Source organism: Falco cherrug, chromosome 12 (genome assembly GCF_023634085.1).
Source record: "Falco cherrug isolate bFalChe1 chromosome 12, bFalChe1.pri, whole genome shotgun sequence".
Lineage (NCBI taxonomy): Eukaryota > Metazoa > Chordata > Aves > Falconiformes > Falconidae > Falco > Falco cherrug.
Window position 1 is genome coordinate 3,128,691 of NC_073708.1, and position 72,089 is coordinate 3,200,779.

Here is a 72,089-nt window from a genome sequence, read left to right on the forward strand (position 1 = left end):
CTGTTGTTTGATAGACTTGTGCGTGGCTGGACTACTCACTGTAGAGATGCAAATTGTTTGGAGCATGACAAAAAATATAGGGGTTTATGGGATAGAAGCTTGCAAATCTAGGGAATACGGAAGCTTCAGGCAGGCAGAGACATTAAACATCTTGACTTTGCGCTTTCTAGCATTGAGCATATATACTAGGGACCACTCTATGTCTGGGCAACCAGAATCCAAAGCTATGTCCAGCTTTGGATGAAGGGGTCCAGTTTTATGCCTCAGAGGAGACTTCCATCGTCAGCTGCATCTGTGGCATGACCCTGGGGTCCGAGCCTTGCAGCACACAATTGCCTGAGAGCCCAACCATAAAGCACTGTCTTCCGACCCCATGGTGGAACCTCTGTGAGGGGCCTGGCTATACCATCTCATCCCCTCCCGGCAGGCAGGGTGGCTGCTGTGAGTCCTTCCACAGCCTTGCCTGCACCAGGGTGGCCAGGCTCTGCTCCTGTGGCCTCTCCTCCCAGCACTTGCTCCAGCCCCAAGCGCCCTGGGGACCTCTGCTGACCTTGCTCCAACTTGTCAGTGTCCAAGACTGGAGACAATATCTGGATGTGCCCTAATGAGTACTGAAGAGGAAGGAGTAATTTCTGCCTTCTAGAAAACATTCCGGATAAACATTTTGTTGTATTTATGCATCATCAAATTCCATACAACTTAAGGTTTTCTTAAAAATCCTAGTATTTTCTAGATGACAATACTTCATATATGGTATCTCATAAGAACTTTCCAGCTTTCACATTCCCTTTCCCTGATACATAGACCCTAAAACACCTAATTAATTTCTGAAAGGGGGAGTTAGCCCTCTTTGGAAAATATTATCCTAGCTTATATCAGGGTTAATAACATCCTCATTGCAGGTATCTCTGCTTGAACAGGTTTATCCTGAATATTTAAAATATGAAAGCAAGCTGCTCTCTTGTTCCACTTTAGAGACAGCTGATATCTTACAAAAATAGGGACTAATATATTTTTTCCACCATTTGAGCAGGATAGAATGCCAGAGTTTTAGTTCAATGTGGAAGCAGACTCATGTGTTTAGTAAAACTGCCATTAAAACGCATTTGAACGACAATTCTTTGGTTCACTGCCAAAGCCTGTACGCGTGCATGATGCTGGCCTGGAAACTAGTGTCTTCCCTGTGGGCATGATGAGCAAAATGGTAAGTTGCATTTCTTTGTATTTACCTTCCCCTCCTTCAATCTATTAGAAGCTCAGAGATTCTGAACTGTGGTTTGTGGATGTAATTTTTCATTAGCAACTTCTCACCCTAACTTCAACCCCCATCTTCCTCGCACGCGTTACAGCGTTACCAGGTACACCGCAGGGCAAAGATCAAAGCTAGTCCTGTTCACAGCTTAAGCAATTTCCCATAGCCAGCCCAGCAAACCTCACATACTCGGAAGGGAACAATTGTTTGTGAGTTTCCAACTGCTGACAAAACAGATAGTTTTCCTATCACATGTGTAAATATGCATCATACCAAGTTCCTTTAAAAATCTGTACATGACTTATTTTACCTCAATACATTTAACATTTTCCCGTCTTTCCACCACAGTGAATTACTGGTTTTGTTACAAAACATGTTGTTTCTCATAAGAAGTCAGTGGTTTATAAATAAAAAGAAAATATAAAATTGCAAAACAATCTAATAACATCTGACAGACTGTTAAAAATACAACAGGTTTTTTATCTATGCCTTTCCTGTGCTAATGGAGGCTCTGCCATGAAGGAGTATTAACAGGACATGCATTTAACACATTAATTTAAACATGCTGTTCCTCTAATCAATTGCTTAGTGGTAGGTGATGACAATCTTACCCAATTAGAACGGTGGCAAGTATATAATTATTGGATTTTCAAGGGGCGGAAAAAAAAAAAGTGCCTTAGTAAATTCAAGCTAATTCAAGCTTCAAGTAAATTCAAGCTTAAAACTTAAAGTTTTCTAAAAAGTCATAGTATTTTTGAGGTTACAGCAATTCTTTCACTCACACACACCCTGTTCACTTGCTGTGATTTACTGCAGTGCAGAAAAGACTGACAGTATAAGGATTGGATGAATATATGCAAAACCAAGAAATCACAAGGATTCATTTGCAATACAGACTTCTAACATATTAAGGCATTATTTGACAAGCACATTCATATGTTAATTCTTTATTTTGGTTTGGTTTCAAGGGGTTGATATTACAACATAGGCATTCATATGTTTGAGCTTCTTTTGATACAAAGTATGGACAAAGAAATCCATAAATATATATTAATATGAATGTGTAACGAATAATATATGCAAGTGTAAGGTCATTTTTATGCTGTGAAATATGAATTAAATATAGTTATTGGAAAAATTCTATTAAAAAACAAAATGCATTCTTGAGTGACTAAGCATTTGCAGAAATAAAAATTTCACTTGTGAAAGCACTAGTATAACAAGGTCATTAAATCATGTTGGGGCGCATATTTTGTGAGATTTTAATGCAGGGTAATATTCATTTTCTGGTTTTGTTTCTTTGCTATCACTTGTTTTTAATTCTACCGCTATCTAGCAGATCTGTAGTAAACCCTTTTTTTCCTCTGCCTGCAACTTTCTAATTACTGCTGATCCTTGCTGCCTTGTCATCAAAACTGGTATTTCTGTTGAGACAAATAGACAAATGAAACAAGGGATTATCTTCCTGCCATTGGCGCTTTTTTTTTGTTTGTTTTTGTTTTTGTTTTTTTTTTTAATGAACAGATTTAGGTAACACAAGGAGAAAAAATACTTCCTTTATTTGCTTATTTCTATTTCAACAGGAAGCCAGCAAACATTTTATAAACAGGAAATGTACTTTCTGTGGGGAGTATTCACCAAAACCTATTAAAGAAAAATACCTTTCTGCATTGCACATCAAGTTACATAACAACAGATTTTTGGGGAAAAAAACCCAACTACATTAAAATCCACATCATTAGCTAATTGCACAAAGTCTCAACAGTAAAGATAGATTTTAAAGTACTAAGACCCAAATTCATTCAGTAACTCAAGAAGTCACTGGTTCAGAGTGTGAAGCTTGAAGGACACTTCCAGCACCAGCAGTTTCATGATATTAGTCTTTCTCTTCCTTTCCTTTCTCATAAGGGAGACAAAGAATATTCCTTCAGGCAGTGTGGTGCATTATTTACAATTTACATAGTCTTTGTTAGAGGGATTGATTGCTAGTGTTTCATTTCACCAGTAAAAACCAATACATTTTAATTGGGCAACCTCAGAATCTGCCTTCAGAAGCTGCTTAAAATTATCAAATAAATACATAATTATTTCTGTTATTAAATTAAATTCTCTACTCCTCACAATAGATAAAAACCCCTCTTTTCTTTGCTATGCCCCAAACCCATTTTTGTCCTAAACCTTGACCTTTTGCCTTAGAACTTCTGAAACCGAGCCAGATAGTAGCAAATTTTTTCAGGAAAGCAAGAGAAATACAACATAATAACCTTGCAATTTCCACAGTCTCAGCTAACCTAACCATTGAAAAATGCTGCACTGAAGTGAATAAAACAGATTGTGAAAAACACTGCCGTTCAGCATAGTGACGGTTACACTCCTATAGCCAAAATGGGCATTGCACCACAGGGTTGACCCAGATGAGGGTAAAATAACAGAAAAGAAAATAAAACCCAAACCAAACATATTTATTTTACTTTGAAATCTAAGAGCTCTTCATACAGTTGAAGCTTGTCTCATTCACACTTGCTTTCTACAGTAATAACATTTTCATTAAAACAGTAGCTCGCCAGACCTTAAATAAGCGCTACAAGTGCTTTTATTGAAAGTATAAGAATTAATCCTTTTTGCTATTACTTTCAATATTCCTTTTTAAAAAGCCACCCATATATGACATTTATAAATTTGTGTACACTATGTATTAATTCAAATTAAGCCCTGCAGTGAATAATGCTAAGGCCCTTGAATTAAGCTATTTAATTCCTTTCCTCCTCTAATTGCTGAAACTATTATTTAATGTCTCCTGTTTTTCTCTCTATTAATCTGTTTGCTTTACTAAATTGCATTCAGTTTTTCAATGCAGAAATCGTACAAATGAGAGGGAAAGTAAAGGTTTTAAACAAAGGAGTAATGCATTTATTTGAAAGAAGAAGTAAAAAGGTGGCTGAGGAAACATCCAAATTATAGGGTACTTGTCACAAGTACCCATCTATAAATTACAGGAGAGCTGGAAAGGGCCAGCAAGGTGAGCAGACTATTAATAACGTGAAGAAAGATAACCGGGACCTGCTACACTTGTGGCTCCAGCAGGTGGTGGACCCCAAAAAGCTCCGGCCAGGCTTGAAGTTTCTGAGTCCAGCCCAGGCGGTGGGCTGGAGCTGACAGAGACGAACTGCTAAAGCTGGAAAGACAAAATACTGTGCTTAACGTTTTAATTTTGAGCACAATTGTGTCACCGGGCTTTTCATGCTACTGTAACTAATGGCTACGAACAGTCGCTGCCACAGAGAAAGCTCTAAAAGCTTCTCCCTCTCGGTGTTATCTGCCCAGGTCATTCAGTTTGTGAATTATTGCTTGCATTTAACGTAGAGTGGGGTGGGCTTTTTTCTCTTCTTTTCCTTTCTCTTGAAGGAAAGAAGCGGAGCGGAAAGGTTCTGTAGAATAAAGACACAGTTCCTGTTTGTTCAGTGCCTTTCTGGTGTGGCTCCAACGCTGTTGATACCACGTTGTATCAGCCTGGGTCACAGAACGCAGCACACTGCTGACAGGGACGGCAGAGACCCACAGTATGCTTCAAATGGGACAGGCGGCTCTTCCAAGAGAAACCAAGAAAACAATAAATAAACTATTAAGCCTTATTTCATTATAATACCAATGGCTTTAATGTAGTCTGCAAGGACTAGTTTCAGTATCCCTTTAAGTCTGTGCACAAGGAACATGCACATTGTTCCTGGTGTGGCTAAAATATTCTGTGCAATAAGTAGGTAAAATAATTGTATCATTTCTGCAAATTAGTTCTGTGTTCTGGAATGAGCTATGCTGTTGCAGAGAGGCTTGTGTTATTTTCTGTATTCACAGTTTCCCTTCACACTGATAATTGGGTACACAGCCACTTCCACAATAATTTTCCCATCAGCTCAGAAAGCACCTTATGTTTTTCCCGTTACATCAGTCAGCGTGGACATATAGTGTGAAGGGCAACAGAAATAACATTGGTCCCTGCTTTGAATTGTAATAGGTACGTGTGCTTTAGTGATATCTGACTTCCTTAGGAGAAATCAGCACTGCTCATGGTCTGAGCCAAAATAATGTGCAAAATGGCCTTTTTTTGGTCTTTATGCCAATTACTGTCATTCTAGCTGGTAAAAAACTTGCAGAAACTATAGTCTTGATTTCAGATCCTTCTCACAAATTATAATCTCACTCGTAAGTTTTTGAGTGATTTTCATCAGTCTGCCATCTTAAAATGGACAGACACACACTTATCTGTCAGCAAATGGTAGCATATGAATAGTACACAAGCTCTTTGCCACAACTGTTTTCTCTGCTGTCTATCACACAGCACTTACTTGTGTACATTTTCTTAATTCTGAGCTGATTATTGTACCTGCACGACTTTAGGGAGCATAGAAAGGAAGGAAAAAATAAAAACCTTGTTTCTTTCCACTAATTGCTAAATAGGGCTTTCTATTTTCTTAAATTAGTGCTGTGCTCCAGGGTTATACACCCTTTGCTGTCCTTCCACAAGACACTGACCACAGCACCATCGACAAAATCACACAGGGACATTTCAACAGCTAGAGAAAAGCTTTTGGATGCTTGTCTACTTCTTTTACCATAGTGGTGTTGGGAAGACTGGACCCACTGATGGAGTTTCCCCACAGAGATTTTAAACAACTTGGCAACTTGACTTTTTGTTAGTTTCTTTTGACTTGTCTGGAGTTGTTTGTGGTTTGTTTTTTGTTTTGTTTTTTTTTTTCTTAAAAAGCGCAGACTGCAATGCCGCAACTTCTTTCTGCTAGAAAGGTCCAGCATGTTTATATTTCTGTCAACAGTGTGCACCAACCTGGGTAGCCTAGTGAAATCATATTAACACACCTTCCCATCAGGGGCTGCTTTTGAATGCAAATAGATGGTGTTTTTCCTGGCACCAAAAAGACTGTCTCCGGGGTCTCTGTGGGCACTTTGGTCCTCCCCATCTGATTCTGCTGTAACAACATCTTTGTGCTCCCATATAGACCTGATACTAAAGCCCACCCTCCTCAGGTGGGCTATGTTTTGTCGTGTCGTGTAAACACCCAAAGCCACCTTGCCCCCTGCCAGGGGGTTCCCATCTTATTTATGGTGACATCTGACACAGCTATAGGAAATGCACCGGTTACACTCGAAAGCTCTCAGCCATCCGTCGCTGCACAGCCACCCAAAAAGCAGGACCCAGCTTGGGATTCAACATCTCGTAACACGTGCTAGTAAGTATTGAACAAAGGTGGCCAAATACCCTTCTTCCTCTGGCAGCAGCCATTGGGGAAAGAGAGGATGTTACCATGTTAGGAGTAAGGATTATAAAGAGGTGTATCTCTGCAAACATATGCCAGGCAGCAATGTGCTGAAAGGGATCTGTATGGATTATTGACCTTTACATCATCACTCTCTTCCACACGGACTGTGTGACAAATTACCACCACTTTCTCATTTCTTTATGAACTCAATGTCTCCCTCAAAATTTTCACATCTTGCTTTCAATAGTAACAAAGTTCTTTTGCAGGTCAAAAATTGTCTCACAATTAGTTTTGTGCCACACCAAGAATTGCTTTTTCTCCCTGAGCATCATGCTGTCCACCCTAAAATATTCACGTGTGGGACAGAGTTTTGCTGTTCAGTGGTGTTAAAAATAGTGAAAATAATAATCTCTGAAGTAAGATCTATGCAGTGGGGAATGGGGACATAGTGCAATCTGTTACTTGGTCTCTCTCCAAGCAGTGTATTACTTTCAAAGGTTTCTGTTTGCATAACTCTCAGTAGACCTCAGCTTTGCTTTAGAGAGGTACGCTGGTTGCCTCTTGTTTGAGCTGTGATCTTTTCTATATTCTTCAGACATCGTAGTTATATACTAATCTTGTAATCAGAATCAATCTTTTACAAGCAGAAGACTACATTTACATGCAAAAGCCTTTGGTTTAGGATCTTAGAGCTTTACTTGCTGAGGTCTTAAAAGTGATAATGACTTCGAACCTTTTGTTATTCACTTCATGAGTTTTCCTCTGGAACATACTCTGTTGTCCCTGACAAAGTACAAGACAGTGACTCTGATGGCCAATAATCTGAAAGTGTAATTGTTTCTTAGATTTTTGTTTAGTTCAGTTCTTTTTTTTTCTCTCTTACACATGGCTGGTAAAGCTTTAGCTGGAATCAGTGTGATTATAGAGAAGAAAAATCTGGTCCACTGTATACTGAAGCGTGCTGTGCTTGCAAAATACTCCTTATGAAATAAAGTTAGAAACTGTTTCAATGGTTGAACTAGAGCTACACTAATGTCTTTAAACTCGGTTAATTCATTTCAGCAAAACTCATCCATTGACTGAGTTTATCAGAGTGACAGAGAAGGGCTTTAATACTGTTGACTTCAGGTAAGAGAAAGTACAATGAGATTCTTTAAATTAGTTGAATGTGTTTGGACAGTTAATATCTCAAAAAGTCTATTATCTGTATTGACTGTATCACTATAGAATGTTATAAAATTAATTATATTCTTCATAGCTTAACAATGATTGCCTCATTTAGAAATATAATTACCTATCATTGACGTTTTCAGCCAGAAGGGGTTTTTTTAGCCGTGTATAACAACTTGGTTTGCTAGGCTTCATTTAAATCCCTTGCCTCCTCCTCCTCCTTGTAAAAGTTTGATATTTTAGGTAGCTCTTTTTTTTTTTTTTTTTTTTTTTTAAATACCGAAGTTTTATTCAAGGTATTTAATGTCATTATACACAAAGGACAGATTGACACTAAAATAGCAGCCTGGCTAATAAAACAAGAAATCACCAAATGACAGCATGTTATGGGGTTCTCTGTAATACAATGGGATAGTGGACAGTGTGAGCAGTGTCCTCCTCAAGATTTAAAAGCAGGACAAATTATTATTCAGGAACAAAAATTATGCTCTATCTCCTAAAAGGATCATTCAACGAGACAGAAATAAGAAAATCAAAACCCAGAAGATATTTTCCATGTTTTCCCAAGAAAACTGTTTCAAGCATTTTTGTTCCAGTTTAGAATTGTTTTTGAGAAGCACAACTATCATTCCTACAGACACATCAAAACCAAGACCACCAGGTTTATCCTGATATAAACCATACTTTCTATGTGCAATTACAAGGCATTGGGAGAGAAAATAATTGCTAAACATTGTCAAGCATAATTACACAGCATCCATCTTTTGTAGACTAGTCAATTATCCAAATCAAGGCAACCCTGCCATCTTGCTCACAGGTTCATCCTTCCTCATCCAGTGAAACAACAAGGAGTTGAGAAATACTGAAGAGAGTCAGAGAATATATTTTGTTACTATTATTTTTCCTGTAGACACTATTCTTTCTCCTTGATAGTATCAGAGATCATCATTCTCCAGAGCTATTAATCTGGCAAGTGTATTGACATTGTGTGATTGTGAAAGATGCTATTTATTTCCTGCTGCCTTAAAGCTCAAGTAGACAAGAAATACTGAGAAGCCCCAAACCTTAGGAACAAAATAAGAAGAGAGTAAAACGATGAGGTATGATAATTTAAGTGCAAAGAGATCAGATCCTTATACTCGAGATATTGTTTTTGCTTAAAAAAATACGGATTTTTTTTTTCAGGTTTAGCTTCAAATTAAGTTTGAATCTTTGGATTGAATCCAATTTAGTAAGCAAGATGCTGCTTTGTACCAAAATATTTTTTGGTACAAAAAATCACCACTAGAATTTGATGACTCTGTAAAGCACATACAATGAACATAATGCTTCCGCAGCTTTGCATGCCTTCTCATGCATGTAGGTGATTATGTAAAATACATTGTAAAATGAACACAGGCTGATTATTACACAGACACAGTATGCCAAACCAAACAGCATAAATCTTTGCCTTAGAGTAGGACTTTTTACCATAACCCCTTAAATCCATTATAAATAGGACACTGTACAAAGATATAACATATAAATATATACGTTGCTGATAACTTTCACAACTACAGTGTCTAAATATGTATTACATTGAATGTTTTAATGTATGAACTGTAACACCTGTAGAATACCTGAGTATTTTTAAAATTATATTTCAATTTCAGAAATACTGCAGTTTACTAAATTATTAGCATTATTCAAAAACAAGTACTCTTTAACCGTGTGATTGTATCCAAATAGTAAAATATATAGTATGTAATTTAGAAATACATGAATGCCTGATGGATCTTGACAGTTGTGAACATGCAAAACAAATTTTGCTTGATCTTTTGGCATATTCTTGAGTTACTATAAGCTGTCCTTTGGAAGATTTTTTTATTGTGCATTCGAACACATCAGGACCTCAGCAATCAAAACCTGAAGGCCATTATAGTGTGACATAAAGAACAAGCTGCTGTATCTAGGTGCAGAAATTAAGATTTATTGAGCATTGCAGGGTATTTGTGATTAACTCAATACAGGTAACAAAAAACATTTTGAAAATCTCAAACCCTCTCCAAGGGCTTCTCAATGAAATCATCAGGTGTAGAGGATGCCTGTTTTATGATGGTGGTCATATAGCTTTATCAACTTCTTATGATATTATGAGCTTAGTCAATATGAGGAGATCATGGAACAGATCCTCCTAGCTATGCTAAGGCACATGGGGAACAGGGCAATGGTTTGAGACAGCCAGCACAGACTTCACCAAGGGCAAGTCTTGCCTCACCTATCTAATATCCTTCTGTGATGGAGTGGCTACTTCAGTGGACAAGGGATGAGCTAGGGATGTCGTCTATCTAGACTTTTGTAAGGCCTTTGACACACTCCCTCACAACATCCTCCTCTCTAAATTGGAGAGATATGGTTTTGATGGGTGGACTATTTGATGGGTAAGGAATAGGTTCAATGGTCACATCCAGAGAGTAGTGGTCAATGGCTCAATGCCTGGATGGAGTTCAGTGATGATGGTGTCCCTCAAGGGTCTGTACTGGGACCAGTACCATTTAGTATCTTCATCAACGACATAGGCAGCAGGATCGAGTGCACCCTCAGCCAGTTTACAGACAACACCAAGCTGAGTGGTGCAGCTGACATGCCTGAGGGATGGGTCGCCATCCAGAGGGACATGGACATGCTTGAGAAGTGGGCCTATGTGAAGGTCATGCAAGGTCCTGCACCTGGGCAGGGCCCCTCTGGTATCAATACAGGCTGAGGGATGAAGGGGTGGAAAGCAGCCCTGCGGAGAAAGACCTGGGGGTACTGGTGAGTGGCAAACTGGAAATGAGCCAGCAACATGCACTCACAGCCCAGAAAGCCAACTGTATCCTGGGCTACATCAGAAGAACTGTGGCCAGCAGGTTGAGGGAGGTGATTCTGCCCCTCTACTCTGCTCTCCTGAGACCCTGCCTGAAGTACTGCATCCACCTCTGGAGCCCTCAGCACAGAACAGACATGGACCTGTTGGAGACAGTTCCAGAGGAGGCCACAAAAATGATCTCCAATGAGGAAAGGATGAAGGAGCTGGGATTGTTCAGCCAGGAGAAATGAAGGCTCCAAGGAGACCATATTGTGGCCTTTCATTACTTAAAGGAGGTTTATAAGAAAGATGGGGGAAAATCTTTTTAGCAGATCCTGTTGCGATAGGCCAAGGGGTAATGATTTTAAACTAAATGAGGGTAGATTCAGACTAGATATAAAGAATAGGGTTTTTTTTTACCATGAGTGTGGTGAAACACTGGAACAGGTTGTCCAAAGAGATGGTAGATGCCCCATCCCTGGAAGCATTCAGGGTCAGGTTGGGTGGGGCTCTGAGCAACCTGATGTAGTTTCCTGCTCATATTTGAGTAGTCAATGACTGCGGTGTGAATCCAGAGTGAGGGATCAGTGTACTCCACCGATGAACTTCAGCGGTGATCAGGGCAGGGCAGGGCAGGTATGGGCTGTTTGTGCTGATCGTATTCACATGGTTGCAGCTGGTGGGTGCTGGCAATGGCACTGGTATCTTTGGAGTGATCTGTGTGAGCCTGCACAGGTACTACGTATATACGTGTGTTGGTTGGGATTATGTGCTCAGTCCCTTCCCAGAGCTCTCTCCCCAGGGCTGGGAGCCCTCTGGACTTGGCTGCAGCAGTCCATAAAGGAGATCCCCTCGGTACCAAAGTCTGCTGGATTTGCCTACTTCTAATGTTGGACCACAGCCAGTTCTGCATCTGTCAAGTCAGAGAAAATGAGATGTGTTGGTAACTTTGGAAATGTCAGTACTGTCAGGTCTAAAGATCACCTAAACAAGAATTTAGGGGAATCTCTCTGATACCCATCTGGAAATCTAGCTTGAGGAGAGTTTGACTTTTCTTGGCCTTTTTTGTAACCTTCTTGTAAAGCTACTAGCAAAACTGCTCTGCCAGGCTCTCCCAAATGAACATCTTGCTGCAGTAAATTCAGGATTGTCAGGATTGCCTCTGTGTAGAGCAGAACAATGTACTGTTGAGACATGTATTTCAGAAGGGTTGTGACATACATCTCTAACACAAGAAAGAGTTCTTTCTACGTGCTAATGGATTACAAATGCCTAAACATGTTCACATAATTAATTCTCATCCTTTTGCTTGTCAAAGTGCAGGGAACTTTGGGCTATTCCGTTTCTACTTCGCAAGAAGTAGAAGACATCCAGAATCACCTTCCAGGGCACGGTACAAGACCTCCTTGTCTCAAGCAAGAGATTTCCTCTGAACACTGCTCAGTCTACTGGGCCATTTTAAAAGAGGCTTTTAGTTTTGGAATTATACTGTTCAAGATTTTATGTTCTTGGAAAATTAAATCCATCATTTCACACTTTGAAACGTTTCAGCTCTTGTGCTTCTGGGGCAATAGACCAAGCTTATGATCTCCATCCCAGTGATGTAAATTTGCAGTAACACAGATGAAATCACTGGAAATACATTTCTATAGCAGAATCTAATTATTAACATCTTAGATATTCAGACTGTTGTGTCTTTGGGGAAAATTTTTCAGCTATTCATCAAAGAGCAACCTAGAGTTGAACATTTAAAACATTCATGTGTTATGGTTCATATCAGTTGATGCAGTCCCTCATTTGGGTGGCATTAGACTAACCAATGAAGGAATATTGATAGAGAAAGTAAAAAGATATTCCTATTTCTTGAACTCTAAATTAATTAGTTCCCCTCTGAAAAGCAAAATATAGTACTGAACATCCCTGGAACCTGTTCTAAATCTCCACCATTCTGAAACACCCCATGAAATAAAAATACTATATAGTATGGAGGATGACAGGAAGAAATATTTAAACATATATATAATTTAAATATTTGTTAAATATTTGGTTAAAAATACATAAATCACTGCACCGTGCGCAGGTAATAGTCCTGTCAGGGCTGATATCACATGTTCTGGCTGCTGGTACATATGGTACATCATGCAGCTTTGCATTGCCTTCTTCTAGGTAGCCTATGGCACTGAACCTTCTAGGACTACCTTTTCTCCTGCCTTGCAAGTTCTGCACTTTTTTAGTACACCAAGCACACTACGCTACCCCTACCTGCTCCGCATACCCTTCAAATGGAGTAAAAAATATAATAATAAAGAAAAAGTATGGTTTAAAACTTTTGCATTAAGACAATTAAATTTCTTTTCAGTTTGTTTTATCAAAAAGATATCAGAAAGTTCCTAAATCTTGTCAGCATTAGGTCTCAAGCATCTATCTGCTTCTTGGGTTTGTTTGCAATTGGTCTTATTAATGTTGTTTAGCAAAAAATATAGATATTTATTTTTTTCTTTTTATTGCAGAAACACTAGAAGTTTCAGTCCTAGCTTGAAAGTTGTTCTTTTAGTAAAGACATAAGACAAATAAATTAACTTTAAGATGGTAAAATATGGAAATGGTATTTCAAGGATCTTTCTTCCTTTTATTTATAATCACAAATATTTCATGACCTTAAGCATCTGTATTCATATCAAGAAGGTCTATATCATACTGCTGGGGACTCCTCCAGCTATACAAAGTTACTATATATTTTTTAGTCAGCAGCAAACTTTAGACTGTAGCATAGTTCTTAGGCTCAAATCCTGGCCTCTCTTCTGGCCTTGGTGACACAGGGTGGTTATTCTGGTTGTAGACGGCAGAGCACTGTAGGGTGTATAAAATTACCCAAATTCGTTCTTTGTCTTTTTAGAATAGCAGATGAATTATCTCTCTTCAAGTATTTAGTTGAAGCTAAGTGGTCTTGCCTTGAGATCATAGAACGGATCATATATCCTGAGGCATAAAGTCTTTACATGGTGCTGGAGAGGTAGATTAATTATGCTTAAATATTTTTCTCAGAACAAATTTATGTATGCATGCACACACAATCACACACTTATTTAATGTTATAAGGAAATTACTCAAATGCCTGTTGCAGTTCTAAAAACAGAGGCTTCTCCTTATAAACCACTGAAAGAGAATACAAACACTAGAAATAATGACTGTATGTGAAGCTCATCACCTTGAGTCCTGGAAGCACTGTGGAGGTATAGGGTTGTTCAAAAAGGAAAAAGGGAAATGAACAAAGATAAAAGATCTCAGGATCTGCAGAAGCAGCATTGTTAGTGTTATGTGAACTGAACTAATACTTAATACTCCCCTGAAGTAGCAAAAAAGAAAATAACTTTTAAGAACTTCATAACATGCAAGAAGAAAAAAAAAAGTAATTTAATCTTGAATCAATATTTGAAAATGGTACATGGAAATTGCAGCTCAGTAAGGACTGTGACTTGCACGATTCCATTTAATTTTGCTTTCATGTAGTGCAAGTCTGGGAAAACATTCCAAATGTTGGATTGTACAGAGGGAAAAAAATACTTTACTACTTACTCTCTGCTCTCTGTTAATCTAAAACATTCATTTACTATATATTACATGTGATACATCATCTATATCTATAAAATAAATGGTAATTCTTTAATATATTAAGATACCAGACCATGGATTCACCTGTGAAACAAAGCAAATCACCAGCTCAGCTATCACCAGGCTTGCTTTGCCGGTTGGTGAATATGAATTTTGTCCATGTCCGTGTCCGTATTGTTGTCAGTCATATCTCCTGGTATTGAAGCCGTCTGCACTCAGTGTTGCTGCCTGTGTTGCACAAGCAGAGGTAGATTTCCAAGGCCAGGGAGGGGTCAACCTCAACGACATAAGTTAAAGGAGCTGAAGGTCTGCTCTCATATAGGGTACGGGAACAGCCCAGATGCATGCAGCGTTACACACAGAGACTGTGTTTGCTCCAGCTCGCTTTAGCCCCTTTGTGCATTACTGGCAACTGTCTGACCCCAGCGTGGGTCAAAGGATCTTCTGCAAATACTCAGTCCTCAAAGCCCTCCAGTCTACATGTCTTTCCTTTTCAGAAGCTGAATCACAGCACAGCAGTGTTGGTGGGATGAGCCTACTGGCTGTGCTGGGGTTTGAAAAGGCTTGAAAGGAACACACACACACACACACACACACACACACACACACACACGCGCGCGCGTAAGATTTTTTACATAATCTGCACAACTAACCAAAAGGAGGCAGTGCCTCCTAACTGGCAATGCCATGGATAGAGAAGACAACGTTCCCATCTGCTGCTGTGTGTCCTTGGTTTCACTTCACCTTCTCTCCTCCTGTCCCATCCTTTTTCTGACCTGTGCATGTAGACTGTAAGATTTTCAATTTAACAGTGATTTTTCAAAATACACTGCTTTTTCTCTAATAGGAAGAGATTCTGACAGAGACTAAACTCTGATTCTAAACCGAGATTCTGATACTGATTATAGGCGACACTGCTTTGCAAACAGTAATTCTTCCATTAAGTAAGTAGAAATATCAGAGGTGTGGGTTTGGTTGGTTTTTTTCATTGTTGTTTTGGATTTTTTCTATTTTTTAGTTCACATAGTTATGAAAAGGAAGAAAAGAAAAACTAATAGTTGGTTTGACTTTCTTTACCTCAAACTTCCTTTGTCCCTCGGTTTCAAAAAAAAAAAAAGAAAGATGGTTAGTAGTGGTTAGTAGTATATATAACAGATTCAGCAAGCAACAGAAAAAATCCAAGGGTGAAAGTATACCATGCAACAGCTACAACGTGCGGAGGTGTCAGAGCTGTGCCAGCAGTGGAAGAATTTGCTTAATGAAAATTTTCCCCAGGCATCCAATAATGTCGCTTGTGATTTCCACTGAAGATTACCCATCAGTTAGCACAAATTTGCTTTTTAATTGGCCTGTATTGCACCTGCCACGTTCTGTCTCCCCAGTCTCTGAAGCATTGGCAAAAGAAGGAAGGTGGATATCTGGGGGGATTTAATCTTAATACATTACAGGAAGGGCATACACAGCAACAATTAATGTTTAAAAGACAAGAATAATGTGCACTAGCACAAAGTGATGAGGAAGAGAGAATGGGACCTGGGGAGTAACTAATGAACAAGATTAATTAGCCACAGCAGAAAGATCTAAAGCTCCAGTGAATTCAGTGGGAAGCTTTAATTCTGTTGACTTTTGTGGGTCCTGGGAACAGCCCAAGGAGGCCAGAAGTAGAAAGTCCAGCAGCAAGGCTACGTTTATCTAGGCTTATTTTTAAAAGAATGCCAAAGTTAGCATGTGCTGAAAGCAAACTGTAAACAACTGGGCAAGCTAGCCAAAGGGCAGGGCCATGCAGGAGGCTGACAAGCACACGGCATGGCAGCCCCAGCCGGCAGCAGGTATGCCAGGAGACAGAACCACTCCGTGCACTATTTGACTGTAAAACAGCTACTTGTTTATGTTGTTCATGGTGGCGTTGCTGTTGGTTTGCTTTTCAGGGTGTGGAAAGGAAGAAAGAAAATAAATAACCTGAGAAACAGAGGGTATTTTCATCTAGATGTGCAACAGCGTGGAGGCTCTGCCTCATATCAGGCCTGGCGTGTTGCAGAGTGCACAAGCATCCAGTAAGAGGCAGTTTCCAATTTGGGAGGGTTACATATGAACAAAACAAACGCAGAGTGAAAAGGAAAAAGGGCCACACCAACCTGCTAGAGCTCAGGAGGCTTCCAAGAATCCAGGTGCAGTCCTCCATTCCAGGTACAGGATGCTCCAGGTCACTTTTCCTATCTCAGAAGGAACACAATGCAGCTGACTTCACGTTCACAGGTGCTACCAGGCATGCTGGCTTTCTGCAAGGTCAGCCCATCATAGCAAAGGCAACCAAGCTGGCACTTTGATATCTCGTGGCAGCAGGGATGAATGAGGGCAAAGAAGGTGACAGTGGTGACCCAGGACCTGCCAGATTGGGGATCAAGGTTCCGGGAGGAGAAAAAGTCATTAGTTTTGAGTAAGCACAGTGGGACACTGAGGAAGGAACACCAGAGATAGATCAAAAGGGCAGCAAATCATCTTGTTCAGGTAACAGAGAAGAAAAGGCAGGGTGTCAGAGGGGTGGACAGGCCTGCTTTCCACCATAATCTAAACAAAATATTTACAGTTGAAATATCCCCTTATTTGTTGGATTGAGTAAGAACAGTTTTCCTCTAGAATCTCTGTAAATTTTGTTATTACATTCAGGTTTTTCCTCTTCAGTTTAATCTACATGAATTTTAAATACTTTTTTTTTTCCTCGTCTCTCTTTGCTCAAGTGTTTTATCTGGTGTTTGTTGTCTTGGGCCTTGCAATTGCTTTGACAGTTCTCACTGCGCAGTGTTGCTGGATTAGCACAAGCTGCAGCCTGCCTGCTGTGTCGCGGGTAAAACTGGCACACAAGGCTCAGCAACCTGAGTCATCACGAGCTGTTCCTTCTCTCTAAAGCTTTGTCTTCACCCTTATTCTACTGGCCTCTTTTACTGATGTCCATATTAGAATGGATGACTTTTTTTTTTCTTTATAGGGAAGTGTTAAAATTATTTCAATTTCTTAAAAGCAAGACAAATTGAACTTCAAGTGTAAAAGTTTGTTAGAGACTGCTTACTTTTGTTAACATGTTCAAACTATTTCTGCCACTCTTCCGGAATGGTTGGATTCTCCTGGCTCAGATTGCTATGTAAGCTTCAGAGAATATATATTTTACATATAAAAATTATGTTCAAGTTCTCTGCAGTGGCTTACTGGGATGTTCTGCTTCCAAACAGTGCAGCTTCATGGCAGCACTGCCAGCTGGAGCATATGACTTCACAGCTCCCAGATGTGGCTCCAGAGAAATACTGTCAGGCAGATAGCATGGGCAGCAGGGAGGTTAATTTCTAATGTATTCACCTCAAAGGCACTCCAGGAACTGCAGAAGGGAGAACGCAGTAAAACTTCACAGGGTTGGATTTCAAAGGACAGTCTCAATTAAATATAAATAAATACATATTTTGCTTTGAAATAAAAATAAATTTGAAAAATTAATTCTAGGAAATGTGGGCATTTGTTTTTGCTGTTTAAAACTACTCAAACTACTTTAAACTCTCAAAGTAAATTTCAAGTTTCAACTGGTTTTGTGGTTGTGGACTTTCATAAAACCTGCTGCATTTCCTTACAGTGGAGTTTCACAGCCAGCTTCAGCTGAGGGATTCTGCAGTGCTGTGCACGGGCAGCTGCTTCTTGCTCCTGCACACCACTCTTGGCTGTTTTTGCAAGTCTTCTCTCTTGTTTCCTTGGATTGGTTAAAGTAACCGTGCATATGCGTTGTGAGCTGGTGGACAGCAATTTCTTCCCCTCCATTGAAATTGTTACATTTCAATCTGGTCCGTGAACAGGTCTGCCTCACTAGGTCCCAGCAAGCGTAAGACGGCAGTGGGAAGGGATGGTTGCAGGCAGAAGGGAGGCAGGACTGCCCCCAGATTTTGTGTGATTTTACAGTGTTTCACACTGATCATGCACACAGCATCTATTTGTTATTTTTCCCCTTCCCCGCATCCTCCCGTCCCCTTTCCCCAGGTGCCTGCTCTCCCTGCCTGTCACTGTTTATTGAGTCCTTGGTTTATTTGCAGAAGAAATAAATTTATTCAATAAAGATATTCAAAATAAAGATATTCAGATAGTAGTTGTATAAGTATGCATATTTGAAATTTTATCTTTGCAGTGCCAGTCTGTGTTGTAATATCTATGATATATTGCTGTTCCCTTTACATTATAACAGATTGTCTATTATAGAGGCAAAATTTAATAAGGGCATGTACATTAACATTATGGCATAATTTCCTGGCTGCCAGACAGAAGATATTTTGAATGTTAAACTGTGTTTGATATGTTAATATATGATGTAAGTACCAAATGGGGCTCTATTAACATCACTTGCTTAAACATTTTCCAATTTTCCTGTTAAGTCAGAGCGGGGGGAAAAAAGGTACTTGGTTCAAAGCAAAGAAATCGGGAGCTATTTGATACACGTTAATAGCAGCCCAGTAGTTACAGTTAGCAGCTATCTGTGTGAAAACCAAGCAAGTAGGAGAACACATCTTGTTAATGGTGTAAGTGCTAGCAGTCCACACACAGCGGCTTTCTACTCAACATAAAAAAAATGAAAAATAATTGTCGTCATGCACTTGTTCAGCTGTCAGAGTCATCATTCAGAAATAGATGGGCTCTGCGAGGCAACTACTCCACCTTGCCTCTTGAATTTATGCTTCCAAGTTATCTGCACATTTCCTTTTTATGTAACATGTACAACGTGCTATTTAAAGGAACTCTAAAAGATCTAGGAAAATTGAGAAGCACTACAGTCGCATATATCAACAGCCCTAGAGGCAAATTCCACCTCTGCCAGTGACCTTCATTTTGACCAGGGACAAATTGCTTCTCTTTTTTGTCTAATATCATCTATTTTGTTTCTACATTACTTTTAAACCATTTTGCTTTGGTATCTCTTATATTGTGTTGGTAAATCCAGATGTGATGAATCTATGAGCTTCTGGTCTCCTCTGGGGTTTGAGACAGTACCAACATGAAAATAGTAGTAGTAGTAGTAGTAGTAGTAGTAGTAGTAGTAATAAAATTGTAAAATAACTGCTTATACAAGCATAGAAAATAATAGCTTTTTACTGAACTAGATTAAGGCAATTTCTTAATTTTCTATAAATCTACAGGTTAATCTGCTAAAGGGCAGTTGCATCTGTCTTACAGTTCAAAGAAGAGCAAATACTATAACACCTGAAAAGACTCTGAGGAAACCTTTAAATCAGTCTTCATTATGCCTATTAGGTACAGTTCAAAGGCGGCTGTATCTCTTCTCTGTCACTCATATTACTACTTCTTTGTATAAACGTATACATGTATATTGTAAGCTTGTTATGTATAATGGCTAAAGTACACATGTATGATTACAAAATAGGACAGTCTTGATACGGTCTGTCCTTTGAAGGGTTAAAGTTCAGGATCTGAGCCTCTGCACAGAGTTGGCATTGACCTACAGCAGACTAGAGATTTGTCTTTGTCAGTCAGATGTGACATTTAAAGCGATTTCCCACGTTCATAGTTTTCCTACCTTTGGTGCAACAACTGGTAATGTTAGAAGCAGAGCACAGGTTGTTGTTAAAAATCAAAACAGCAGCTGAATTTGCCTTCTACCCCTAGCCCTTGAACTAAGTATTTCCCTTTCTGGTCTGTGAATTGTTTGAACATACCCTGAAAATAACTAAGCACAACTTTAAATCTGATCATGTTTTAGTTATGGTAGCAACATAACCCACTCTGTCTGCTGGTGTCAAAATTATCTGACTGAAATCAGCAAGAAACAGGTTTTATAAAGGTCTCTTTCTGTTCTAGCTGCACTTTTAGGATACACTTTTCAATCAAAAAATACGTGCCACAGATTTAAGACCAATAAAAGCATCAACAATTGCAAAGGGCAGTCAAATCTGATCTTTATTTTAGAAATACTCCAGGGATTTGCAGCTCCCATGTCCTCAGCTATTCTGTCCTGGTCAATAAAAGAACCCTCAGAGGACTTTGAATAATTCTTCCCTGCAGGTTGCACATGATTTCTGAATGTGCAGGGGTTGATTCTGCAAAATCATTAACAACAGGAATGTTTAAGGGGTTGGGGGCAGGGGCAAAGATGCAAGAATCAGTGTTCTAAATTATATGCATTCAGGAACCGCTCTGAATCCAAAGACACACAATTGCAGATGTGAATGCTGTGCTTCAGCAGGGGAAGGAAAGACGTTTCCAGACAGAAGAAAAAACCCACTAACACACCTATTTTTCATTATGCTAAGACTACAAGTATTCAAATAGCTGATAGAACAGTAATTTTGCTAATTATGCACTCTACAACTTACACTATGCCTTTTCAGTCCTATGACCTTCGTGTTCTTCATGTACTTCCCATAAGACAAGGATGTCCTAGGACTTCCTCCATAAGGAAAAACTTCATCATAATAGTCAGCCATTCAGCTGATCAAGTTAACTAAGTTGCATAAGGTTATACACCATTGCTCTTATTCCAGTCTTCAGTAACTCCCTACATAAGCTGTTAAAATGATGACTGTTGTGTGATCTTGTTGGTTGGTTGGTTGTAGGGATTTTTTTATTTGGCAGCCATTGGAATGTCTTACAAATAAATTACTGTGTGGGAGCTGCAGCAAAAACTTGTGGTTTTTTGGTTGGTTGTTTGGGTGAGTTTTTTTTTAAGATGTTGAAACTAGGCATCACAAATGATGAAACTGATATCAGGCAACTGAGTGAAAAATGAGTTTTGGCAAAGCTAGAGCCATTCTACAAAACCACCGATGCTTCTGTGTAGTAGCACAGACTTTGAAAACTTGTGGGTTAGTTTTTTTTCCAGCCATATGATTTCCACAATTTTCAGTTTGGGATCTGGGGCATTTACAGTACACAGTACCTCAGTCCCAAGATGTAATGTGTTTTGATGATTTTGTTCGTTGAAGAAAATACAGCTCCAGTGTGGGGAAGGTGAGATGGAAGCTAGCTGAAGGTGGTCAAAAAGGACCAGGCCACAGGAACAAGAGGGGAAATGTTGTAAAAAAATCAAATGTCTGCTTTCTATAGTATTAATCTTCATACAATGTACAGTCACAGGTTCCCAGAAAGTTTTGCCTTACCACATTGTCAAAGTTAATTTGCTGTTGATTAGCAGACGTTTCATCCAGTGCATGTTCAGTATTCGGGACTCCCTACTCTCACAGTGGTTTTCTCAATTTTGGCTCTCCTTATTCTACTGACTTCATAAGTATATGCTAACTACTCTGATAGATTTGCAGATCACCAAACTGCCAAGCTTTTTAAATTCCAGTGGCATATGACCAATTAAACAGAATAATTTCCTAGTTCTTTTTGAGACACAGGAGGGAAAGCAAATTAAGCAAAACCAAATTTCAAGGAAACTAGATTAAAAAGGCTCAGGCAACGGACAATAGTGATTCTATTTCTCTGTGACTGCCAGGTAATCTGAATTCCATGCCATTTGTGTGTAACAGATCTTCCTTAGAGGTAAAAGAGTAGTAAAGAGGAATTGCACATTACCTGGCCCAGGTGCTGCTGGAGCAGCACCCAACCTCCGTATCTACTGTGCTTATGGGAAAGGGAGAGGAAACATATCACTGTGGGGACCACAAAAACCCAGTGCCTATCTTTCTGTCATAAACCCACCCAAAAGTAACTGCGTTATTTGAAATGAGGATGTGGTGAACTTATTTCATAAGGCAGACATCTGTAAATTAATTTCTGTTAGGCAAATTCAAAGGTTATCACTCATCAGCATTCATCTTTTCATAGAAAGAATGCTCTGCTGACTTTGGACTTGGGTGTTGGAAGACATCCTCACTTCAATCTGATTTCAGCTCAGCAATGTTTTCGAACATGTTTCACTTTTAGGATCTGAGAATTCCCACTGGATTCACATGGACTTCTTGCATACTCAAATTCTCTGTGCTTAAGTGACAAGCAATCTCTAATATTGGAGAATATCTAATGTGATAATGGTAATATTAACGGACAATCAAGAATTTAAGCATAATAAAATCACAGTCCTGAGAGCAAGCTGCAGTTCTTGGTGAAAGTGTGAATGCAAATTTGCTGAAGGATATATGGCTGGATGTTTGTGGGGGTTTTTGTTTTACTTGTTTCCCCATGCTATGATAGCATCCAAATACATTTTTCAAGTGTATTAAAGGTATTCTTTAAAGTTGTAAACTTCTTTCCTTAAAATGTTATGAGTTATTTCTGGTAATGGGAGGTAGTTGCAAAGCCTACTCCATAGGTCTCTAAGTTCAACAGAAAGGTTCAAATTCATTTCACTTGCACATTCTATCATGTCCAGTGTGAGTAGGTCTCATGGCAATGTCTGAACACAGCTTTGTAACTTTGCTTCAATCCAGATCCGAAATACCAAGCTGGGACTGCACAGCTCTGTCAAACTGCAGGAAAAAAATTGTATAAGCTGCAAATGAAGATGAAAGATAAACAAAATGGGTAATTCCAATTGAAAACTATTCAAAGTAGTGGACAAGAAAGAAAATTATGAGACTCAAAGAGGGTATGTGTATTAAGTTTCTCTCAATTCAAGCACTGCTGAAATAATTCCTTGCCTTGATCAAGAAAGGTAAAATGCTTTTGAAAAACTAGTGGATATTGCATTTCTTTAATTTATTTCACTTTTGGATTCAGGAAATGTAGTAAACTATGATGACTTCAGCAAAGTATTCAATATAATGTCACATTCTAAAGATGACGGAGAATCATACAACAATCTTGAAGTAAGCACAGAAAGAGCAAAGCAACGTCCTTAATGACTGAGCTGTAAAATGGCATGCTCTATGAGAACTTTTTAAAACAGAGCTTTAGGATTGATTTTATTTACTATGTTCATTAACACACACACACACACACACACACACACACAAAGTAAGAGCATGTGAAGATAGTAACTAATTCTATGGCAAAGTTTGATTAATTTAGGAAGGGGTTTATATGATAATGAAGTTTTCTGGAGTAGCAGATCACAAGACTGTCCCCTCCAGCACCATGTTTTTTGTAAATTGAAATCTGTGTTGCTAAGAGGTATCCAGTTATTTTTCTCATGTCTCAGACACTGGCTGGGTATCTCCAGAGCCACATGGTGTTGGGGTGAAGAACCCAAATGAGGCAGACATGCCCACACTCCAGCCACATCCACTGTTGTCCCTTCTAGACAGATGGTGGCTGATGATCCAGCAGTGGCAAATATTCCCATAGGTATGGATCTGGCTTGGTGACTATGGACTATCTACTGAGGATAACACTTCCAGAGACCACCGTTAATGTTTTAATGTTTGTGGACACTTGTCAGAGGTAATGGGTTTGGGGAATATGCTTGTTTGATTGTTTCTTTTGCTCTTCTGTTTTCTCAGACTTCAGCTGAACACATCCACTTCCATCCTCATCGCTGTGATAGATGTGTTGTCTTTTTTTCTCAGGTCTGGTATCATGTTCAAAGGAAACTCAGCGTCTGAAGACCTGTCTCATTGCTTTTTCTGAGCTTTGTCCCATAATTATCAGTATAGTAAAACAACTCTGCCTCCATAGTGATTTGTTTGGTTGGGGTTTTTTGGGTTGGGATTTTTGGTTTTTTTGGGGGTTGGGTTTTTTTTGGTTTGTTTGTTTGTTTGTTTTAATAAACATGCCAGGTGATATTATTTAAGAATTTTCCTATCAGGTTGACCCAACAGAACATTGCTGTAATATTTTGCAATTTGTTTACATTTATGTGTTCTTTTTAGCACCTCCTGACAAGAGAAGACCACTAATAGATAGAAGATAAATTATATTAATTCTTTTTGCCATTTATAGAAATTTTTTTTCCCTCTCTATATTTCAGCTCAGTCCCTAGTCATATCATTCTTTTCTGAGTTATAACAATGTGGAAAAGGAGTCTTTTTAGAAGTAGTAATGATATTCTATTTTTTTCTCACAGGGACACCAAACATCTGGTTTCAAAGATAATGGCAGTAACAATTATTTGCATCATAGCCCAAGCTAACTTGATAGCTGAAAGCTGCTGTTATTATCTTTCAGCCTCCTAACCTGTCCCTAGTGAGACAATGATGTATGAAATTCTCTGCCATTTCTCTCTGTGTTACTAAACTTTATGAAATGCACGTGACCTGACGCTAAAAAAAAATTAGCTGCAAGGTTGCCTTTTGTGTTTGTTTTACATACGTAAATGAATCATGCAGACTGAACCTAAATAAATAATTAAATAAAAGCAAATACTTCAACATTGTTTCTCAGAAGGGAAGTGCAAACTCATAATAAATTCCCCTAATAGACCATCAGCTGTTCAGAGGCGCTGCCTGGAGAGGGAAATTGTTACCTCAGAAGAACAGAGGTAATAATGAGTCAAGTTGTTCTTACTCATTACCACGAGGAGGATCTGCAGGGTGAACAACTCCGATGTACGGTTTATCCAGGTCATGGTTCTGCCACTTTTATTATTAATAAGATCAAACGTAAGACATTTACTTGGTAGCTGGACCAATGTATGCAGCTGCAAGAAAGCGCTGCTACCAGCCATCCTGCTCATGTGGTGGTGTCCTTTGGGGTTCTGCTGACCCTCTGAGCACCTTTCATCCTGTGCCAGCCCCTGCCTGGGGCTGGGAGCTGCATGTGGTTGCAGACAACAGAGGGAGGGAAGAAATGCTTCAAAATCTCACTCACTCACTGCCAGCTATATTCTATGCTCTGTGGTGCTTCTGCAATTTCCAGGACAAAGTGAGGAAGTCAAATGGGTTAGAAATCATCAAAAGGTCTGATTTTCAAACCCTGCAGTTTTAGTAGTGCATTTGTGTAATATTTCCATCTAGAAAAGGTCATATAGGCAGGAAATGGAAGTGATAAGATCCAGATGGGACAAACAACTAATTTTAGTATTGTCTCCTGACCTTTCCATTGCCTTCTTGAAAAATTTCAGTGCTGATATGGCTCTCTGTCAAACAGCTACCAAAATCCATACAGAATGTAAGTTTTATGAGTTTCACCATCAAAAAGCTACTGCCATCGTTTTCTGATGCTGGATTTCTGCAAGACTGTTTCATCAACATGGCAATCGCATGCACACATATTGGTGCCTTTGTGTTTGTGTGTGCGTGTGTGTGTATACTGTCTCCAAGTGGTATTTTTTAAACAAAAATTTCTTGAACTGGCTGACATGGGTTATTTTGCTTTCTAAAAGGAGCAATTTGGCATGGACAAAAACTACATTTCCCCATGCTGTTATCAACAATAAATAGCTCCATCACTACCAAGGCTTTCACATTGTCAGCTGTTATAACACCAGTGTACATATCCAGTGCAAGCATTCTGTCAGACTTTTTATTATATATATCCATGCTAGGGTATATCTCAGCTATATCTCTCAGTACTCCCTCATTTCCGATACAGATTTATCTCTGTCCCCTCAGAACTGTCGTTTGCTCCTTTTTATTACAGTGAAATATTTTCAGGGTGATGGCTGGATCATAAAACATAGGTCAGGGAACAGTACCCTGTGTTCACAACATGCAAATCCAGTTCCTCCTCTTTCCCATCCTTTTCAGCTTTGTGGATTTACAATGTCTTGTTTTCCTTCCTCTGGGTCCTTGTGCTATGTTCTCATATTTAGAGCTTGGCAGGCTGAAAAATGTGATCTTGGTTCTAGCAACAGACTGCAGAGTCTTGGCACAATTGCCTACACAGATGCAAATATGCTGAAAGTGCTTGTTATATGAGAAACCCTTAGCTCTTCAAAAGCAAACAAACCTCTTTTTTTTCTTCCCTTCTTCCCATTACACTGTGCTTATGCTTCCATTTAAAAATAAAGCAAGAACACATTTTAGAAATGTCTTCCATGCTTTACAAAAACACAGCAAGTTCACAGCCTTTGGTTCCTCTCCCAAACATCCCATAAATCTTATGCAATCCCCAAATGCTCTTCCTTTGCATCCTCTAATGCACCCCGTGCCCCTAGGCAGTGATGCCCCTGGTGGGTGAGAAGACCTTGGGAGCTGTGACTCACCACAATGGGTACCAACCAGCCCCTAGAGCAGATGGTCTCCCAGTACAGCCAGGTCAGGGACTGGGTTACTGGAGTTCATCCCATCCCTCTCCACCTTGCCTTGTGCTCCCGTGCTCCTTAGCTCCATGTGGAGATCAGCTTTTTATCCTATAACCTTACAACAATATAAAACAATCCCCAAGGTTGGAGAGTTTTTTTGGTGCACTGTCCTGAAAATGTTAATGAAGGTATTTTGCATAATCACTTTATTTCAGACAAATGCTGGACCCCATTTGGAAGAGAAGAACTAAAAAAAAAAATTCATTCACTAACCAGAATATAAAAAAATATCAAGGATGACTAGGGGTGAAAGAACTGACAACATGAGAGATAGCTAATGCTGTACTCGTGGCCCTGTGCCCTATTAAACAGAGAAAAGGAGTACCCAGCCATGAACCGAACAACACAGAGCAGGAGCAGAGAGCTTAGGAGGGCAAAACAAAACTTCTGTAGAAATTATTTATGCAGTATAATGTAGAGAGGAAACTGAGGCTAAAATGCTCATAATATCTCTAGGGTGTGATTAAAATCTTTGAATTCACTGTGATTTTTCAAGTGCAAGCTGAACTGAGCTGAAAGGAGGCTAATCAAGTGAGGAAGAATGAAGCTCAGAACCGGGACCATACTCAAAATTTGGTCTGCTGACCACCTTTGTTGGAACTGCTAACACGATCTAAGTCACATCAGTGTCTTAGTGAAGCTAGAGGAAATAGGATATGTCGTGAATGTTCTTCTTGCCCTGTTTTCTTATTTTGTTCTCCATTCAAGATGATCAAAGAGGAAAAGGGAACAGCAATTAGGAACTAAAAATAGCATTAGCAATATTAGACTTTCTGCTAGAAGATAGATCTTTGGGAGTAAGACTTCAGGTATTTAGCCAGCTATTTCATTTCAAAGTGTCTGACACATGAAATGAACTCAACAAAAAGAAGTTCCTTGAGAAACTTGGGGATCAATGTGACAGCACCGTTGTGCATCCTGGTTTCCAAACAATTTGAGTCTGAGGATGATTTTCCTAGCCTTTGGCATGCACAGAAATGAGTGGTTCTTTTAAGGATAAAAGTTGACAGCTGTTTATCATGAAGCAGAAGGTTCTTTCCTTCGAGCTTACCAGGACACCTCCCTGAATTAAATAATTTTTCTACTGGCTCAAGGGTAGATTTATAGGCACCAGATGCAGAAAAACAGTAAGCAACCATTTTTTCCCTGCAGGAGTTCCCACAAAGCTAAACAGTCAAGACCAAGCAGGGCCCCGGCACATGTAAATGCAGTGCTGGTGAAGCATGACATAATTTGTAAAGTGAAATGCATCCAGGCACATGCAGAGCCTCATTCATAGAAATGACACTGTACATGCTGTCATCTGCATGAGCATAGCTTAACAAATAAGTGGCTACAGGTCTGGAGGAGCAGGGGTCAGTTCATTTTCTAGGCTTTTCTTATCCACATCCAAACTCCTGAGGGAACTTCAAGGCCAGCAATGGAGTGGAGACCTGCACAGGAGGGACTCCTGCCAAGGTGGCACATTACAGCTGCTGCAGAGATGGCTAACACCACTTACTTTCTAACTACATTATTCTTTACTATTTGCAAAACCAAATAGTATGCTGTAGAAGCGACTAGAAGGTAAGCAGAGGGTAAGCAGAATGATGCCACTGAGATCAGGAGACCATAACTAGAATTTTAGTGATCCATATGAGGATAGTAGGAAAGATCAAAGTAGGAGGAATGTCTTGGACAAAATTTGTTAATAACTTACAGAAAAAAATGACCTACAAGAGCCTGCCATGCACCACATAATGCAATCAAGAAGAAAAAAAAAAGAAAAAAAAATGTCCCAGCCCACCAGTCTGACAGAGGTTGGGGGGCAAACTCCTCCCTGTCTTCTCAAGTTTGTTTGGTGATTCCAACATGAGGGCTACTTACATACCACAAGCTTTGTTTTGCTTTCCTTGATTCTGTTATATACTCTCTTCCACAAAATTTTCAAACTCAGGAGATTTTTTTTTAATCATTTCCTTAACAAAAAGAAAAGGAATACGATGTAATAAGGAATAATAAAAAGAAAAAAAAAAAAAAAAAAGGAAAGACAATAAAAACAACCAAAAATACCCCCCAAACCAGAAACTAGTTACTGAATGTTGTCAAAACTCAACTGAAGTCCCTGGAACAATGGAGAATTAGCATGATTTAAAGGAATGACCAACTTTATCTTGAACTGCCATTGTCCATCTGAACATTTCTTTCAATAAGGTTCATGAAGTGTGTGTAAAGTGTCTGCAATAGGACTAATTAGTCTTCCGTGTCAAAATTATGGTGACTGTAAATTTGTCAGCTAGGATTAGAGAAATATGTTTAGAGATGAAATCACTTTTGGAAACACATTTGGCCACATGCATTTTGGTAAGACTAACTGATCAAAGGGTAACTCTTCCAGAAATGCCTACAATAAATTTCAGCAGGACTTAATACTCCTGTGTCAATTTTGAAATGAGGACAGTGATTGCAAAGTTAAGTGGGTACTTTTGAGCTTTAACAAACACCTTGTTTTATACCTCATTCAAAAGCTAACCCTAATGGTCCTAAACACACCCTCCTCTTGTAAACAGTTCCTGTGCAGTGCGATTGTGCTTGTAGGTGTTGGCATTTGATTTGTGTGGGAGGGTAGCTCTGTTCAGTCCCTGTCAGCCTCCTGGATCCCAGATCTGTCATTCTTAAAGATGCGGTACCTGGTTTTGGGTTTGGATGGGATCTATAATTATTGCAGGTTTTGGCATCTGTAATTACTGTAGTGTTGCCATCTCTGATTACTGCAGTGCCAGGATCTCTAACTATTGTCCTTCTTAACAGTGTCTTTAAAATATTTGTTATTTCATCCAGAGAAGGCGCAGCTGGATTCAGTATAACTCTGGCTTTCCCATAAATTATTCGCTCTTAGCATCCAGCTAATAGAATAACATTTTCCTCTTTTGAGAAGTTTGATACAGAGGGTAATCTGTGGTTTAAAAATCAAATTACATGTTTCATACAAATGTTACTATATTCTACTATTTATCTGCTCTAGCTGAAAATAAATAAAATTGTTAGTAAAACAATTTGAGCTTTGTGTTTTTATTGTTTTTATCCCTTTTCTTCTAACAAAACCCCTGGAGATTTTTTACTTCAAACTGTATTTGAAGTGGTGTATTCAAGGGATCATTTTTCAGAGAAGATCATGGCAGCTCATATATGTAGCCAGGCAATTTTACACTGTAAATGGTGAAGGTAAAGCTCAGAACTAGCTGCTGTACAGAGAAAAATTAACTTTTATCTAAATTTAGAATTGCATCTCTGGCATTTTAAGGAAAGCCCACCAACACAGAAAACCCAAACCAAAGCAGGGGCATTGGCTTTTCTTCTTTTGATTTCACGGCAGTTTTCAACTCGTGGTTAGTTCAGCAGCTCTGTGAAGTCAAAGTCAAGCCTAATGATTTCACTCAAGACACCTTCTTTGATAGACTTTGTAACTGCATGCAATAATCATTCATGGGAAGGGATAACTAGGGAAGAAAATCTATGCTTAATTTACAGCATTTTTGCTTTCCTTCTTCAGGAAGAGGATCAGGAGATCCCAAGGACAGTATCATGATTTCTTTTCCCCTGTTTACTGCAATTAACTGCTAGCTTTGCCCTGAATTTGGTGAATATCTGGATTTCCACACCATGCAGCCATAGCTAATCCCAAAGAGACATTCTGTTTCACTACTGAAAGCTTTCAGTCCTCCTTTTCCCCAGGTTAATGTGCCTTTTCCCTAAGTACATCTACACTCCTGCATTGTGCTGGCGTTTCTGCTGAAGCATGTACGTCTTGCTCTATGCTCTCTTAGCCACTCCAGAAAAACTGTTATCTTCATGGGCAAAGCAGAGTGTGCACCCAGGCAAAGTATCCCCTCACAAGGCTGTGTTTTGAGAATAAAACAGGTCAAGGTTGATTTTCACCATACAATGGCTGTAGATTGCAACTAAGTCAATTTTTGTCCATGTACAATGTTTATTTTTATTTTAGCCTATATATTTGTTCCCATAGCGCAGAAGCACATAGAATTGCCTCTAGGGATTCAGCCTATGCTCTAAATGGGGCAATATGGTTCTCTTTTCCAGTTCTGGAATTTTTTTTAAAAAATTGTGCATCTGTACATGCTTCCTCTGAGGTTGCCTACTAGGGTAGGTTTTTTTACTCCTAAATCATGAGGTTTAGGCCCTGGACACGGTTATGAAGCACAGTAATTACCTCCTTCAACCCTGTAAATCCCACTAACATCACTGTTGTCTTTTCTGCATGACTGCGGCTTTTAAAACAATAATGTATATCTAATGCAGCATATTGTATTTCATTGATTTGTTTCCATTTTCCTTTTGACTCCCAATTTTTCTACCTGAAAGAAATTTTGTGTTAACATACCATCTAAGTTTTCATTTAATTTTTATTTCATCATTTCACTGTTGCGGTGGAAAAAAAAACCCCCGTGCTTGCATTTGTTTTGTTACCCAGTAAAGATGATTGTGCCATGTGCTGTAAAAGCATAGGATTTTACATTCAAGTTGTCACATCCATAACACCCAGCTGTCAGGATGCTAAATATTTGTAAGCAGAAATTGCAAATATGTTGAATTAAAACAAAACAAAACAAAACCATACTTTGTTTGATTTGGCCTTACCTGTCAACTGAGACAAAACAAAAAGCGCTGCGAGCAAGTCTTGCTGCTGTGGTGAGCTCTTTAACAATGTAGGGTTTTTTTTCAAGAAGGTCAGCAATCATTTAAAGACCATGTTGAACCATGGGATTTGGGGTCTCACAGCACTATGTGAAAGGCTCTGAAGGTGCAGGGAACCATGGTGTGTAAGCAATCACTGCTACAATGCTGTCTCCAGCCTGAATCCTCATGAGCACAGAAATGGTGCAGGATACGGCCACAACAGCAGGAAACAGAAGACTGGTTCTCTTGACAAGGGTATCTGGCACTTGGAATTTTCTCTTCTCCCCGCAGAGATCTAGATATAGGAGATTAAAAATTTAGCTTGTGTTATATATCGGGGGCAGGGAGGACACATGACACGATGTGGGGGAAAGTGAAGATGGGGTTTTGTCTTGCTGTCTCAATGGACATTTTAATGTTGTGTAGAGTGACATGTACCACTCTGCGCTAGTGGGCAGAAAAACGGACTGATTCTTTACCTGTTACCTCCGCTTTATAAAGCAGTGTCCTATATATCTTTCCTGACTTGTACAGAGACAAATCTCATTTGAGATATAAACATTAATTACTTCCCAGATTTTCATGTTTCTTTGCAATAGAAGGCAGGAGCATAATACTAATTCATGCAATCTTACAAAAACAGAGGACATATAAATAACAAACCGAATGAGTGTTAGACTATTGGAAGCTCTTACCTGTGCTCTCTCACTGAAGGCACACTTTCAAAACAGAAACCAGCAGCATAAAATACTTTCATGAAAATGATCACTCTGCTTTATGCCCTCTGAAAAAGCATGCATGCTTTTATAACATATTTTCCATCACTGTTTTGAGTGTTTATTTCTTAATTCAGAAATACAAAATGACAAATACTTGTGAGCATTATACAGTGTAGCAAATCCTATTTTATACGAGCCCTTACGAAGTATTGTGAGTTTTCTAACTTTCTTCACATTTGAAGTAAACATGAAAAGGATAGATTTCTCCGCAGGGAACAACTGAAATGATCAAAACTTTTCATTTAGATAAAATTAAAATTCTGATTTTAAATGCTCATAATATCAAAGAGTTTCAAAGCAAAAATGGTTTTAATAGGAAAAACAACACAAACACCAGCCATATGAAATACCATTCAACACTTACATTTTGGGGTTTTAGTCCTTTATTACTTCCAAAATTGAGGTTTGCTCATTGAAATCCCACCAAAAACAAAAAGAAAGTGAACTTAGCCTCACAGCTAATACTTAGAAAGAAGCTGAACTGTAATAATCATTGTAGGTAAACTGAAGAAAGCTGCTTGCTGAGGTCTGTATGTGAGAACTGCACTAGATTTTGTAACCTCACATGAAAAGAGATCCATAGCAGAACAGAGGTGGCTATTAAGCCATTAAGCCTTTTTTCCCCTGTACTTGTCCTTTGCTTTTCACCTCTGCATTTTGTTGGACACATACTTTATTTTTGTTTTATTGCACCATTATACATAATAATAGATTGATAACTTCGGTCCCTGTATTGTTAAAGGGTGTGCCATGTTGCAATGCATGTTCAGAAATGATGACAAGAGTTAGAACTTTCTGTCATTTTTCCATACTCAATGTAACACTCAGGACCCCTTAAGACATTTTAAGTCCCTCTGCACAATGTTTGGCTAGCCTTTTTTTTCCTTTTTTTTAATGCAGCCTTTTCGTGCTGTATCTGGTACTATACCCTGCTTATTATGTGCAATTTCCATCTGCCAAAATGGCTCCAGCTGTTTGATTTCAGATTGTACCCAGAGCCATGCCTATGAGATAAATTAATTGCCTGCCCTTTACAAATACAAAAAGACTTCTCTCCCCGTCTCTGGTTTTGTTCTCAGATAGAGGTATTAACCCTCCCACAGAAAATATAACCTCCATCACTGAGATGGAATACAAATGAGCAATTAACCAAAGCCATATACTTTTAGCACTGGTTTTTTACCACCTGATTCTCTAATGGGGCTTTGACTTGATGATATATACATCTTTACCCTGTACAGAGCAGAATTTTAAACTGACTTGTAACAACTGGGAACAATATGAGAGCTTTCTCAGAAAGTAAATGACAGAGAAAACTACATGTCACTACCTGGAAGGCCATTAATGTATGTCAGAAAAAGAAAGGTTATTTAATGCCAAAGGAATTGATACTGTACTTAGGCCAGCCCTAATGCTTATCCCACTGGTGAGATAACCTTCTATTCTGTGAATTAATTTATGAATCATTTTTGAAGCTGGAAAACTTCTCCAATTACTGTTTGTTGCTGGGTACCAGTAAACATTCTCTCATTTGAGAAGTTGCCTAGGAAGAGGAAAAGTTGGGTAATTCTGGGTGACTGTTGGCTTTCATTTCTGTTATTCTTATATGCTTATAAAATCACATTTTAATGTATTCTGGCTTTCTAGTGTTTCCTGAGGTATCAGAGACACCACTAAGAAAACAACTTGATCCATCTCCTGCGGACATTAGATGTCACACGCTCAGAAGCCTACTGCATATATTTCGATCATATAATTATCAAAGTGCTGAGAAGTGAAAACTTCAAAATTTTCACCCTAATTCTCACTGCTAGGTGTGCCCATGCACAGTGCTGAGCATGATGCAAAATAAAAAATTAAGATTACACTTGAAGACAAGGCTGTGTTAAACAACCAATATCTGACTGGCAGTATCAGACTGTTTCAGAGCTGCAAAGTGTTCCTGTGGTGGACTCAGCAATAACTATAAAGCTCCATTAGTATCTGTACAGAATATCAATACTTTAAAAGTGAAATATTCTGCCTGAGGCTAGTGTAACTGAATTTGCACTGAAGCCATCTACCAAGCTGGCTGTGTCAGAGAGTCACAGCTCTTCACACCTCTGACTAACTGAACCTACGCCAAAGAAATTTTGCATTGTAGCTGCATGCTCAGTAAAGAGAAGCAATAGCATTTCTTGGCACACTACCATGACTAAAATGCACATTCAGTAGCCAACATGTAGAAATAGAAAGGGGAAAAGAGAAGTCTGCTAAATCGTTTTTCAAAGAGTACTGAAGGCAACAGGAGTTTGCCCCCATCATAACCTAGGTGTACCAATACAAATCATACTTGGCTGAAATTACTTCTGTTTGTAGCAGGCTTTAATGTGTGTTAGTGGAAACTATTAAATCTAAGACGCTGTCTTTTCCTTCCTTTATATGCCCACCTGGGAAATATGGAGGATGTAAAACTCTGCTAAGATCAACTTTCCTTGGCAGAAACATTTTTATTATCCCTCTATTTCTTAATACCCAGCACAAATGTTGAGGAAAACTAGTTCCACATAAAGAAACTAATTTGCCTTCTCATTTTTATATTCACAGGGATTGCATTTCAGCAGTCAGAAGAAAGTAAGGGAATATTAAAATCTTTAGATAACTGTTAACAATTATGCGAGTCTTGAAATATGGCCTATAAAGGGAGGAGGTCTCTCATGCTGCATCGTTTGTGACTGTCCAAACAGCAATAGGCAGGTACGGTGCCTCAGTCTAGATTTTCTTACCAGTATGCACATGATCAAAATTCAACGGAAAACCACTGCAGCATATTAGATACCTCTAGTATCAATTAAGGACAATTAGCAGCGCCACTATGCATATGAGTGAGACAGATTATTGTGGCACCAGAGACAAAACAGATTCAGAACAGGAAACAGAATATGGCTTTAACATCCTTAAGTGTTGTTTATGGCAATCCATAAATGTTTTGCACTGTGTTTATCTGAAATTTATGATGTTCTGAAGCAAACACTGGAACTTGCCAAAAAGAAAAAAACAAAGTACTGAGAAAGAAGAAAAGAACTATACCAGCAAATATAGGCAATGATCTTTCTGCTTAATCAGGTTATTATAAAATCTACCTTTCCAGAAAACAGATGAGAGCTGATTGCAGCTATCAAAGCTAAAACACAGCTGTCTCTTTCCTACTTGTTTGGTACAGAATAGAAAGCCATGTAAAATTCCTTTGATAGGGAATTCAAATACGCTATTTAAAAGAATTTTCTTTTAGCAGTGAGAACTTTAAAATCAGGTTGAGGCGAGGGTTCAGATTTACATCAGGATTAGAAAAAATTAAGATTCAAGAAGATAATTTCTTGCTAGGTATTTTGGGGATTACTAGCTGGAAGTAGCATTTTCTCTTGCTCAGACTTTGTTTAGGGTTACTGCTAAGATTTGAGTTAGGGTCAAGAAAACTAAAGGATCAAGGGCTGAGTTTACTTCAGTATGTCAGTAGTTCGAAGGCTGAGGAATAGATTGCGTGTTATCTGGATCTGAAACTGAATAAGTGATCTAAAAGAAGGAGCTGTCTCCCATAGCAACTGTTAAGATTTCAGGTTGTATGTGTTGTTCATGATAAAAAAAAAACAAAGTTTCCACAAAGGATCTTCATGTTCCATGTCAAGAGAGCTGTGACAATTTGGAAGAAAGCCAATGTCGGTTAAGTGCAAAGACCTTCTTAGACAGAGTGCCCTTGATGCACCAAGTCAGGCTTGGATGAAAGGAAAGTTCAGAGTTCAGAAGGTAAAATTAATATTGTGTGTTCCCAGTGCTGAAGAAGTAGAAGACATCATTTGGTGCCAAGGGCAATAACGCTATCAGTGGAAATGTTAGTTCCTAAGGTCTGATTTAGTCTTGGGTTAAGGCTGGGCTTAGGTTTGGGAAAAATGATGAAGAAAGAGTTTGGTTCAGCCTCTGTAACAGCCTGTACAGACTGTTGCAGACCTTCCTCAGCCCCACAGACAGAAGAAGGGCCAGATGTCAAAGAAATATTTAATTTGGTGAGAAATCATTGAAATATAACTCTGCACTCTAGTTTATCTTAGAAAAGACTTAGCACCTGCATAAAGATTTTGGTTTACTTTCTGGAGAGCTGTATAGAACTAGAAAAAGTCTGACGCTTTTTGCTAGACCAAAAGGAAAGGAGCTGTGACCTGGGAAGACACCAGCTTGGGGCTGGGTTAGTTCTGTTATTCTGTTATATTCTGTAATATAACAAGTATTGATGCAATCTAATGTAATAAGTTCAAGAGGTGAAATTGTAGCAGTAAATTCAAGGGACTGCAGCTTTTGGATCCATGTCACATGCTGGTCCAAGATCAGAGCAAGGTTCCGCTTGTATTCTTGGGAACAGAATTAAGACTCCAAACGGAGTCAAGAGCCAAGAAACTTTAGTTGCCCAACAACAGGTTTGCAAATGCAAAGGAAAGAGCGAGAGGTAAAGAGGGAAAGAGTTCACAGCAATAGCTACCACCCCAGAGCTGCAGCACCCTGACAATCTGACTCGTTTCCAAGTTCTGTGGGGGAATGTTCCATCTGATGTTGGTTGGTTGCGTTCTTTTATAGGATTGTCATGAGCTGTTCTGCTTAATCACACCCAGTGGTGGAGCGTGTGCCCAATACTGTCAGATGGCCCTCAGAGGTCTCCAGGCCCCTTGATCCCCCTGACCCCAGGTCTGGGCACATGCACAGGGGTTTGGTTCTCAGGATCAGCTCCCCTCATTGCTCCATGGTGTCAGTTGGTGGGCTTCCTGCCTTAACAATGTTGAGATAAACCTCTGCTGTGGCAGTGGTGCTGGCTTCCTGCCTTAACGATGCTGAGATAAACATTTGCTGTGGTGACGGTGTTGGTTTCCTGCCATAGCAATATTGGGACAAACATCTGCTGTAGCAATGGTGGTTCTCACCGACAGTCTCTTACAGTTCAACAGTGCTGTCTAACACTGAGGGTGGGTCCAAATTTACGCTGAAAAATGACAGCCCGGCATCAGATTGTCTTAAGGAAATTCACCTGGAGTTGAAAATGCACGAAAAGCTTTGTGAGAGCGTGATGCTGTGAAATAAGATCTTGGCATGTGTCATTTGGGGCAGGAGTTGCCTGTTCCTTTGTGGGAAGAAAGTAAGTTGCCCCAGCTTAGATTCTCTTCACATTTCCAGGGCTGACGATAGGGTTAAGACATCGCCTGTGCCTAAAATTGCCTTACTCTTTTGGGGGGGTGAGGAATGCTCCAGTTTTGTGCTTCTTCATGGCTTGGAGGGTAGGATTAAGGTTAGGCAAACAAGGGGTGATCAAGACAGATTGACTGATGAATGTCAGTGAGGAAGTAAGGAGAAGGATACCACCAGCTTCCATGGCCAGTATCTTTACTGGTTCTCAGTTTTGTCTCCTGAATTCAACTTTTGACCCCTGATCAGGCCCATAGCCAGCTGCCTTGTCAAGGGGGAAGACAACTGGCACAGTTTAATGCAAATCTCTGAGTATTCCACTTTGGTGTCACAACTAGAGTCATTGGTAAGGGTAGAAAGTTAAGGGCTCACAAAGGGAATGTACAGCTGGTTACTCCTGCTGGGCTTACAGAGTCATGAAGACAGGTGCTGTCAGTTGTTCCCAGAAGAAAAAATCTTACTTGGGGGGTGAAGCAGTGTCCTGGGGCTCTTTTATTTGTTTTGTGTTTGTTTTTTTTGTTTTGTTTTGTTTTAATACTGCCTAAATGGCAATCTCTGTGAAAAATAGGCTTCTAAGCTACTGAAGCAACAATGAAGTGATTAGGAATAAATAATGTTTATTCCCCCATTACTAAATGAATCAGAGCACTCTAGTGCTTAAGGGGGGTTTAAAATGACCATTTGATGAGATATTAATCCTTAGTACTGTTATACCAAAATCCTGAATTCATTACTCAGCGCAAACTCCTAGAGATAACAAAATTTATTCCATTTTTATTAACGTGCCTTCCAGAAGTACAAACCTTCTTTACAAAACTAAAGAAAAATGTATTCAGAAACAGAATATATTTCCCCAAACCCACAAATTTAACACAGAAAATCTTACATAGACTCTTTACATAGAGGTGTGTGTGACTAGAACTCCAAGTAAAAATAATGATCCTTTGTAAAAGTGTTCAATTGAAAGCAGATATGAAACCTTCAGAAAAGTAATGCTCTTGTCACATGTCACATAGCAGACCAGACCCTTGTATCAGCTGCTATCTCCACATCTGTACCTTTTATTCTGCTTTAATTGAATGTAAAGGAAACAATGCTAACTAAAAGTAACAACAAACAGTCATTCATGCAATTAATGGAAAGGGAGACAATGGGAGTCTCACAGAGGGTCATGGAGAGCCTCTCACATGTAGAGAGTCTCAGGCAGGAGATGAGAGTGCACAGCTTGTATATCTGACAACCAAAAGGATTACTTGTCACAAGTCTCTCTTGTCTGTGTGGACAAAGTTCGGTAATTATTGCTAGACCACGATGCCTTTCTGACAGCTCATTGTTCTCCAAGCAGTTCCTTATCTGATGGCCTTTTCAGGGAGAGAGAGGTGGATTCTCCATGTGCAGCCTTTCCTGCTCCTGGTGCTTTTCACTGCTGTTGACTTTCTGTAATATGTAATTTACATCAGCCAAACACTCCCTGACAGTGTCAGTTCTGGATGTTCCTAAGCAGTTATCTAAGCAGAGCATTAAGCTCTGTAAGTCACAAACGACTTGGCATAGATATGAGTGGACATTAATTCCATGGAAGTTTCCCAGTTAGGGTATAGTTTTAGTTGGATGTGCATACACACACACAAACACACACACATCTATATTTTGTCATGGTTTTGTGTGTCTAGCACACCCAACGTAATTCAGTCCAGCCATTTTAATGGCAGGGCTCTTCCTCTTGAGAAAATGACCCAATATTGGCCATTTTTCACAAAGGCTTAAGACCTTTACCAACCATTTCCATCCCAGTCAGAAAAACAGATATGTTCTTCTTCGTCTTCCTTTGTCTGACGGTGACCCTAAAACGTATCTTGCAATGTCAAGTGAGTCAGAATAGCCAAAAGCTTAACTTCCATTCCCAGGGAAAAATTGACTAAGTGGTCCTCAGTTGGGAACCTGTTCAAAATATTTTGGATCCATATATTGCTTATACTTTTTTAATTCTGTTGCACAGAGACCACATCTCATACAGTGGACATCACCACTCACTATTTTAGTCTTGCATTTTCCACAGCACATAAATTTTAATGTATTTGTTTCAGTAACAACATGATGCATCATTTCTTCAGTTCTCATTAAAAGCCACTGTAAATCAGTAAGGTAAAGTTAACATTTTGACATGTCCATTTGGGCCATTCTCATTTCATTCCATAGACAGTTCAAGTCTTCTGCATCATCAGCCTGTTCTTCAACTGAAGAGAGTAAAGCCCCTGCCAGTTCTCCATTGCATATGTGAAGTTCTCTCCACATCAAATTCACAAGCATAACAGCCTTGTAGAAAGGTCTCATGCAGCATATCTGTTTGGCACGCTTGGAGCTTTCCTACAAGCCCTCGCATACAGTTAATTTGCAGCACTGCTGTCTCAGGAGTAGATTATAGAGAAAGCAGTGGTTGATCTCCTCTCACTTCCCAATACCCTACATGGATAATACCATATTTTCTGCCAATATGCTGCCGTGCCCACACTTGATGAAAGAGAGTGATGAAGAGATACAACATCCATCCCATGCTCTTCTCGCATGCCTGGAAGGCAAAGTCAGGGTCTTATTCTGGTTATTCCTCATTTGCGCTATGATCTGAAAAGTGTATAATCTGCAGGTTGACCTGGATGAATGACAGGTCTTACTCACTCACTCTTCTGTCAAAGCCCAGAAAACTAGTGACAATTTCACCCTACATTAAAAAGGCTGCGGATAGGATAATTACTTCATAGAAGCCACAATTAATCTTCCTGGGTGTCCTCCAAAAGCCGTGGTAAGACATGTGCCTGTAGTATCTGGGTCAGGACGCTGCCTCAACCACTTGTCCACAACAGGCAGTGCTTCACTGTTAACACTCTCTGATGTAACTTTGGCCCATGACAGACAGCACCATCCCAGCCACCAGCCAGGTTTGGTTCAATGGCAACAGCATGGTAGCGGTTTGGAGACCCACCACCATGGTTTGAAGGGGAGGAGGGTTAGGGTATGTAGTGCTCAGAAGAGCTGTTCTGCATAGTGACGTTTTACTGGGTTTATTTAGTTGCATGCAGGGATGGACTGTCTCCCAGAAGGTGCAAGCTCCTGCCTTTAACAAGAGAGGATGCCTAATCTTGCAGGTCTAAAATTAGCCTTTGTGAACACCTCGGCTAGTGTTTTATCTGAACATCAAGCAGTGACTAATCTTTTCTTATAAGCCTGCTGTGATGATGCACCATAGGTAGCAAGTACAAAAAAAAAAAAATATCTCTTTTTTTGCTAAGCTATTTCATGTGACATGTGACGAGTGGTTATTTCTTTTGCACTGCCATGTTTGATGAATGTATTAAGTGCCCCAGCAGGACTTCTGCATCATCATCATCCATTTGTCTTCCAGCTATATGTTCCTGAATTTGTCTTTCAGTTTGCTAGTAGCTTGTAGTGTTTGACACAAATGCTTTTATAAAAAGCCTTATTATGTATTCCTTGAGCTACTGCTACTGGGCACCAACAAACATCACTGACCATCTTCATTTTATGGTGTATCTATTTCCCTCTTTTCTGTCTACTCACCTAGTCTTTCATTCATTTATTACCCTATACTTTGTCTCTGTCTCATTTAGCCTTATTAACTGCATGAATTCCTGTTTTCTTATTGATTGCTAACACATTTGAGAAGCAAAAATTCCAGCAGATCCATCTCAGTCTTTCATTAACCACAAAGTCACTTTTTATTATATTCAGCTACCTCACTTTGATGGATTGCTGCTTATGCAGAAAGGAAGCTGACAAGTCCAGTGGACTTTGGAATTGAAAGGATCCCTTCTTCCTGGCCCATCACAGCCTGGCACAGGGTTCTCTCACATCCAGGAGTTTCTCCTCCCCTAGCCCAATGGACATGGCTGTTGCTGGCTCCCAGCCCCTCTCATCCTACTTCTCTCCATTTCCCCCGGCTTGTTTTTCTCAGCCTTGAACCCTGCCTTTCTCTATTGTAATTGCCACCCAAATAAACATCCTGCCACTAGTTATTTTTCTCCATTGATTTTGGTCTTGCAGTACCTGCACCCAAATCTGGAATTTCTGATACTGTTACCAAAGTGAACATGGCTTTACCTAGTGCTACTGATAAGTTACTGAGGCTCAGTTGGCCTTGCAAGACTCCACCCTATAAAAGGTCCCCATCACTCCCCTCCCATCATCTCTGAAGCCTGATTGTCTCTCACATTACCCCCACCAGTAATAGTCATCCCTCACAGCACTGTCTATGCCCTTTGCACCATCTCACTTTCTTAAATGCTATGGCCAGTGATTTTTCATGTCACGCCTAGTTGTTTCCCATGGTCTGCTCATTTAGCTAAACTTCAGGCCAAGGCCTAGTCATTTGCCTGCATACCTTAGCACTTTATCAGCTCTGGTAACTGCTCAAATCAACAAGCTTAGCTTTATAGCATAGCTCTACAACATCTGTGATCCTACCCATTTTGTTTTGGTTTTTAATGTATATTTTGCACATGGCTTTATTGTCTAAATCTTGGAATTAGTGTCTGACTTCGTCTAGTGTTTTACAGTTCCTCACACACTCCCATAGGAAATTGGACAGATCTTTAATGCCTCTGCATGTTACACTCTGGATGATCTCAACTTTTCTGGTTTCTCTGCAGCACCTAACCCTTGGACATATCAGGCCATTACTTGCCTTCACCTGTCGGATTTGTTTCCATAGGTGAGAGACATAGAAGATGCAATTTCTTCCATTGTAGTGAATGATTCGGTTCACATCCAACATGAGCTAACAAAATTATCACTGACAAAAGCCCTGGTAAGGGACAATCAGACTTTTTATATCTTACTGCAGCTTCAGTAACATTGCAAAGCTTTAAGGTGGTCAGCAGAGCTGTTACACAGGTGCCTCCTCCTTCCAGAAATGATTAGCAGGTTCATGCACACTCACCATACTTTGCTAACAGCTGCTCATATTTCCCTATGGTATGTCAAAAATACTTTAATATCTAATATAAAGGCATATTCTAAACCCAAAATTATACGAAGGCCAACTTTGCTTACACACACTATTAGCCAGTGCCTAAGTAATTCTGTTCATATTCTGCTAGATTGCTTTATCATAGCACTGCTTCGAGTATTTCAAAGTTAATATTTCACGAAAGGGCCAAATACCTGTATTAACCTATGCTTTATAATAGATTTTAGTTTCACAATTACAGTTTCTACCATTTTCCTGATTCATGACATTAGGTCTGAGAAAATGACACTGTGCTAATTCATCTGCATTTTAACGCTTCTTACAACCAGATGCATTATATTCCTCATTGCTGCTGCCTTGTTTTACAACAGTCTCCTACCAAATTAGAAACAGACACTTCTCATTTCATTTACTTTCTAAGCAAAAAAGTCTAAAATTTTACAGAAGTTATTTAGTGAATAAATTTAAACCCACCACAAACAGAAGTTGTTACTGTTATTGTTAAAATCCTGGGATGGTAGAACTAGGTTCTAATTTTAGTAAAACAAAAGTCATTATCTGACCTCAAGAAACTCAGCTCCTACAGAAGTCTGATTGATAAATTGCTTCAAACTGTCTTTTCTTATTACTTGCAGACACACTGTTTGGAAAACAAATAATATATAACACTTGGGGGAAAATGTACATAAGTCATATATAGGCTCATATATCCAGTGAAAGCCAGGAAGACCCCCATCTGCACCAAATCCCTCACCCCGTGCTGAACCATCAGGCCCCACTGACCTTCCAGGACTGACAACCCTTGCTAAGGGCCAGTCGGCACACCAGAACTGACTTCGTCCCACCTTGTCATCAGGTACATCTGGCATTTAGAATCCTCTTTTTTGAGGACGACAACTGCAGCCACCGGACGGGTCAGCGGGCCTGGAGCTCTCTCCTCCCCAGGCAGCGACGCCTCTTTGGTAAGACTCGCGCATCTGACTTGGTCAGGTGTTACCCGGGAAAGTACTGTCAACTAAAGCGCTGAGCTCTTAACTCCAGCTTGATTGTTGCACTAAGTGCATCTATCAACAGCAATTTGTTGCATCTGTCGCCTTCATAGATCATCCATTTTTTTTCCAACTTTGTGAAACTGTTTCAGTGAAAGCCCTTGAGAGGGCCCTGGCAGGCAGACGTTGCCTCTGTTGAGTAGCTGTGTCCTTTAGAGCTAAACCGTTGGCCACGTCTGAGAGTTGGGCTGGCCCCAGCCGCACCCAGACTCCTCTCTGAGGAGGGGTTTAGAAAGCAAGGGAACCTTTTCCAAACCTCATGACTCAACGGGAGGGCTTTTCCCCCCACTGGCCATGAGTCAGACTCATACACACTACATGACAATGTTCCTCACACATTAAATAGAGTTTATTAAAACACACATGCACAAGTCCACACACGTTATATTCAGATATATCCACGTGCCCATTACACACTAGAAGGAAACAAGTGTTTTCTACCTTAAACAAACAGATGCATATAAAATAGGTTGCAGAAGCACAAAGAATGATTCAATATTTAAACAAACATCAAAATTTGTTGCTGGATCTGACTTCAGGTCTCATAAATAGTGAATAATTCAGCTGGATGCATACACTCTAGTTCACACAGAATATGTATTACAAAGCATGGGACCTGGCCTTCTTTTGCTCAGTACTTTATCCTTCCTATTAGATTGTATTTTTTTAATACATTGGCATGTACCAAAAACCTAAATAAAAAAAAGATCACAACCAGCAGGCATGTCTGTCTTTGCTTTGTTTCTCTGTTCTACATACCTCAGCTAGTCTTATCATCCCTTGCTTTTGTCCTCCACAAAGCTTTTCATCATATAAGCTTCCTCCAGCAAATTCAACAGTTACTGTTCTGTCTGTAGCCTTCATCACATACCCTGTCAGAAATACATGACAAGTTCTTTCCCCACCATGCTTTCTACGCAGCCCTGGATAATCTTTATACAAGTAACAACCTATAAAACCTCCCTTTTTAGTCTGGTAGTCTTAATTAGCAATATTTGGCCTCTTAGAACTGCACTTCCACAAAATCTACACACATTTTTACTCGTATTCCCCTAATAGATCTTACTGAACACAACAGACATAAAAGCTCAAGGTGACTATTGATTAATTCCAAAGCATATCAAACCTGCTTATGGTAGTAACACTTAACAGTCTGCATTTTTCCTAAAACATAATATTGCATATCTTAATGCAAATGCTGTTTGTGTGCTTTTTGCATATGTTGTTACTCCAAAACTGACATAAGGGCAATCTGAGGGCAATCAAGAGAGGCCTCAGGGCCCTGGGGTGACTGCTGGAGGATCAGGAGCACAAACGGTGTTTTCTACTGTCCTGCCAGTTGCGGGGAATGACGGTGGGTGTAATCGGAAGATCGCACAGATCAACACCTGGCTCCGGGCCTGGTGTCCCTGGCTGAATTTCGGGGTTTTTTTGATCATGGGGCAGTTTATGCAGCACCAGGCCTGCTGGCAACAGATCAGGTTCACCTGGGTCAAAGCAGGAAAGGGATCCTAGATCAGGAGTTAGCAGGGCTCACTGAGAGAGCGTTAAACTGGATTTGAAGGGGAAAGGGAATACAACCCAGCTTGTCAGACATGAGCCTGGAGGCAGCATGCCAGTGTTCAAGACAAGATCGATAGCACAGCTGAAGTGCATGTGTGCCGATCACCAAAGCATGGGCAACATGCAGGAGGAGCTGGAAGCCACCGTGCAGCAGGAAGGCTGTGACATAGTCACCATCAGAGAGACACGGCAGGATAACTCACGTGACTGGAGTCCTGCAATAGATAACTACAAAAACTTCAGAAGCAATAGTAAAGGAGGAGAGGCAGTGGGACAGATCTGTAACTTATGGAGTGTTTTGACTGCCCAGACCTTAATGATAGTAACAAGGTTGAATGTTTACGTGTAAGAATCAGGGAGAGGGCATACAAGGCGGATATGCTGGTGGGAGTCTATCATAGATGACCCAACCAGGACAAAGATTTTAATAGGTAAAACAAAAGCTACGCATGCAAGCAAAGCAAAACAAGGCATTCATTCACTACTTCCTTCCTTCCTTCCTTCCTTCCTTCCTTTCTTTCTACTTACTATCGGCAGGCAGGTGTTCAGCTGTCTTCAGGAAAGCAGCACTCCACGTGTAGCAGTTACTCGTGAACACAAACACCATAATGCTGGGTGTCCCCCCCCCCTTCTTCGTCCCCCACTTTCTATACTCAGCATGATGTCATATGATATGCAATACCTCTTTGGCTAGCTTGGGTCACCTGTCCTGGCTGTAGTCCCAATTTTCTGTACCCCTCCAGCCCCCTCGCTGGCAGGGCCCAAGAAACTGAAAAGTCCTTGACTTGGTATAAACATGACCCAGCAACAACTGATAGCTCTAGATTTAAAGGTGACTTTCTCCTCAGCCGTCAAATTGCCATGAGTGATGAAGATCACAGGCCTTTACTGCCTGTCCAGGATAGGCTGACCAGATCAGCCAGCGCTGGGAAATGCAGAGATTTCTGTCTGTTCCTGTACCCAAAAGTCAAGGAGTAAGTCTTTAAACTCTATGAAATTATACTGCTAACCTGGACACTGAAGAGGACACGAGTAGTACGTGCCAGGTGCTAGTCACACTCTTTAAGGTAGACCCAGAAGGTGCTCAGGCACTGCTGCTCTGAGGCTTTGTAAACAATTCATCTTGTCTAGAACAGACAATGCAAAACTGGCTTACAGGGAAGCAGAACTGTCCCCAGTGCAGTTCAACAGCAGAGAGCACAACAAATTGCAAGAGGAATTTTCGATGTTAAGTAATAATGTGTATGAACTTTACATTGAATTCTTCAGGTAGTCTTGAAGGCAAGTAAAAGGTATTCAGAAGGAACCAATAGGGTATTAACAGTGCATTCAGTATTCTGAAAAGTAGTTTAGTGGGGATCAAAGCTCTAGATAAGATAGGAAGCTGAGAAGGTTGGTTTTTTCCTCTAGACTGGAAAATTAGTACAGAATTAAGTGTGCTGCAGTTGTTATTTATAATGTCAGGATTTACAACACAGAGCCATTTGAAATACCACCCAGCGATACCGGAACACAGTAGAAACCCTCTTATCACAGGTTTGCCCCGTTGCTACTGACACGTACCATACGTGAGTCTCTTGTGTTTTGCACACTGGGAAAGCACTGACACCTGTTCAAAGTGATGTGAAGAATACCAGAATAAAGCATTATAGTTGTCTCCTGATTAAATAGCTTTTTCATTCGTTGAAATAAGAATGCTCCTGGCCCCTTTTCAAAGCAACTTTTAAAAAACATGCTGGGAAAAAAAGTTTATATCTTCTTTTAAATTAATACCCTGGATTGCAACCAGCAACTCAGTGTACAGGGAGAGTGTCAATATATATATAAAAAAAAAGGTGGATTCATTTCACCATGGAATTAAAAAACTGTAATGCACATATATTTTCAGATTTGAAATAAATTTCTGCATCGGAAATTCCTGAATTGAAATGGCAGTTTTACTAAAACATCACATGAATTTCAAGGTACTCAACAAATGTATTCACAGACGTGCTTGATATTTATTTTTTATAAGTTTGAGCACACCCCAGACCTCGTCGATTAATGAGACTCTTTCACATCATATCATTTTCATAGTTAATTTCAGAAAGTAAATTGAAAACATATTATGTGCAAAACTTCAATCTACAGACATGCTCATTTATAAGCATAATTCATTTGCATATCACCATATGTATAGGTTTATATATATATTAGTCATAGATTGCAAAAGATTTTGCAAAGTATAGTGATCAATATGTCTATTTTGACATATTCAATATGACATATTTTGACATATTGATGGGGAAAAAAGATAAAAGCCAATTTATGTAACAGCCTTATTCATACCACATTCTTTATATTCTAGTTTAGAAGCAGAAGGAGATACATCAAAGTAAGAGAAAATGCATTTGAAATCAAACTACGTTTCTTCTGCAAATCCTTCTCACTGACTCCTTTCCTGTTCTGAACATGGCATTGTGTACACACAGTTACATATTTGATCTTTTTTGCACATTTTCACTCTTAAGTTCTTTCTGGCATGTCTAAGACACCTCCAGAAAAAGACAGAAAATGAAACTGATGTGGTCTGATGATAGTAGCTTTCTGTGGTATTGAACAAATTCTCCAAAACAGTTCAGTTACAGCTAATACTTACCCATGCAGAATGTTCCTTTTCCTCCATTAGCTTCTTGCTGTGTTGCTTTTGATCAACTCCTACAAGCTTTTTGGTTGTAATGAAGGAAATTGAGGTTAATGAGCCAAAAGGGCAGCAATGATTGATTCATAAAGTAATGCCTGACCTTCTGGAGGGCAATCTTTAGTAAAGACATTGACAAAAATAGGTTAGGCTGTAATAAGGAATTTGAAGGCTGCAGTCTGAAGCAATTCAGAAGTAGGCAGATAGGTAGATTATGCAAAGGAAGCGGTTAACAGCACTCTGAATGCCTGCCAATTTGAAACAAGGTGGTTCACTGGGAGAGTCTGAAGAAAGGACCAACTATCTAGAAAGCTTCTTTATTAATATATGAGGCTGAAATTATATCAGAAAAAGTACTTTAAAGATTTGGGGGTTAGAAGATGCTGTCATGCAACACACACACAAATTGTTCTTTGGTGGTTTAGGTTTCATTTTGTTTGAAATAGTGTCTCAACTCCATTTTCATGTCCATTCACCTTTTCAGTAACGCAGCTAGAACACCTAAGTAGGAACTATCCTGACACCTCATTTCACTTGTTCTCTCTTAAAACAATTGGGTGAAAACACTACAAACTGAGGGGCATCAAGTGGCATACTGCAGAAGGCATGTTAATTTCTATACAAGATTAATTTTCTTTCTTCATACTTCTTTAAACATCTATTAGTGCAACATCTGTTGGAGATTGCTACTATATTACATTCAGCAGAGATGTTATCAGGAAGAGGAACCTGCCCAATGAAGGGAGGCTGGGCTTGGAGGAACATCCATAGTCTGGTTCTGGCCCTTGAGCAATTGCAAGTATTAAAAATTGAGAACAGTGGTGACCCTTTCCTGAAAGATAAAAGTAGGGAGGATTTCCTTGATGCTAGGGGACTCCTCAGGAACCCAGATGAGTGTGAGACCAAGAGAGGAAAATAACGGGCATGAGTTAGGCTATTCCAGTGCATATGATTGCTAAACAATAAAATTACAGCAAGAGCAACACAGTTTTAAAAAGCTGAAGAATCCTACTGCAAAGATTACAAAAAAAGTAGTGTGTTTTCTCTACTTTCTTTCCTCTGGGAGATGGAGCATTTCTAATTTCCATTTTGACCTAAATCTCAGAGAATGAAAAGGAAGATAATAACATTGAAAGGTGTTCATAATTAATTTTTTGCCCCAAAACAACTTTGTATAAAATGCTCTAAGAATGCCCTCTACTGAATGAAACTTAATTTTTTGCAATAGTGACAGTAGAATTAATTTTTCCAGTCTTAAAGTACTTGTTTTGTTGCAATTGGAAGAAAGCTCATGACCGTTTCAAAAAGTCAGACACCACTGCCATATCTTGTCATCATTGCTAAACCATTACCAATGAATTTAAAAAAATACTGATTTGGGATAAAAAGATGTGAAAATCTGTTTTCCTGGAAACTTCTTTTATATTGGCTTGCAGTAGTTTCAATCATCACTAGCATATTAAAGTATCTCAGCTTAGTTCTGACAGCAATACCATTTTTTATGGCCAGATAATAATTTACAGAAAAGTAAATGCAGGAAAAGTTGAGCTGACCTCCTAAATGATTGACTATCATGACTAGGAAATTTGTCATCAGGCTGCATATCTTTAATGGACAGTCACTTTAATTATTTAGATAGAAGTGGCACCTGAGCAGGCCATACGGTGTTTGCTTTCAGTCTGAAGTTAAACAGAAATGTTCCCAGAATTATCTCACAGAATTATATAAGACAAGCAAATAAGGTATGTAGGAGGGATCAATAAAAGTGGAGACAGACCCCACAATTTCAAGTCAACTCAATATGTTTTGCTATGATACTGAGGTTAGAAATCATTTTTTTATCAAAATCTGGTTAAAATCCTTCATGAATCTGTTCTCTAAATATCAAACAAAAATAATACACTGAAGCATACTCCAGCGCTTAGTGTATTTGATCAGTATCATTTCCATCCTCGCTCTAGTCCCCATACTATTTTCTAAAAAAAACTCGCTGTGGAACAAGTAAGTTAAATCGTCAAGGACTAGGACTGATAATGACATTGACAAAAAAAAAAAAAAAAAGAAAAGTAAGGAAGTAAACAATGCATCCATATCCGAGGACATTGTAGCTATTTACAATTTGTTCTATTGTGAATCAACAGGTTTTCAGTTTCCCCAGATAAAACAAGAAATCATAATACTTCCACACAACTTTGCTATCAATAGAGTAAACTAGAATTTTATCTGACATCATTTCATTGTGCACATACACAATGGTCATGACACTGGTGGATTTGACAAACAAAATGTTATTGAAAGGTGGTTCCAGTTGTTCATGTCCTGTCTTTTTTCCAAGGGAGACTACTTAAAGTTCATTCTGCCGAGAAAGCTTCTTACACTGTTGAAGAAAAGAAATACCTCCCCCTGTTATAACATCTCTTTATGTTATTATGCTTTCCGGGGTTCACAGAGAGAAAGAACATGATGCTACAGTTTCCAAACACAAAGAAGGTCAAGCCAGGAGTTCTGTTGGTTTTGTTTTTGTTTTTGTTTTTGTTTTTTTTTTTTCCTTTTCCTCTTGTTTTCTCTGTATTACTTGTGCACTACCTGGACTAGATGCAAAAATATGAAGTTGTGCAAGAGTTTATCCTGATAATCTGGCAGCTCAAAGCACGATATTCCAAAAGATGCAACAGATCTCACCGCCAGCAGCAGGATTAGAATCTGTTACCTAAATTACAGATATCAATGGATATAATCTTCTAAATAGTATGACAAGATTCAATGAAAAATTTAGCTTGCTTATATGGAGTTTATTTTGAAATTAGAATTTTATATAGGGAATCTGATTTCCAGATGTCAGATACACAGAATCTTTTTTTTTAACCTAGTTCCCCTTTTTATTTTTAATTGCAAGTATTATAAATGCAGCTTAGGAAGGATGGATGGAATTTGTAAATTTGTTATTCTCAAATAGTTGGATCCATGCAGTGACACTCAAAACATCACAAGTAACATTTCAGCTCTTCGTTGTTCATCTGGATATTGTTCATCTGAACTGAAATCAAGATTTTTCCAGATTTGACTTTGTCTTAAGGGAGACTCTTAGGAAAATTAATATTGTAAAAGGCATGGGGTTTGGTGCTGTTAGAAATATAATCAAGTTTTGAGAAATTAAATCATATAAGCAGAAAGGAAAGCATATTTTCCATGGCTTTTCCCACTCCCCAGGTTTCCAGTAAATTGTCTATTAAGACATTTTTTAATGACCTTTTTATGGTGCTTTGGTAGCATTTTCTACACTTAGCTTCTTCACATCCTCTAATTTTACTGCAGCAACATCAAAATGTAATGATCTTATTGCCATAAAGAAAAGTATTGTCATAAAGACATCTTTTCAAAATCTGAAAATGTTTAAATAGGGCAAGCAGGCCAAAAGAAAGTTTCTTTGGCATTCAAAGGCAAGGCACAAACACTAAACCCACAAGAAAACCTAACAGCTTATACATGAACGACAAAAGAAGTGTGAAAAATCCAAAGGACTTAATTTCATTTTTCCCCCTTCCTTTTATTTCATTATTCAACATTTTCCTAGATATCTAGGACATCTCTGTTGTCATAACAATTAATTATATTTCATAAATTAGCAGTATGATTCACATTTCTATTTACCACAGTGATCATGTACCTCACAGTAAATACAAAATAAAATGCTATGATAAAAACCTTAAAGTACTGATCTATATTTGAAATGTGAAGCAGAGTTTTAAAAAAAACAATAGCCTTTTCACCACCATGATCATGAAAATAATGCAGGAGAGCAACATGGACCTTTTCAATTTCACTTGCAACAGGGAGAAACTGCTACTAATGTTACAAAAGAAAGAAGTCTTCTTCCTACTGTGGTACCATACAAAGCATACGGAAGACACATGAGAAACTGTGGTAGATTTGGTTTCTTTCCTTATTCTTTCTTAAGGAAAAAAAATATAATAAGGGTAAGTAATATAGCCAGAAATTGTATTTTCTATATGACTTCGCAGTCAATCTAGACAAACAAAAAAGAGGTAACAAAAGGGAGGGGCGGGGTAAGCTATGATTATTTGACATTACTTCAACTTGTGATTTAATATATGGTATTTTTTTCTAGAAAAAAATTACCAGCTGATACCATATTAAGAATGATCTTTTCCTAAAGCAATTTAGTGGACCCCTCCCAGCTGTCTAACAGAATGCTTCTCAATCAAATGCCATCTCTACCCTGGACCTGACCACAGTCAGAAGAAACTTTATATACCGGAAAGGTGATGCCCAGTGGTGACCTCATGCTCTCCCAGTCTTGCCTTTTCATGAAATGTTACCAAGCAACAGTAGTAAGAGAGGTATGAAGTCAGTAACAATTCAGCTGGTGATGCCTTGCAGCTTTGTAGCTCAGTCAATATGGCCTTGCTGGTGCTCATCTGCAGAGGCAGCTGCCTAGTTATTTTGTTATTTGGTTTTGCTTTTGCTTTTTTTTTTGCTTTGTACAATTGTGATATATAGAGACTTCCCTAACTAATACAGAGAAATAGCAGAGAATACAATGCGTCACAGAAGAACACTAGCATGGGATGATAGCATGTAACTTGAAAACACAGACACAGGATGATACTGGAGGAGCCAGGACTCATCAGCAATGAGGTACTGGTCACTAAAGAAACACAAACTCAGAAGCTAGGTAAAACCAGCTTTAGGGGTAGCTGGGACCAAGTCAAGAGACCAAGAACAAGTCTGCAAAATCTGTAAATCACACTAAGTAGTAAACTCACATGTACCACGGAACTGCAAATCAAGAGCAAGTAAAATGTCTGCATTAGCAAATGCATAAAAAATAACTTAAGTGGAGCCAAAAATGCAGAGGAGGAAACACCTACCATCAGCAAGATACACCTCTGAGCAAAAAACATGGGATGCTGACAACTTACTGTAACTCTTCTGCCCCTGGCTAAAACATCAAGCTCAGGAGGCAAAGGGGCACTAAAAAGAAAAGCATAACATCAGAGAAAGGGGTAAGGAAGAAATCTATCAGCTTCGACCATATATAATGAGAACTTTCAATGTTAGCTTCATTGCAACAGGACTAATAATAATTCTTTGATTAGACCGTTAAGACTTTAATTAAGCTAACAATAAATTCTTGGCTTTGCATATAAGGTGTATTCCTTTGGGACACATAAACCGCACAGGCAGTAATGCAACAAATTGATGGAGAATTTGAGCAACGCAGTCTGTAAATTAGATGCAACAAACTGGTAACAGATTGGTAGACAATGCACCATTAACACATGCTGTTAAAATTTAACACAACAAATTGGTAGCAGCCGTAATATACAAACTTCCAGGAAACAAATCATGTTCTCTGCAGGGGCACCACTGAAGTAGCTACAGTGAGTTAAATTCTGGTTCCTTCTATACTCCAGATAGGAAAGCAACTCCCTCGTAGCTCTCTTTCAGAGGCAGATTTCCCTCCTTTCTTGCTGTCCCCTCGTTGGTAAGACTCCATCCATATCTTGCCTAGCCGTACAGAAGGTTCAGAAGGACAGTGAATTTACTAATCCAGACTGAAATCCTGATGCAAGTAATTTACTCTTCAGTGATTCAGGGTCACCTTGCCTTTACAAGTTTCAGTAATGAGATTATTTGAATTCCAATATAATATTAAGCACAAGCCTTCCTGAGCTGCCTTGGAGTAGCCTTTAAAACTGCAAGATGGAGTTAAATTGGATATATTCTTGATTCTTCCTTTCCTTTTATGTTTTTTTCTTGACTTCTAGCTGCTTCCTGAGCTGCTTTCTACTTACATACTCGATATCCTAACAACTTCTTTGATTCTCTTCATGCATTTTTTTTTCTTCATTCTCATTACAGAAACCAAATTAAACTGTTTGCATTATATATGCTTCATGGGTTTGTGGGGGTTTTGAGATTTTTTTTCGAGTTACAAACATAAATGTTTAAGATTCTTAAGTGAGAAGGACAATCAACAGTGGAAAATCACTATACAGACCTTCACTCATAGTAATTTGTCAGACTGAACAGGATTTTGGATGCTTTGCCTTCTCTTCCTTCATTCAGACAATGCCTTTTACTGCAAATTACTTACTTATAACTTAACTCTTAGGGGTGGGAGAAATTCCTTTCTCCTAGGGAGTGATCATTTGCTTATATTCTGAAAGCAAAGACATGCCTCTTCCAAGTATCTATATCAGATTAAATACTTTCAAAATCATTCAATTAATTAGCTTAATCAAATAGCTTATTAACTTATTAACTTAATGACTGAGGTTATTTTTGTTGTTTTCTACAGATATTTCCAATCTTTTTTTCTAAATGTTCCTGGGCCCCCAAAATACTGATGATCAACAAGTTCTACCACTTCCTGTGTTATCTTTTGTGCTTGCTTTTTCAGGGCAAAGTGTTTCCTTCCATCTCCCTGCTGCAAGCACCTTTCCGTGTCATAAGGCCATCCTCAGTTTTTCTTTGTTTAGAAGGAGTAACATTCGCACTTATGTCTCTCTGTCTTCACTACTATGTATATTTGTCCCATGTTCTCTTCCATTTGTCAGTTGTGCCACTCTTTATCAAGCAAGGAGTCTCGATCTTTTCAATCTTGCTTCACATGGGAGTTTCATATGCTCCTGACCAGTTTGAAAGATCTGCATGACAAAGAGAGAAGTTATAGGCTGGCAAAGCTAATGGTTTACTTCAAACTGCTGCTGTGTTGTAGAATGGCTGATTCATGAGCATCTGAGCTGTCTATGCACCATCAGTGCTACAGGCAGATAGAGATGATAACTTTGTCAGTCAGCTCATATTATTCCATCTCTGTCAAGCAGAGCCCTGATTCGTATCTCTAAATGCCTTTTTCATCTCTTGCGTATTTTGAGTTGGAGAGACCTGAACTGAATATAGCCATCCTAGGGCAGGCATACCTTTTATAACATTATAATAATAATATTATCTATACAATTTTTCATCCCATTTATTAAAAAGTTCAGCATCATATCTGATTTTTAATCACAGCTAAAACATTAGTAGATACCTTCAGAGATATCTCCACAAATTACTGTCTTGATTCCTTCCTGAATACCGTCTCTGAATGCATGCTTAATGTCCTGAGTTTCATATCAGAAACATTTCATCTCAGAGCAAAGAGTAAATTTAGAAGCTACAAGTTTTTTTCCTTTCCTAAGAGCACCAAAGTAGCTTTGGATGAAGATTTCAGACATTTGATAGGGATCTCAATTACCAAAGGAAGTCTGTAACTGACCAGGAAATACAAACAGTTTCCTATTGTCTGGCAACAAGTTAATTTGAGGGAAAGAAGCTTCACCTCTTTTCAGGCTGAAGTGTCACTAATAGGTTCACTTCAGAAAGAGCGCACAAAACCCTGAGTATAATTACTGCTACATTGATATGATCTTCAGTAGTAACCTCTGCAAAGGCAGCAATGTTACCCATCTGGCCTTTCTAAATTGCAGTTCCTTATTGTAAGCCTTATGTGATAAAGTGTGTAGTCTGAGTAGACTCACAGAACTGTTGTCTATTCTGAGGTTTAAAACCAAGGATTTGTTAAAAAAATCACTAAATCCAGGAAGTGGCAGGTTTTATTCTTGGGCAAATTCCAACTGTGCCAATTTCCACTACTCAGAAAAAAGATTACATTAAAATGACTGAAATGGTAATATCTACCTATTCTAAGTTATTATTATTAGTAGTAGCAGTAGTAATATATTAGTATTGTTAGCATTAGTATTAACATTAATAATATAACTTTATGCTGAGAGATGTCCAGGCAGTTTCTTGCATAAATACTTTCCTACAGAAAGCTTTGAGAATAAGGACTGATATCTGGACAGTGACACGTCATACGACATTATTTTAGTTGACAAAAGAAAAATTGAAATCCCCCCCTAAAAGAGTTAAAATTAATTTCAGATGAAAGCCATATATATGAAAGCATAGAAAGCTGATGTCAAAATATGCAAGCCCCCCTTGCTCTGCCTCTTTAGGCAGAATAATAAAATCACCCCAACGATATTCCTTTTTGAGACCACTGTGACAGATACACATCTTACTACACAACTTTTTAAGAAGGTCAGGATTGTTCCATTGGTAGCATCAGTGGAAGTTTGTCTTCTTCAAAATTCTTTCCTCTAAGAGAAGAAGAGAGAAGAGGAGAAGAGGGAAGGGAAGGGGAGGGGAGGAGAGGGGAGGGGAGGTTTTCTTTTTCAAGAGGTGTAAAATACAAAGTCAGAACAAAAACAAAGCAGAAATCATCTATTATATGCAAAGAATTGCAAGAAAAGTCAAAATGTTCTGCTTTCCATGAAAAAGTCCATGCTGAAGTTATAAATACACATGGCCAGTCTTCACTACAAATAGATGTACCAAATAAATGTACATCTCTGAGTTAATCTTATTTACATCTGAATATGGTTTGTACTTCACTAGACAGCATGTGAAGATATGCTGTGAAACTTGCTTGGCCAAGTAATGGAAATTTTCAGGCACTCAGCTGACTATATTATAATGTGGCAAAGAATATGTAGTACCGACCTGTGATGTTTAAGTATAGGACAGCTTGATAATTATTCAGTTTGTCCTGATTCATTCAGCTTGTGATTAAGCAATACTATGAGTTCAGGCTGGGAAATCTCAAATCCATGCTGAAAGGCATAAAGAAACTATTATGACAGTTTGAGAAACCTGACATCGTGTGTCTAGGAAATCACAGCAGTCTTTATAGAGAATTAAGCTCTCTAAAATGAGTGCCTGTTTGAAGGTAGTTAGTCCTCAAGCTCTTATAGCATAGAAAACAGCACACACAAGTCAATGGAAGAATTAGTAGTCTATTGCCATCCTCTTGTATTCCAGGAGTGCAACAAGAACTGAAAATGAATACAAAGATCTTCACACCAAATTTTCAATTACATTTTAAATCTCCCTCTCTAACCTGCTCGTGAAATTTTTTACCAGAAATATAGTGCTAATACTCTTAATCGCTTTCTGTCTGCAGGCAGGTGCTGAGACATGGTAGATTAAGTATGACTAACAGGTCTGTAAAGAGAAAATAAGGACAGGAACAACAATTTTCTCATGCTGCCTTTTGTCATATTTTTTCCCACTTTCTTCTGCCACTAGCACTATTAGTATTTCACCTGGACTCCATCAGATGGATACAATATTTTTTAGTCATGAAATAATGGAAGGCCTAAAGTTGTTTGTTTGCTGAGGACACTTATCAGCTGGCAGCTCTGGGGAGGAACACGTGCTGCGAGGGCAGGGTTGGATTTCCCTATTGATCACAACTACTGGATATTTCATCTGTCTCTCCTTTCTGGCTCCTAAAGCTTCAATCCCCCAGCCATATTAGTTGCAGGAGAAATGGAAATTCTGCAAGGTTTTATGTTATTTTCTAGAAAAAAATGCACTTTCCAGCCCTTCTGGCAAGGCTACCTCAGTGCCTAAGAGCTTCATCAGAAGCCAACACTGATTAGTATTTCACAGGACAAGGTCCTTAGCCATTTCCTAAAAGTTTTAACATGAAGTATACTAGTGAAATAATTAAAGTAGAATATTTTGCTTCTCATAATTCAAAAGAAAGTTTGGCTTTAGAAGAACATTTTTTAAATTATTATTTCTTTGTGAGATATAACAGTAAACACTGTAAAATCTCAGTTTTCCCAGCAAGAGAATCAATGGTTTATTATATCTAAAAACTTTTGAATTCTCTGAATGTACCAAGTGATTTGTCTAAGTCATTTTGGAGGGCAAACTACTGCAGAATCAGCTTCCTGAAAAGTTCATAATGCCAGCCTTACTCTCTCTCCACGTATTGAATTCTTGCAAAAGAGATTATCAAAACATAGTGTCACAAAAATAGTGGTTGTATAGAAAGTTATTGCCAACCAATCCATTACTGAATCGTGTGTGTAGAAGAAATGATTCCTCCATCCCATCTCATAGGAAAATGAAAAGATTTTCCACACACTGAGGCAGCCTTGAAGATACATGAATCACCAATAATATTTGCAATTAAACTTATCAAATGAAGTACACATAACCACACATTCAACTGTTATTACCAACGAGAACATTAATACTTACTCTTTGCACTTAATTGTCCATTCTCACCACATACTTAGTTGTAAACTCTTTGAAGTGCAATGAATTCTTTTAGTAGCTTTACTGCAATTCAATTTTAATTTGCTTTTTATGTAGCATCTTTGATACAATGTATCTCAAATTGTGTGATAGTAAGGTAAAAATAATGAGAACACTTTTCAGACTCGCATGCTGCTACTGCCAATTCAGAGCAGTAAGGCAAAATGATACATGGACATAAGCTAGAGGTAAAAAGAAAATGAATGTATATTTTAAATTAAAAAAAAAAAGCAACATTCAACTACGACTCCATTAGCTTTCATCTTTCCTTCATTAAATGCTCTTGGAAAGACATCTTATAAAAGAATAACACTCAGAAATGCTTATACTTCTCAGAAAAAGGAAGACACTTCATATTTCATGAACCTAATTATTTTGTTCCTGGCTTCATCTGGTATAGGAGACAGCTAGGAAGGCCTGTAGATGAAGTCTGAATTGCTAACTTCACCATCTTTCAGGCAAAGATGTCAGAATATATTTCTTAGATGGGCTAGAAACTTCAGGACTTTGTAACTTAGATAACGATGCAATTATCCATATTCTGTGGTATGATAATGATCTTTGTTAAAGCAGCCCAGATCATGAAGTCATGTCAAGAGTCCAGCAGGCATTGTGTTTAAAGCAGCAATGAAGCCTTTGAGACCTGCAAGAGACTGCTGGTAGAAACTCACAGCAAGGTACAGACATACAGAGAGTGCAGGGAAAGGATGAAACACGCCATTTGAGATTACACTTAACACTGCTTCAACGTCCTGGTCCACTATGTCTAAAAACCACTTGGAAAGTGGGAGGAAGGAAAATTGGGGAAATTAACCAGTTGTTCAAGGGAAGCCCAGTTTTGTCTGAACAAATCCTAGGGGATGAACTTCATCTTTGTATGGACAGATTCAAAACTTTCTTGAGTACCTAACTCCACTTGGTTTCAATAGGATCAGAAATCAGGAGGATACCCAATTTCCTTTCACAATTCTGAGAAGTACAGATTTTTTTTTTTTTTTTTTCTTTTCCTGAGGAGCTGATCAGCTTCTACCCTGGCCAATCAACTATTGCTATCACGTTGGGTCACCAAAATTCTGATACCCCTTTGAAAAAAGGAGGAGAAAAACAACATAGAGTAGCAGCTGTGTTCCAACGCAGGCCACGGTTACAAAAGGTGTTACTTATCAAGCAACATACTGTATAGCTGCTTTTATTTACTCTGAGGGCTCTTCAAGTTCAAAGAGTTAAACCATGTAAGTTTTTAATTGCATAATTTCTTAACTAGACTGCTAAGTAGCACAAGGCATATACTACAAATTGGCAACTCAAAGTTATAAACGAACAACAGCAAATCAATGAACAAAGCAAATGAATAACATCATCAAATTAATCAGCTTTCCATGTTGGTAATATATCAAATGCATCACCAATTCCTTGCAGTTTCTGGGCACTATATCTTCTATCTCATCCCCCAAACTTGGCTGACTCATTCAGCAGTCAGTCCCCAAAAAATGACTGGGGAAAGGCAGTCACCTGCCAAATTATACACTTAGATCAAAATAGATAGGTGATTCAGGGAATACCACATCCCTTCCAGGCTAATGGGACAGCAGCTCATGCACTAAGCACTATTCCCAAAATAGAGGTCACTAGTTGCTACCCAGTCTTTCATGCCACCTGCCAACCCAATACATGGTTTCCAGGAAACTTTCTGGTGTTACAGGGTATTTACCATTTAATCTTACAAAAATCCCAAACCCACCAACGTTGACTCCTGGGCTATGACATACGCACGTACAGTCCTTGTTAGACCTAGGGCTGATTCAGGTATCTAGTGAACTGCTCCACCAACATCAGTCTCAAATAAATTACCTGTGCACAGCCTTCCAACCAACCATTTTCTGGCACTAAAAAAAAGTGCAAGAATGCTGAAAGAACAAGTATCACCAGAAACGAACTACGCAAACCCACACTGAATCAACAGTGTGGTTATGACATTTGTTACAAATTCCATGTTTTCAGTCAGCTTCAGGAAGATGATATATGTCTAGAAATCTGTGATGCTGATAGACTGAAGGATTTAAGTTTTGCTGATAGAAAATATTCAATGGGCATGTCAGTAAATTCTGATTTAAAATCCTACTGCTGTGGCTAGGGGTGTAGAAGCACAGAATTCTTTATTCATTATAGTGGGGTGCCCTGCTAGAATAAAAAATTCTGAAAGGAAAGATAGAACCCTTTTTGACATGGCTTCTTACAACCCAGAAAACTCAATGCAATCATTATTGAATCAGAAGGGGTCACTTCTGAGGTATCAACAAATACAGATAAAAATAGCATTAGGTCACTTCTGTGTGACCATAGTCACAAATGTTAAGTATACCTTTCATTTAGAGATTTTTTTTCTGTGATGTCAAGAGCTTCATATTAAAGATAAATGAAAATTATCTTCAAAAGAAAAATATCATCTTCCTTCCAGAACTGTACTGAAACACTGGGAGAGGATGTTTAAGTATCTTGGTTGAAATGTCAGCACTCAGACGGGTCAGAGAAATATTTTTTCCTGATACCTGAAGTGCATAGCAACATAGAAATCCTTCCATTTTCCCACAGCAATCAAGGAATGGGCCTGTATTTCTGACTGAGATGAACAAAAGTCAGTTGTAAATGTTGTGGTCATGTGGCAATCTTATAAGTATTTATTCACCCTACTATTGATAACAATCAGTTTTCCTATTGTAATAGGAGTCAGGATTGTAACGGAGAAAAAAAATTAAAGTGAGAACTAATCTTGTTTGTGTGGGCAATTTTTTTGAGGGGTAGAGGTTGGGTTTTTTTCATTTGTGCAAATGAGATCACGAAGAAATCATAACAACAAAAGTCTGGGGACTGAAACCTATAGAGAAGTAAAGAATACATATGTTTCAGAAGTGGAAGTGAACTTTTTTATTCTTTAGTAAAACTTGTGACTTCTTACAAACTTAGTGATAAGTGGGATGTCCTCGGAGTTTTCTTGATTAGATGTAGATACTGGGTTTTGTACACTCAGAAGTGATGTGGACTGCTAATTAGACTGAAGACTGTAATATGGCTGTTCAGTCCGTACTGCTATAAGCCCCTCATTTCAGCGAGATCAGAACACCTTTTTCTTTATTTATTCATATTTTATACTAAAAAGGCATCATTGCAGCAGATATATACCTATTCCTACTCAGGTCTGGATCATGGCAGCAGTTTCACATCTTTTCTGGTTTACATATTCCTTGCAAGTGATACTCCTTGTGGAGGCGATGTGCAACCTACTGGGATGTATTTCTGGGCAACAATTGCTAATAACAAAAGAACTGTATGTAGTCTGAAATGAAAGTGAAATCCAGCTAAAACCCAGCAATAGAAAAAAACTTTAATCTGACTGCTACCAATAACAATAATATGATCCTTCCAAAAACCTGACTGTCTAATAAGTAGCTATTTTTTCCAACACCTTACATCTGGATTATAATTCTTTTATTCATTTTGGCTCCCTCACTGCATGAGAATTCCCACTGACTGCAATTATAGTAGAATTTGGCTAAGAATTGGTACTTGGGAATAAACTGTACCCGACTCCCTGTTTCAGAACTGATCCGTGTTGATAGAGTGATACTCTTCAGAAGGCATAGTCACTAATCCTATCACTCCAATCTGTAATCTGATTAACCCTCAGGCTTTTTTTGAATCTTGTTTTTAGGTTTTGGGGGTTTATTTTTTAAAAAATATTATGAATGCTCTGAACATTACTGGTATCACTAGTGTTACTGTTCTGAGCCGTTTTACCAGGAGCTTTCCTATGACTTTGGCTGTAGGGTAACTGTGGTGTGCAAACACAGACCAAAAATATTCCTGCTTTTCTGAATGCATCCTTAAAGGATGTGTTTTATTCATTTCTGCGCTCTTATTTTCTTTAATTCTTGAATTTACACCAGTAAAGTAAAACTTTATTTTTTTTAAAAACAGTAATGTGGGTTTTTTATTATTTATTTACATAGTTCCATGGAATTTCAGACATGAGGATTTTCACCCATTAATTTGGTTCTTAGGGCTGCAAGAGCTGTCCCTTTGATCTCAGTAACATACAAACTAAATCTGTGATCACAGTGACTGCAGGTTATTCTCTGTTTATGTTTGAGAAATTCACTAAAAGGTTAATGATCATGGGTCAGTTTGTTTGCCCACTTCAGCTCTTTTGCACCATCCTGCGTTGTATACTATGTAGCTTTAAAAAGAGTTCTTGCAAAAGGTAAAGCATTTAGTGCAATAACAACAAAATAAAGTGCACTCGGGTTTATCCCAGGATGTTATTGCAAGCCTGAAAAAACACTTCAATATTAAGATCTTTTAAAGTCTGCTGGTTGTTGTATAACTTCTCAGTTTATGTCTGGTAAGACACTGGAGATTCTGCTCTTAAACATTGACCACTCTGACCAAGTTGGGCTCAGTCAGAAAGAAATGGTGAAGAAAGTAATCAGAGACTTTGCACTGGCAGAGAATTTTGATGCTTTGAACCATTCTTGCTATGAAAGTTAGCCACCAGTCCGTATTTATTTTCCATCTGAGTAGTATATTTTGGTCATGCTAACGACAAAGCATGTGACATCTATTTGAAGTTTAGGTTTATCTGTTGAAATGTAATATTTGTTCACAAATCAAAATATACTTTGGTAGAATATTCAAATTAAACAGCATCAACAAAACAAACAAAAAAAAAAAACCAACAAGAATTCTTCCATTCCTAGAACCAAAGTACAATTTTTCTACACCTGTGATCAACATTAATGAAATATTACTCCATCTTGCTAAATTTTTCATTACTTGCTTTTGGCTAGTGATTTCTTCTGACACTCACCCTCTAGAAACAGGAAGAGAAAGAAAATCAATCTCTACTAACCTGAGTTTCTGAAGGCAGTTTGTTTCTTCAATGTAATTTTCAGTTTCTCTTGATAATCCACACAGCAGATTAACGTAAAAACAAAAATAAAAATCTAATTTCTGTAACAGAAAGAAAGAGAACATTTTGTAATTAGATTTTTTTCCTGGACTGAAATTTTCCTATGCTACTGCAGGATGTGAAAAGTTTCCAGTTTGTTTAACATGAATACTAAAGTCATCTAGAAAAGCATGATAGCACTAGTGACATTGTGTACGATGATAACCCACAAAGCATGTTAATTTTCTTCCCTCTATTTTTAATTCCACCCAGCCGTGAGCCGTCCACTGTTCAGTACAAGATTAATGAATCACACTCTAATTGCTTTTCACATGTCAGACTCTACTCTGAGTCTTAAGCTTTCAAGAATGTAACGTCGAAACACTTTTTCTTTTGGCTAAATCACAGGAAGATAACTCCATCAAATGTGGTGATGCATTAGGAACAACATTCATTACATACTTTCTGAAGATTTCAGTCTGCTTTACAGTTTGAGATTACAGCACTCAGCCTTTAGTTTGAACAACATGAATTGATTCAGCCCTGCAAACGAAGTGTGCTAGCATAACTGTAGTGCTTCCCTGTATGAAATCAGTATGATCATCTTCTAATCGTCAAATCAGCTAATTTTTTACATTAATCACTTTTGTTCAGCAGACAGATTTCTGGCATACGGTTGCTCAAAGGCAGTGTGTTGGGTCCCTGCATGCACAGTACCTTGGAGAGCTTTTTTTATGGGTTTGGATTTTTTTATGGTTTGGATTAAATTCAATGATCTTGCTACCGTTAATCCAAAAAAAGTTTCTTCTGTTCTGCCTTCATACCAACAACAAGGCATGGGAGGAAGGAGAACAGGAGGTTGCTATCTTTATGACACTGATACCAACATGGGGTTTAGACACTTTGCAGATCACAGCCAGCTTTTTAGATCAAACCAGCTTTTTAGATCTTTTGCTCACTGCATTGTCTAAATGCTGAGCTGGCTGCCACATTGGCACAGAACCTTCCCTACTGCTTATGCCTCTTCTCTTTCTTATCTGTATGTAGTGTACAGCTACGGGCTTTTCAAGTAGGAAATATGAAGCCAATAAGACGGAGGTATTTTTAAAATCCTTTTCCATTTTTGTAGATGTGAACATATAGTACAGCCACATGCTAGTGGTTGCATTTTTTCTTATACGTAAATGCTATAGAAGTGACATAAATATGAAAAAGGGATTGCTAGTTTGTGGTGTATTGATTATATTAATTTGACCAGAAGACTCTGGAGAGGGAATTGCACTGCCTACTCATCAATAATTTACTCTTTTTTTGCTAGAGCCTAGAATCAGACAGGTCCTTTAAAGAGCTTGTAATAAATGCAGCTCAGGCCTCCAGAGACTCATTCCTGCCCAGGAGTTTGAAAATAACTATCTTCAGCTGAATTAGAAATTTCTCTAAATACATCATGACATTCCAAATTATGGAGCTAGTTCAGATATGCTTCTAGATTTACACGGCCCTGAATAATTCTTTCTGTCTAAAGGGTTTTGTAAGTTTATAAGCCTCAGAGTCATTAAAATATTAGCAGTATTTTTTTCTATAGAAAAGGAAAAGCAGAGGTCTGTCCTACTGAATGAACATCCCACTGGCATTTTTGCTGTGAGAAAGGCACGTGTGCCTGGCTAGCGGCTATACGTTGAATGCTGTGTTGCGACAGGCTCAGCCCTGTCAGCGCAGCCAGAGACAGGGGAGGCACAGCAGCAGACTGATGGCAGTCTTCAGAAACAGGAGCCTGTTCTTACTGTTGCCTGATTCTGTATTGTCCCCTTTTCAAAGACCTTCATGCAATCAAATTACCTTGAAAATGAGTGGAAAATGGGCAGGTAATTCCACCACTCCTCCGGAAACCAAGGGCTCGTGCTTTGTAGGATGCAGTAAAGGAGAATGTGAGCATTACGTGTGGTGCTTGAAGTACTGCATTTCACACAAGAAAACATATTGGCTGAGCTCAGGGTCCCAAATTTTCTTTTATTTGGACTTTCTAGGGCAATCTTCCAAGTGAAAGGGTCAGCTGCTAGGATCTACAAAGTACAGCCTTATTCCGCCAACATGCAATTCCCCCTCTGCTTTTCTCTGTCACACTGAGTGCAGTACAAGAAGGGGCTGTCAGGAGGCAAGTTAAATACAGGAAAAAACCTTTCGGTTTGGCACTGCACTGAGCAGTGTTTTGGACTCTGTTTTTTCACCAGGTGCTGCCACTTTCTGGTGGGGAGCAGTCACTTGGTTAGAAGTGATCCTGCTCTGTGGCGGGCTGGCGGCCACCACTTGACACGGCCACAGCCACGGGCGGGCGGACAGCGCTGTGGCTGCCGCCCCTTCCTTCGAGCCAGGAAAAGTCCTGCCATACATGGAGTCCAAACCAAAATGGAGCCGCCCTGCGCAGGCAGGGGAAGGGCCGCTGTGGTCTGACGTGCCTCTGGACAGGGGTGGCTGGTGCTGCCAGCTGATCACAACCGCATGTGACCAGAGGAGATAAATGACTTCTGGGGCAAATGTCCCCTGAGGCTGTGGGAGGGGGCAGGATTTCTCCTGTTGCTTCCTATATTGTCTGTTGGGGTGTACTGGGTCTGGCTGAGCCCCCCCGCAGCCCCCAGCGCTCTGCTTTGCACTGCGGCCAGTGAGGCGGTGATAACACCCCCGCGTTGGGCTGCTGCAGAGCAGGGCTCACAGCACCAGGGCTGCCGCTCCAGCATCCCCCCTCCCCTCACCAGCAGCTGGGGGTGGGCAACGTCTTGGGAGGGGGCACAGGACAGATGGCCCAAACTGACCAGAGGGATATTCCATACCATATGACGTCTGCTCAGATATAAAAGCTAAGAGAGGGGAGGAGGAAGGTGGGCATTCATCATTTATGTCTTCTGGAGCAACTGCTTCATGCACTGAAGCCCTGCTTCCCGGGAAGTGGCCGAACATCTCCTGCTGATGGGAAGTGGGAAATAACATCTTTTGATTTCCTTTGCTTCTGCGGGCGCAACTGTTGCTATTGTTTCATTAAACAGCCTATATCTTGACCCACAAGTTTTGTTTCCATCTTATTTTGTCCCCTCCTGTTTTGCTGAGGAAGGGAGTGACAGGAGTGGCTTGGTGGGCACCTGGTGTCCAGCCAACGTCAACCCACTGCATGGGCGTACCTGCACTACTAATTCATAATCTGCTGCGTACAATATATTGTTCTCTGTGATCTAATCAAGCTAGAGTGGAAGGAGTTTTGTAACTTTTTGTAATGCCTAAAAAATGTATTTTTATAGTTACATGGGCAAGCTCAGCTGTGGATAGAAAGTTTCCAGTACTGGCACGATTATTGCAGGGCTTCCAGGCTGAGAGTTAAGCGAATTGCTATTTCTCAGCTCTGTGAGTCATTTAGGTAGTAGAAGGAAATGACTCAAGAGCTTGCTCCTACACTTACTGCTTTTTGCAACTGACTTGCTAATAAAAGCTAAATAACACTCCCTAATGCAATACGTTTTTTATATATGTAGCTTGAAAGAATCATCTAACTGCACGTAGCTGCCTTCAGTTAAGTAGCATAACTCTACCCTTTTATTCTTTTTGTAGATGTACTCAGACAAATGCCTTCTTACGTGTGATTTTTCTCCTCCTCTTTCATATACTTCTGGGCAGCTGCAGGCCAGCTGAGCTAGTGACACCCTGCCTTCTGACGCCCTGTCCTTGGCCAGTGAGGGCAGCACAGGGAGGATGCCACCCACATTATCCATGTAAAGAATGATTGTCCCCAATCACACTGGCACTGGTGGAGCCAAAGGGCAGCACGACTCTTACCCGCGTTCAAAAGGTGTTTCCATGACTGGCTGTGGCTGCCAGATGACCCGGACACCAAGTGTCCCCAGCAGACCACTGGAGCCACAGGATCACTTAGGATCCTGTGATTGGTGTCAGTGATCAGGTGTCATACAGGCACGTTGCTGCTCATTTTCCTACTGCTTCTATAAAGCTTTGTTCTATAATGAGTTATCAGACTCCATGAGTTGAGTTGCACAACGAAGGTGGGTTTTCATGCAGGGTTTCTGCTCAGAGGAGGCCCACTGGGTCCGGGCTTATGTGCAAAAGCAAAGCTTCCCTTCAGCTCCTTCACCCAGTGATCAGAGTAGAGCTTACCATGTACCAGGGCTACTTACTCCACTCTCACAGTGACAAGGCATTGTCCCCATAGGCTTAAAATATATTGAAGTATGGGGATTTCCATGGTGCAAGTCTTAAAACCGAAATTCAGACGCTTTGAGTTCATTTGAGGGGACAGCGTCTGCAGGAATCCAATCACGATTTGAGTGGTGAGGTCAAGATCATCAAAAAGGGCTAACACATCCTGCCAAAGGTGATTTATGAAGGTGACATGAGAACAGTGAAACTTGTTACCGGTGTGCTAGAAAGCCTTTCTGCTGTGAAAATGATCTTATCCCATTCTCACCAAACCTTTTCAAGTACTGCCAGCAACCAGGGGTGTAACTCATTTTCAGTTTTCTACTCGGTGGTCCCTGGCTGAGGAAGCCTAGCTACTAGTAATGCTCATATTGTGTTTTTCACACCGTACTACTTAGGTGTTAGGGAAACTCTGTATCCATTACCCATAAATTGCAGTAAGAGTAAGAAAATTAGTATATATGGAGCACATTCAGAAACTAAAATAATGAAATTCTCCTCTTCTAGTTGCCATTCAGTGTCAGACACAGCAACTCATTTTTGAGTTCTGTTATAAATGAAAGTAGATTTGAAACCTGTTAAGAAACCATTTTGTTGATTCACTAAATCCACATCTGGATGCTATCTGTCAATTTTGAAGAGAACAGTCTGTGATACATCTTAAGGTGCTGGACAACTTTCAAGAGTACATGTAGTGATCGCAGCAATCACTGGGTTCATTACACCACATCACTGATTCCTGTACCACAATACAGTAATTTATCACAGAAGCAAAAAGAACTAAACCTTTCTTCTAAATCAATCTGTCTGACACAGTTTTAAATAAAAATGGTGTCTTCTTACGGCAGTCGCTCTTCGGATCATAATGTGGAAGGAATGACATACGTTTGAAGGAAGCAAGGGCTGTAAGATTCAACAACTATTTTAAACATGAAACATAAACAAAGTTCATTAGATCAATAAGGCAAATATTCATGGATTCATTTTCCTCTGTGGCATTTGATGCCTGGTTGCGCAGGAACAACAGTGAAGATTTATGCAGTGAGGGGCAATCAGACTTTTTTTCTGAAATTCTTGATGTGAATTCCTAGTGATAATGACATGCTATGATATCCCTGTACTTGTTTTCCCTTTACTATAAAATAAGCATTCAGAAACAATACTTTTAATAAAATATGCTATACTACATATATATATATACATATATATAAAAATATAGATACAACACATAGATACAAAATATGTATATCTAATATATATATATATATATATACGCACCCCTTCACTATGGGTCTATGGACCACAATCTGAAAACCAGTGGACATAAATATAAATATGCAAAGACTGATATTGTCCAAGAAGCATAAGATTTAGGGTTCTAACTCACACCATTATTTATTAGCAATTCTACAAATCATAATTAGTCCTTGTTTAAAAGTCCACACTGGGGGTTTCATTGTTTATTTACAAGAGCCTTTTATAAATCATTCATCTGGAGATTTCCCTCCCATGTGTCATGAAAGCATTTCTGTAAAATCTTCTTAATGGAGTCTATGAACCAATGTGCAGTAAGTGTCACAGGTTGAATCAATGGCTTAAGAACCAAGAATGCCTTTTTATAGGCAGGTGTCGACAGCACTGACCGAATTAGAAACTTTAATCTATGGCAGTCGGTAAAATTTATGCTCCAAGAGATATTTTGAAAGTCTGACCTTTCTCACTGCTATGGATATGAAGTTCTGTCAGGAGCCTAAAAGAAGGGCTATAAGAATGAGAATTCTTCAGAAATGAGGAGACTGAAAGGGTAGGTGATAAAATTATACCAGTCCTCAAATACCTAAGAAACAACTGAAAAAAGGAAAACAAATTCACAGTGCTGTGGGGCTTAAAATGCACAATGCAGAGGCTGGATCATTGCGAACACTTTCTAACAGTGAAGACTTCAATACTGGAACAGATGATATGGAAGCCTGTGAAACCTGCATGACCTGTTTTTAGGTCCAAGCTAGTCAAACAATGTAAATAATGATTACATTGCAACAGATTCTTCCCTGTCTCTAAAATAAATTAATACCTCAAAGTTTGTTACAGATGCATCGTTTGTGGGTTTTATTACCTTGACAATGGGGAGTATTGAATCGCTGCCGTGACACATGTCTGTAACACCCAACAGCTTCTGAAACACCAGCACACTATAACTAGCACCAACTGTGGAGTCCTTTTGAAGCTACTTTTGGGCGTACTTAAAGGGTTTTTTCTTCTCCCTATGCTAGATCTTATCAGGCAACCCCTGAGAAAGTGGGAGTTTGGTAAATGCAGTATGTATTGAACACCTGAGGCAGGTTTGAAAAGCAGATTAGTCAGGTGAAATCATAAGAACCTGAAATAAAATGTAGTCAGGGTTAGAATATTGCAGTGGTACTGAGGAAGGTAAAATCCTCAGTCCTAAAAAAAGACACAACCTTATTGGTGAAATTCACTCCCCTAAACCAAAATTCAGTTCTTAAATAAAAGTGACCTCATCATCAGTTATTCCAACATCATGAGTTACAGCCCCATTATCTCCTTTGAACGACAAATACTCAGTGAATTAAAAGGGACTTTGCCTTGGTGCTCACTTATCGGTGGAGATGCTGCTCCGATTACACACCTAAATGAAAGCAGACCTCCAAGCATGCCATGGCTCTGCAGATTCATTACAGTTGCCAGCGGTGTCTTAATTGTAGCTGTACTTCCCATCACGTTCAGTTTCACATGTCATTCTATAGCTGCAATAGGCCCATTAAATATAAGGAATTTCTTAACATTGGCTTTCAAGTTTTTGGCTATATCCTCTCCAAACGCTTTCTTAGCCCTGAAAATTTAGGTTAGCATTTAATATATGTTTTGGAAGTAATTACAAAATATTAATCAATGAAATATTTCATTACTTGTTTTGCTAAGAATTTGTCCTCACTTTTTAAGATGGAGAAATAGAATATATATGGAAAAATTATTTCTGATGTATAAAAGAGAACTAACCTTTAACTTGGTACAAAACCTGGACTGTTTTTTTTAGGAGAATCCAGCATAATTAACTGAATGGTGAATTAAGAGCTCAGACAACGAAAGTGGAAAGTACTGTGTAGGTATGCAAAAAGCTCTCTGAAAAGTTGTAAAAATCTATTGACGTTGAGAGTCACTTGATCATGAAAACATTAAAGCAATTAGATGCCACTCTGAGTTGTAAAAAAATGGATACAGGTGTAATTTAACACACAGTTTGTTTCATTGCTCAATGATGTTTAATAAAGGCACTTTCAAGTATACAGAGTGATAATGTTCCTGGAATCTATAAAGTTAGGAGTTGGTGACTGCTTAGGAAAACACACCGAGAACAGCCGAGATCACTCAAAACAGTCTCTTCTTCAGTCTGGTGATTTAAGAGAGAGGTGAACGAGCCTGGGCTCCCACCCAGCTGTAGGATGGAACTCTGAGGGGTTCAACAATTGCAGTAGGTCAGCTAGATGGAAGGCCAAGGTTTGTTTAGTTGCCCTAAGTTTCCCACAGTCCTGAGCTTCCTAGGAACTGAAGGGTGAAAAGGAAATTCTTTAAGACCTTGTTAATGATAAAACATGCAAGTTTCTATGACCCAATTTTTCTATATTTTCTCTTCTTTTAGTTATTTCTATCGAATAAAAATCCCAAGATAAATAAACATTATTTCATGGGCTTCTTAGGAAGGTTTAACATTACACAGTCTGCAATAAAGCTTACAATTAATCTATAGTGTCAGTTGCCTTATTTATATTTTTCAAGAAACTAGACATTTTCAATCAATATTTTATTCTTGATCATCCTTACCAGTCCATTATTTCCCTATTCAGGATAAATGTTTCGGTCTATGAAGTCTTGGAAATAGAACAAGTCTGAAGGTGAAGGGAAAAAAATCAGTGAGCATCCAGAAAAGTGATTGTGTTTTTACTTCAGCTTTTTAGAAAAAAAGCATGGTATCATTTTTTACTTATTAATTAAAGCTGACACTTCCAAAACCAGTGTTAAATTTGACTGTGATTTAAAAGCTTATCCTTTAAGCTCATCTGTGTTAAGCTAAGGTGACTAGACACCAAACCAGCTGCTGCTTCTAACAGAAAATAAAGTTTACAACTACGGATAAATGCAAAATGCCATCCTTACACAGAAATGTTCAGATTTGTTGATGGAAAAACTCTTTACCATCAAAATAACACTTTTTAATCAAACACCAAAAAAACTTTCTATCAGCTTCTGGGATTTTGGTTTTTATGTTGGGTGGGTCTCGGTTTCTTTTTTACTGTTGTTGGGTGCTGGCTTTTTTTAATAAAACCCAAGTATTTTCTACAAGGACACAAAAGTACTTTCAGACAAAATCAATAACTAGTGGTTAGGCTCAGATTACATCATGGTGTAACAACAATCTACAGATACAGGATATAGAACAGGTATATGGTGATTTTAAATTTAGAGAAATGTTACTGAACTGGATTCAGTGCAATCAACTCCCCAGCTTCTTCCACACAATTTTTTTGAAAATGCAGTTTTCGTTATGATCAATTAGTATGTGCATCATCACTTATAATAATTTCAGGACTCAAAATATGTAGCTGGGATATTTACACAGTAGGTATGTTTTACAGAAAAGCTAAAAGCTACGTAAGCCTTGGTTTGCTTTTTTTTCCTCCCATGAGCAGGTTTCAAGAAGGGTGGGGAGAGGGACGGGTTTGAGTTTTTGTTTTGGGATTTTTTTTTTGTTGTTTTTGTGCATTTGATCACCCAGGAAGCAACTCCAAAAGAAACTGGAATTGTTTTCCACGTTGATAACCCTGTGAGCTGCACAGAAAACTAATACATGACAATGAAATTGGTATTTGCAATGGTGTTAATTTTTAGGTATGCTGTAACTTCTATAAAGCTTCTTAGGAAATGAGTTGTGTTATAGTATGGGTCTAATTTTAGCAGACGAAGCAAAAGATTAGTTCATTTGCTTTAGAATCATGCTGGGCGAAAGCAAGAAGTCATTTAAGTTGAAATCATTATATAAGTACTTTTATGGTGAAAAAATCAAACAAAAAAGAATGACAAAAATTATAACTACATAAATACTGACTGTTTTTTATTTCATCAGCCTAGTTTCACATAGATATGTTGGAGGACATATGTATGCATGTTGGACATGGAAGAAAAAATTAAAGACAGGAATGCAAAAGACAGAGAAAAATACTTCTCACTAGTGTAAGTTTCCAATCAACAATGCAATCAGCACAAGCACCGAGCTACCATCAGTACTGCCCTGGAAGTGTCCACAGTCCTACAGCAGCAGCTGACATCAGACATGCCAAGCTGAAAGCCTTACGATAACACACGCCTACACCCCAGTGGTAAATAAGGGACACATCTCCAAGGAAACCTTTTTATTTAATCAGGATAAACAAACAAGCAAGCAAAACAGCCTGATGAGCAGATTCAGACTTGGGATTTTTCCTTAAATATTTCATTAAACC

General features: G+C 39.0%; 1 long non-coding RNA gene across 1 annotated transcript; it reads right to left on the minus strand.

Annotated features, from left to right (window-relative positions):
* Positions 1-9,642: 9,642 nt before the first annotated feature.
* LOC129737202 (uncharacterized) lies at positions 9,643-47,471 on the minus strand. The gene is made up of 5 exons (XR_008734768.1): positions 47,199-47,471; positions 28,174-31,275; positions 16,270-22,590; positions 14,788-14,923; positions 9,643-11,435 (listed from the first exon to the last, which is right to left on the minus strand). It is a non-coding gene; the product is annotated as an uncharacterized LOC129737202 (long non-coding RNA).
* Between the last annotated feature and the right edge of the window lie 24,618 nt (positions 47,472-72,089).